Here is a 67,564-nt window from a genome sequence, read left to right as displayed (position 1 = left end):
GGGTAAATTAGAATAAAGCCCAGCTGCAAGGGACATGATGGACCCAGGGCAGGAAGCAACCACCCTGGTGTTGAGGGACAATATTTTGATCATTGATGCTTTTTATCGAAAAATTATTGATCAAAAGGGGAACATGATGTAATAAAAATTAAAAATGCTAAGGTGTTTGAGGAAGCTATTCTGCTTTAAACCTGATTTGGCCTGAATTTTATTTTAACCAGAGCAGCCTGACTTATGGCTGGACAAGCATACATTGCCCATCTGCTTTAACTCACTACCCCAAAGCAAAGGACGTGCTCTGAAGGAGGGATGAATGCCTCCCTTCCACTGATGTCAACACCAGTCCTCTTTTGAGGGAAAATTTTTCTTCCCAGAAACCAAGGTCAAGTTGACCTGCTGTGTACGTGCTAACCTGCAGCAAAATATCTCTTTGTGACTTTGAAAAGAATGTATCCCTGTCCTGCCTGATGTATGCTCTTTGTTCTGACATGGTATATAGTCATGCTGCAAACCACAGGAACACTGTCTCCCTTTGTGGAGACTGCCTCCCCAGCGCAAGTAAAACTCACCTCATCTCTCCTTTCTACAGAATGGTCATTGGTTATTTGCATAGACAGATTTAACATATGCATTTTGGGGGTACACATGCATTCAGTCCATAGCAGAGGGTGAGCTGGAGGGACACCAGGTCTTAGGGATGGTCTCCCATTTCAAAGTGTGGAGGAAACTCACGAAGTCCCAGACCATGGCTCTCAGGAAGGGATGCTGGCCCTTGGGGCTCCAGGTCTGACATTGACTTGAAGCTGAAAATACTCCTTTGAAAGTGCTCCTCTGAAAATACTCCTTCAAAAGCGCTCCTCTGAACCATGATGAGCTGGGACTGGGCTCCCTTACTGCCTGCCTGATGTGGACTAGCTTCTGGGAAGTGGCTGGGGCAAAATTATTCTTGACAAGCAAATTTCTCAATGTCCCAGGTGAAGTTTGCCCAAGCTAGGTGGCAGAACCAGACATCTGCCAAGACCTGGCCCATTGGACTTCCAGAAAGGCAGACCAGCTGACCCAGGGTGGCCAGGCCAGGCCAACACTTGGTCAGACCCTCAGGACAACAATGGAGATATCTACCTGCATGGGCCTTTGAGATGTTTGTGGTTTGTAAAGACCTTTGATGAAATAATTCACTTGACTTCTGAGTGGATCTTCTTGGCCTATGAGCTCTTGCAATGTTAGAGATTCTCAAAATGCCAGTGGTCCTTGCCCACTGTGTTGGTTTGCTGGGGCTGCCATAGTAAAGTACCGCAGACCAGCTTAAACAACAAAAATTTATTGTCTCATAGTTCTGGAGGCTGGAAGTCCAAGATCAAGGTGTCGGCATGGCTGGTTTCTGGTGAGACATTTCTCCTTGACTTGTGGATGGCCGTCTTCTCTCTGTGTCTTCACATGGTCATCCCTTTGTAACTGTCTGTGTCCTAGTCCCCTCTTCTTATAAGGACATCAGTCATATTGGATTAGGACCCACTCTAAGGACCTCATTTTAACTTAATTACCTCTTTAAAGACCCTATCTCCAAATAAGTCACATTCTGAGGTCCTAGGGGTTAGGACTTCAACATGGGAATTTTGAGGGGACACAATTCAGCCTGTAACACCCACTAAATGGCAGAAGTGCCCCCAAAGTCATTATGACAAGCAAAAACACCCCCAAAAGGGCTGGTACTACCCCAGCTGAGTACAGCTCAACACAGCAACTTTGGACAGTCACTGAGTTGTATCCAAGGGTGGGTAGACATTCTCCAAATCAATCAATTTATTGATCCACAATAGCTCTTGGCTAATAACAGAATTGCTCATGTTTTAACTGAGACACAGGTTACAGCAAGGAGGCTCTGGGCCGGGGGGCAGTGGGGGAGGTGGATGTTCCCTTCACTTCCTGTTCCCTCTACGTTTGTCTCCTCCCACCTCCACAACTGCCCCCACTCGCCAGCCCCCACGCAGCCCATAGACTGCAGAGTGGGTGGGCATCCTGTTCTAAGCCCTCCACCCAGGGGAACATTGGTCCAAGCAACTGTTTATCTGGGGTCAGTGGAAGTTCCCACATCCCAGTAGAGGAAACTTCAGTTTCCTACAATACATGTGTAGAGAAATGAGGAAGCAGGGGGCTGTGGTCTCATCTCTGAGTCACGCTGGGGGGGTCTACGGTGGAGCTGGCCCAAACCTATCTCCCTTCCGCATCTCTCACAATTGTCTAATTTCAGGTAGAGAGATAAATGTGAAAGAGGTCCCCTTTACCACTTTGAGTTCAGGGTAGCAAAGGTTGAGCATTCTTGGTGGATAAAAATAACAATAGCCACGGTTTATCAAGCATGTATTGTGTGCTAGATAGACACAGTGGCTCTCATTTAATCTTCACCATGACTCTGTGAGGTTGGAATAATTCCCAGCCCCATTTTATAGCTGAGAAAATTGAGGCTCAGAGCATTTTCATGGCTTGTCCATTGTCATTTAGTGGATAAGTGGCAGAGCTGGTATTTGGACTTTCTGTACCTCCAGTGATTGATCTCTTTCTGTAGCACCTGCTACCTTCTGAGAGACTGTCTGTAAACTTGAATTATCCCTGAGGACCCAAGCCTTGTACCTCTTGTTTCAGCTGGCAATTATGGGAAAGGAACAGCATGGTGTGGTGGAACAGACACCCTGGGTTGAGATAAGAGACCAGGAGTTGAGTTCTGGGTCTGTGGATAATAATCTGTGTGGCTCTCCTGGGGCTATTACAGTAATGCAGGTGAGAGATGATGGGGACTAGAGGGCTAACTGTGACAGTAGGAAGAATTCTGGATATATTTTGAAGATACAGCTAATGAGATCTGCTGATGGATTGGATGTGGGTTGTGAGAGAAAGAAGAGGAAAGAATGACCCCAAGGTTTTCAGCTTAAGCAATAAGAGAGAAGAAGTTATCATTACGAGATAGGGAAGAAAAAAATGCTTATGAACACAACATATTTAAATTTTAGTGGTTCATGAACTCTTGCTGAAGTTCTTAGAACTTCTCTTGGTTCAAGAATGGAATCTTGTGTGTAGCAGATGCTGTCGTGCCCTGCTTAGATACTGGATCCTCACATTTTCAGTGACTTCTAGTGGCCAGCAGCTGCCACCAGAGTCTACCTGGTCCAGCACATGGCAGGTGAGAAGGGCCAGGGGGAAAATGCTTCCTGGAACAGCCCTCAACCAACACCTAGACTTGGTGTACACATACCCCAGCTCCCTCACCCCTCAGGTACGGTGACTCCGAGATACGTGTCCCATGTGATCACCCAGAGGTCCCCACTGGGAGTAAGCTCCCGCTGCCTATAGCACTCGCCTGCTCAATAGCTCATCTTTGAACACATCCTGCACTGGTTGCCTTTCTTTCTCTGACTCACTTCTTTGCACCCCTGCTGCCCTTTCCTGGCATCACCTCCAAAATAAACTACTTGCACTGGAATCCTTGTCTCAGAGTTTGCTCTTGGGGGGACCCAAACTAAGACACTACAGGACAGGAGAGGATGAGCTTCCGACATGGTTCTGGTTTGCTTGGGACAGAGAGGTTTCTGGGATGTAGGGCTTTCAGTGCCATATCTGGGAAAGTCCTGGGCAAATTGGGATGAATTGACCACCCTTGTAGGAGGAGAGCGTGGTATCAGGGAAGCCAAGAGAAGAGAATGCTTCAAGGAGAAAAGGGGCTAATGTATAGGTAGATCAAATCATCACATTGTATACCTTAAATATATACAATTTTTATTTGTTAGTTATACCTCAATAAAGCTGGAAAAAACCAAAAACACTTGATTATAAAAAAAGAAGAAAAGGGGATCAACGGAGTCAAATGTGACCCAAAAGTCAAGTTAGAAGAGACTGAGTAGCAGCCAGTGGACTTAGCACTGAGAAACCACTTGGGACGTTGAGCCACTCTTGGGTGTGTTGGAGGCAGAAGTCAGACTGCAGTGAGCTGAGAGTGAGGGGGTGGGAGGAAGTGGGGACAGCAGAGCATAAACAACTTTTCTCAAATTTTGGCTGCGAAGAGAAAGAGAGCAATAGAGTGGTTATTACAGCAGGGAGCATTTTTTGGGTAGAAGAGACTGGAACATGCCTCCCCCGTACTTTTCCAAAACCCCCTATTATTGCCATGTTAGATCTCCTAGGTCTTCCAGATTGATGTTTTCTTCCTTCATGATTTTCATCTTTGGGCATTTTGCTCTGTGCTTTGAGATAGTTCCTCGACTTTGTCTTCTTTTTTTTTTTTTAAAGATTTTATTTATTTATTTTTTTCCCCCCAAAGCCCCAGTAGATAGTTGTCTGTCATAGCTGCACATCCTTCTAGTTGCTGTATGTGGGACGCGGCCTCAGCATGGCCGGAGAAGCGGTGCGTCGGTGTGCGCCCGGGATCCGAACCCGGGCCGCCAGCAGCAGAGCGCGCACACTTAACCACTAAGCCACGGGGCTGGCCCTCGACTTTGTCTTCTAAGCCACTAATTTGGCTCTTGGCTCTGATCACCCTCTTCTTCACTTCGTCCCGCAAAATTCCTCTTTTTATTTATTCCCTTTTTATTTAGTTCCATGGATCTTTATGGCTCTGTACTTGAATCTCCTTACCTTCTTATATTATTCTTGTTTAAAGTTGTTTTCTGTCTTCTCCAGGAGAAACTCTATTTTGCTGGGTGTCAGTTATGTTGATGTCAATATCTTCTTTGCAGCTGCTGGGCCCTCTCACAATTTGTCATTTTTCTTTGGGGCTCAGATCTAGGGGTTGAGAACTCTAAGCAGCGGCAGTTTCCCAACTGATGGAGGAGACGGATGCTCCATCCTGTGGGGTCCACGTGGGCAGCAGGCAGGCACGCAGAGGTGCCTCCCTGCTCCCCAGTATCCTCACATCCTTCTTGATTTGGGAGCAGGACTCCTCTTGGAGTTCTTGGGGGCCAGAGGGATCAGACACACACACATGGGAGTGATGCTGACCTTATCCCAAGAGGTCCGTGGACCCCTGTGGGCCAGACTCTTTCTGGGATGGATTGTGTCTGGTCTTCACCCCAGAGCAGTCTTCAGCTTGTCCTGGGGCTCTCCACCTGGTGCATGGGGGACACATTTCCACCTCAGATTTCCTTTTGGGGATTTCCCCAGAGATACCTCACTCCCACCCAGCTGCCATGGGTCCTAGCAGACTTTTGGTTCAAAGAGGCAGACATATTAGGGAAGGGAGTGGAGGAGAATGGAGACATGTACAGTGGCCATTTTCCCACAATCTGCCATTTCTCTTTCTTTAGCACAGGGGACAGCAAACTATAGCCTGAGGGGTCAAATCCTGCCTGCAGCCTGTGTTTGTATGGCCAGTGAGCTAGGAATGGTTTTTACTTTTCTAAGAGATATACACATATATCTCTTAATACATGTATATATTATGTGTGTGTGTGTGTACCTCTATCATCTATCTATCTATCTATCTATCTATCTATCTATCTATCTATCTATCTATCTATCTATCTATCTACCTATCTGTCTATCTATCTATCTATCAATCATCTATCTATCTCTATAGCTATGTATGGCCTGAAAAGTCTAAAGCGTCTACAATATTTATTATCTGGCCCTTTACAGAAAAAGTTTACTGTCCCATCTTTACCATATTTAAATGCCACTGGGGAGGAATGAGGAGAGAGGATGTGAGAGAGGGAAAGACTCAGGAGAGAGAGAAGACAGTCGATGGAGAAAGTTCTGCCAAAGAGGAAGGAGGGGACGTGATCCAAAGCACAGAGCGAGAGGTTAGCTTTAAACAGGAGGAGGGACCACTCTGCTGCTGTGAAAGAACGGGGCAGGAGATGATGGGCATCGATAAAAGAAGGAAGCAAGGATGGGTGTGGATGTGGGTATATTTGTAAGGGATGTCAGAAAGTTAAAGGAGTTTCCATCAGCTGGTGTTTATTATCTCTGTGAAGTAGGAGACAAAGTCTTCTCCCTTATGTAAAGGGAAAGGTCATGAGGATTGAGGAAGGAAGTGAAAAACTAGAACTCCTCATGTGGGCAACTTGAGTAGGGATAGGAAGAGCAAGTTCCAAGTACCATGAAGAGTCTTGTTTAGATCAGAAAGGGCACATTTGTGATGGCTCAAAGCTGAGTGATTCTGGGGTCTCACCGCTTTGATGGAGGAGTGGAGAAGAGAAATGGTTGGTTCATAAGGAAGGATGCTTTGGCTGCAAGCAACAGATTACCTGACCCAAAGTGGCTTAAAAGTAGTGATTTATATGTCTTACATAGGGAAAAGTCCAAGGGTTGGTTCAGCCACCCAAAAATGTCATAAAAGCCCAGATTATTTTCGTCTTTCCACTCTTCCATCCTTATTATTTCCATGACGTCTTCTCTCCAAGCATCATATTATATAACAGCCCAAAATAGGAAGTCATGAGCAGGTTGTCTTTGAATTTGTTTTTGTTTTCATCAAGGAGAAAAAGCACTTTCCAGTAGGTGTTTCTTATATCTCATTGGATAGAATTGGTCCAAATGCCCACCCCAAATCAATCTCTAGAAAATAGGAATGAGATCACTATGGTTTAGACCATAGTGGTTTAGTTTAGATGAGGGTTTCTCCATCCCAGCACTACTGACATTTGGGGATGGGTAATTCTTTTTTGTGTGTCTAGGGGCTGTCTTGTGCAGAGTAGGATGTTTAGCAGCATCCCTGGACTCTACCACTTAGATGCCAGTATCGTTCCCCCTGCCCCAGTCATGACAACCAAAAATGTTCTCCAGATATTGCCAAATGTCCCTGAGGGGGAGAGGGAAATCACCCCCAGCTGAGAATCATAGGGCTTAGACCAGTCTCAACTGACCCCCTGGGTTCAGGCACATTGCTTCCCCAAATCGGAAGGTTCTGCTAATAAGGAACATGTAGTGGTGGGGATGGCTGCTGAGTAGACTATCCACGGTGACTTCCATGTTGGATCAGTCTTGGTGTGAGATTTCCCTAGGTACGTATGGAATCAGAATGAGGAAGCAAAGGTGCTGATAGAATGAGAGAGAACCATTTGACCTGGTTGATCATGAGATTTAGCCTGGATACGAAAGGAGGTAAAGCTAATGGTTTGGGAGAAGCTGATGGCTTGAGGGACTGGGTGAGTTTAAGGAGCAAGTTTAGAATGAGTGAGAGTAAGAACTTGAGGAAAGGCCTTGGAAGGAGCCTCCCCATTTACAAAAAGTCAAGGGAGTATTTGCAATGGTCATGATTTGTGTATCCAGGTACAAACACTGGCTGAACACATCATAGCCAAGAGAAATCCAGTTCAACACACATTTATTGAGAACTCATTATGCAGAACAAGCACCTCATGAAGTAAAGGTGAAACGTTTCCTCTTCAAGGATGACATGTGTCCTGAGTCTCCCTGTCCCTAGCTTCATTCTTCATGATGCAAAACAGATCCATGTGGAGTTGAATGTTCTAGTTTTTGTATTTTCTCTTCACTTGCTCTGGAAAAGAATCCCCCCCCCCAAAAGATGTTTAGATTGAAGGTAGATGTAAAGATAAAACAAACCAACCAAACAACAACAACAAAACAGAAAGAAAGAGCAGGAGTGGGTTAAAGCCAGAGAGCTCCATCCAGCAGGCAAGAATGGCATGATCTCCTAGCATTTTGGAATCCTAGGACAGGTATGGCCTTCTTTAGTTTATAAGGGGAGGACTTCTCAAAAACCCAGGATGAAGAATGTTTTTGGAAAAATTTTTGGAAGTAGTATCCCACTCTAGAATTTCAGCCCTTGGGGTGTTGGTTTTTGTCTAAGACAGGCTAGACTCTTAGTTCCATGAAGTTAAGGACTGTGTTGGTCTTGTCACTTTTTGTATGTCCCCTGCCTACCATAGTGTCTGACACATTGTAGAACTCAACAAACATTCTATTTGCCCCCTACAAGCTACAGCTGGGTTTAGAAGCCCCAAGTTCCACAGGGGAACCAATATCTCCTGTAGCAGCCAGTGAAGATGGAGTTCCTGGCAAATATAAATATGAGTCATTGTACGCAGAAAGTCCCAAGCTGTACCTTCCCTCCTGGTATTTGTGGTTCATTCACAGAACTGCCCCTCCAACATTATCAAGTTTCTAGGGAATAGAGCCAGAAAGTAAACCCAAGGTCAAATTTGTCCATAGAGGAGAAAGGGTTTTGTTAGCTTTTTACTAATAACATGTGCATGAAAAATAAAAGCTTAAGAGATTATTTTAATCAAAGCAAATGATTTCTTAAAGGGAGCTAATGTATTTTATATGCATAAAAATATAAAAATAAATATATATAATATACATAAAATATATAATATATTCCCTTTTTACAGATACACTCATCTTATTCAATTTCCATAATGTTAAGCAATGATAAAGAAACATTTCCTTATTTATTGTGGGAAACCAGTAGCTGGAGTGCTGGCATCTTTGGGAGTTATTTTGGATTATCTGGGAAGCTTTTCAAAGGTCACAGCCAATGGTTAGCACTTACCACAATTTTATTTTCATTGCAAATGATTAAGCTTAATATTCATAAACATTTTCTCCAATCACCTGACACGTGCTAAGATGTTTTCCCCTTTTTCCTGGTCCTGTTTTCCTTTTGGTCTTTTTGGAAAAATTTAGAATGAATTCCCCTTCCTGCCCTCCAATAAGGGACAGACCTTTCTTCAGTGACCTCAATATTTCTACTGCTGAAGAAAATCACATATCATCTCAAGAAATGTAGAAGATGATGGATCAGAAATTTCTCAATTTTGTTCAGCTTAAAAATAACATATTCTAAGGCTCTTTGGCAAGCTGATGTGGTGGATGTGCACTTGGGAGGCATAAAACCAAATGAGATGGGGAGAATTTTCGTGGATTATGAGCTTTGGAGCCCATCCTGCTCATCTAGTGACATACTTTCTTACAAGTATGTTCTCTCATTTCTCTAAGAGCAAATAAGGGACAAGTATGGAGAGAAAGCTCAGATAGTGCTGGAGGCTTATTCCTTGGTGCATTGAGCCTGAGTTAGCTCAATGAAAGAACAGATGAAGACCAGCCACCAAGTTCCAGAGAAGTCCCCTTTCCAACAGGACCATTTCCTCTCCCAGGAAGGTCCCATTATTCCACGTACTCGTCCCCTGTAATTATGTAGAGCACCTGGGAGGTCCCTCTCCTGGAGCCCTTTCCGTGGGGTCCAGCAACTCCACTGGGCTCACGTCCCTCTTCCTATGGGATAGTGGGGTTTCAGGATGATGACCACTCTATGTCCATGATTGTAAGTCTTCCCCCAAAAGGTTATACTCTAGATGGTAGTGGTGCTGGTGATATGTTTTATCCATACTTTGAATGACAAGAATATAAACAAAAGCCAGCTTAAGCACTGTTAGTGAGCAAGGAAGAGTCACTGAGGAACGATAGAGTGAGAATGAGGAGTGCAAACCAGGTCATCAGGAAAAGAGCCCTGCTTGGTACCTTCCAGGGAAGGAAGCTCGTACTAAGACATGAAGGCTCAGGGCATCAAGGGGTCAAACACAAAGAATAGGTGACAAGTCCTCTTACCTTGCTGGGTTTTGAGTCTGGGCCAGGCCTGGTGGAAAGTGTGTAAGTCTCAGACTCAGATTTAAATTTCATGATCTGTCCAAACCACTTTCGAACCTGAAACATCAAAGGAAATACCAGGATGGTTTTTGTTAGCTTTGGAGAAGAGAAAAGCCAGCAAGTCAGGAAGAGGATAAAGACATTATGACAAAACCTTTCCCCATAAAATGAAGTGTATACATACAATGGAATGTTATTAGGCCTCAAAAAGAAATGAAACTCTGACACACGCTACAACACGGACGAAACTTAAAGACATTATGCTGAGCAAAATAAACCAGACACAAAAGGACAGATATTGTATGATTCCACACATACAAGATCCTTATAATAGTCAAATTAATTGAGACAGAAAGTAGAATACTGGTTACCAGGGGCTAGGCAAGGGAGAATAAGATGTTATTGTTTAATGGGTACAGGGTTTCAGTTTGGGATGATGAAAAAGTTCTAGAGTTGGATGGTGGTGATTGTTGCACAATGTGAATGTACTTAACGCCACTGATCTGTACACTTAAACATGGTTAAAATGGTAAATTTTATTTTATGTATATTTTACCACAACATTTTTTTTCATATTACAGAATACATTTTTGTTGTAGAAAATTTACAAAATATGCATATGCAAAAGAAGAAAATAGAAGTTACACATAGTTGCTCAATCTAGTGAAAATTCACTGATGATGTTTTGGTGTCCTTCCATGTGTCTTGGTTTGGGGTCCCACAGAAGCAGACCCCGAGACAAGGGTTCAAGTGTAAGGAATTTACTTGAGGAGTGGTCCCAGGAAACACCAGTAGGTCAGTGGGGAAGTGAGATAGGGGAGGGAAGGCAGGCAGTAAAGGGTGCATAATCCTTTCCACTGGTTTCCACTGTGGGGTTCGTCCCACTGGGGAACTCTTGGACACAGCATAGGACACACTTCAGAGTCATCACACCTCAGGGACAAGGGAGCTGGGACATTTATCCACAAGCTCCCATCAGTCATTAGTTGATGGCTGCTCTCAAGGGCCATTACTCTCTGGAACCGCCAGCTTTCCCTATTCATGAGTCAGGCGTGTCCTGCGGGCAGAAAGAGGCTCACAGGCACAGAGTCCCAGGTGTCTGCAATAAGCAACCCTGAGCATGCAGAGATGAACGCCAAAGGGACACGAGAGGGCCATCGACAGCATCTGCCACACCAAGATTTCCCAACCTTGGCGTTACTGGCATCAGGGGTTGGATCATGCTTTGTGGTGGGGGCCGACCTGTGCCCTGTAGGATGTTGAGCAGCATTCCTGGCCTCCAGCCACTCAACGCCAGTAGCACTCCTCCCCCCAGTTGTGATGATCAAAAATGTCCCCAGACATTGCTAAATGTCCCCCACTCAGAAGGGGGAAGATTGCTTGAGGGTCATGGTGCTTTCCATGCACACCCACACCCGTGCGTAAATCATAACCAAGAGTAACATGAGCAGTAAAGGTTTATACACGTTATATAAACGCACGGAGAGCTTCTGGAGCAATGCTGTGAAACTTGCCTTTTCACTAATACGTTTTTAATATCCACCCAGTCATAAGGTATTCTTGTGCCTGGATAAAAATCGACATTTGAATGTTCTAAGTTGTTGCTTGTCCTTTGCTCTCTAGAGGATGTCTGCTTTGTCAGTTCAGTTTCTTCCTCTCCCTAATCCTCTGAGGAGCTGTTCTTTCTTTCCTAGTTTGGTTCTTTGTGCACGCAGACGCAGAGTGGGGAAGAAGGGAAGGAGGGAGGGAGGGAGCGAATGGGAGGGAGAAAGGGAGGGAGGAAGAAAGAAAAACACAAAGGGGAGGAGAAGGAGGAGGAGAGGGCAGAAGAAGAAGGAGGAGGAGAGGGCAGAAGAAGAAGGAGGAGGAAGGGGGGAGGAGGAGGAGGAGGAGGAGAGGGAAAAAGAAGAAGGAGAAGGAGGAAGAAGAGGAGGAGGAGGAGGAGGACCAGGGAAGAAAGTGTATCAGTCAGGGCATGTTTTGCTGCAGTAACAAACAAGCTCAAAACCTTAGTGGCTGAACTCAACAAAGGGATACGTGGACTATGTGTCCTCTTCATGGCGTTTGAGAGGAACAAATAAAGAACGGGAGTAATGTTGTATTCCTTCTGGCTGCTGAATTGTGTTAGTTGGCTGTTGTGCCTCCTGATGTGGATCATGCAGATCCCAGCTTCACTGGGGTTTCAGTCTTTTACAATATTGTATTTAATGGTTGCAGAGTATCCTGTTCTATAGATGTAACATAATTTAACTAAATCTAGGTAGAAATATGTCAACATAGTTCAGTAGTGTACAGTAGCATTGCATCTTGCCTAGGGCTTCGATTCTAGAGCCAGGAGGCCGTCCAAACGATCCCTGAGCTCACTTAGTAAGGCACCCTCTTAGAGGCTTGTCTCAAGAAGACCAAAGCAGCCAATATTTCCCCAGAGCTGGCCACAGGACACTGTTTCTGTTGCAGACTGCAACACTGTTTCTTTTGTTTCAGGGGCAGACAAATGAATTGGCTTGTGTTTAGTATTCATATTGAGTACAAAATATATATCTTGAAAAAGTGGAAGCTTGCACTGTGAGATCCTTCAGCAACTGAGATGAACTGAGAAAAGAGCACATATAAGACTTTTTCATTGTGTTCACTCAGGTGCGTACATCCTCTGAGAAGAGCTGCTTACAGTTTTCTTTGGTTGTGCATGTAAGCTGCAGCTGCTTATAATGAGATGGATGAAAGGATGGATATGTGGATAGATATGTGATCAAGCACATATACCACAATGTTAATTATAGAATCTAGGTGATTGGTATATATGTGTTCACTGTATAATTCTTTCAACTTTTTTGTATGCTTGAAAATGTTCATAGTAAAATGTTGGAAAAATTAGCTTATTATGTAATTTAATTAAAACATAATAGTATGGAGACTATGCCATCGCATGGAAACATGTTTAAGAACTCATGTTAAGTGGTGTGGTAGACTGCATTACTGATCTCAATTATTCACTCTTCTGCTGTAGTCATTACACCCTGTCTTAGCCTCGTGGCAGGTAGTGCATTCTTTTCCCACTGACTTTGGGCTTGACATGTGACTTTCTTTGGTCAATGGGATATTAGTGTAGGCGATGCAAAGAGAATCACAGGACCTGAAATGGCCTTGCCCAGTAGAGCTCGCTTTCTTGTGATTTTGCCATTGTCATGAGAAGAACTTATGTTAGGGAGCTGCTTCCCTTTCTTCCAAGCCTCAGGATGAGTCACAAAGAGCAGGCCTGAACATGACCTACCTCCTGGAGCCAAGCCAAGCTGAGCCCAGCCAAGATCAGCTGAGTCTCAATCAACCTGCTGCCTCGAGAAGGAGAAAAGTAAATATTCATGTTTAAGCCACTGAGATTTTTGAGGTTATTTGTTACACAGCAATAGCTGACTATTACAAATGGGAAAGCTGAAGAAAAACATATATCCTTGATGTAGCAATTATTTACTTTCTGTAAGCCATTAATAAATTGGTGTATCTTATAATCAACAGTATCTTAAAGTAGAGAAAAATATAGGCAGTGTTTACGCACTGCTCACAAGCTCATATGAAAATCTAGAGAATATGGATTTAGATGTTCATTAAACAACATACCTCCAAAGATTTCTTAACTTTAAAACAATAAAGAAAGAGGTCAGTGTTTACCTGCTGGCTGAGGAGGCAGTACACCAGGAAGATGAAGACGCCCTGCAGGCTGTTGATGATGGTGAAGAGGTAGGCCATGACGTGGGCAGCTGGACCCACCTGCAGGATTCCCAGACACCACGTGCAGCCCAGGATGAAGAGCTGAGCTGTGGCTTTAAATGTCAGCATCCTGGGAAGAGTCATAAACAACGATGTAAAAAAGCTAATAATGGACATGAACACCCCTATAGCATGGTTGTTAATGGCGAGGACTCTGGAGCTAGATTGCCCAGTTTTAAACCCAAGGCAGCACTAACGGACTGTGTGACCTTGGATGAGTACTTTATCTTTCTGTAACTCAGCGTCGTCATGTTTATAATAGCCCTATTTCAGAGAGTTGCTGCCAAGATTAAATGAAGCCTTAACATATGTAAAGTATTTAGGACAGCATACAGAACAAAACTAGTGCCATACATAAAGCATTCTAAAACTGGGTGCTCTCTCGCTCTCTACATCATTTATAGATAGGCAGTGTCATATAATTTGTTATTCAAACAGGGAGGCTTTTGAGATAAAAAGGGATGCTAGTTAATAATTACAATGGGTCAACAGGCATAAACTGGGACTGTCCCAGGCAAACCTAGATGTAAGGTCACCCTACTTAAGAATCTATATATCCCTAATTTTATTTTATTTATTTATTTTTCTGAGGAAGACTGGCCCTGGGCTAACATTCGTGCCCATCCTCCTCTACTTTATATGGGACACTGCCACAGCATGGCTTGACAAGCGGTGTGTCGGTGCACACCCGGGATCCGAACCTGCGAACCCCGGACCGCCGAGGCGGAGCATGCGCACTTAACCACTGTGCCACCAGGCCAGCACCTGTATATCCCTAATTTTAAAATATAATATTACATAAGTGAGGAAAGCTAGCTAAGGAGAAATTTGCATAGTGTGAGGCTACTGTAGGTGTGCCTGTCTGTTCTACAGAAAACGCACAGAAAAAGGTCTGGGGAAAATATTACACACATCATATCACACAGTTTCTTACCTCTGGCTTCTGGGGGAAGTGGAAGTCTCAGGAAAAGCGGGAGTTAGCCACTCATAATTTTTACTTTGTATATTTTATAAAATATTAAGAATTTTTAACATTTGTGTTATTTTTGTGGTTAAAATGAAAGCAACAACAAATTTCATGTTCAAATGAAAAATTATCCTGCAAAATAAAAAAATACTCATAGCCCCAAATTTTTTGAAATAGCATTGTGTAAAATATATTTGAGTCTAAATCTTTCCTAGTGCATCTCGTGTTGAGTGGTGGAAACTGCTGGTTTTTTCCATCTCTTCTTCTTCCTTTTAGTGTTAGAGCCCTTCTCTTTTTGAGTTTTGTCAAGGACACACAGCGACCTGGCTAGAGTCTACATTCCCCAGCCTCCCTCGCAGCGAGGCATCACCATGTGACCAAGGTCTAGCCAATAGTATATGAGCAAATGTGAAACATGCGACCTCCACGTCAACGCCTTCCCGTGGATGGGATACTGATAAAGACAACTTCCTAGGGCATGGTGGAGCAACAAAACAGAAAGAACTTCAGTCCCTGGATCACTGTGTGGAGCAAAGCTTCCCCACTAGCCCTGGACTGCTCACCTCTGGACTGGGACATGAGAATGAAATAAACTTCTATTTCACTCTTTTTCTTGGGGCTTTTGGTCACAGCAGCTTGGCCTGTACTCTAGCTAATCCAGCTTCTCATTAATTGTGACAATTAATTGTGGTCTTGTGAGTCCCTGGAGCCTGGTTGTGGCGCGTATGTGTGTGTGGATATTAGGAGGTGAGTAGAGGAGAAGGGGGTCGAAAAATGCCATTATCCCATTTTACCTTACATTCTGGATGGTTGACACCTCACTGTTGAGAGAGGAAAATTTCCTTTTCAAAATGCAGAGAACCAAGAGGAAAAATACTAAATTCACCTGCAGGAACGACACAGACCATGCAGAAGGCAAGTTAAAATAATGTGCCATGTCCACTGTAAATCGCACACCACTCCTACCTCCCTGCACGTGGGATTGAACTGGTAGAAGGTGGAAAAATCAAATCATACAGCTGAGAAAATGGATGCCCCTTGTACTATCTGGCACCCAGCGCACCTGGCGCTTCTTTGGTCAGGAACACCAGAGCCACGTACTCACTCACACAGATAATGGCGCAGACGGGGCCGAGGAAACCCCAGATGAATCCCTGGTCCACGTGGAGCCAGCAGCTGGGAAGCGTGCAAAAAGGGACAGAAAGAGAGATCAGAGACCACACACAAAACAAACATGAAGTGACACCTTTTCCTAACAGAGAACTTCCAATGTCTCCTGAAAATGTCAGTTTATGACACCGAAGGCTCTGACTGTTCACTACATGTTTTAATACTACATTAAACTTAAGCACAGTCCTGTTGAATTTCCACACCAGCATTGTGAAGGTAGGACCATGGGGATGACTATTATCCCCATTTTGCTATTGAGGGGACTAAGACTTGAGGACTCGAGGTCCCAAATTATGGGAGGGATGAAGCTGGTATCTAACTGCAAAACTCCCTCCTTCCAGAACCTTCCATGCTCTTGCTGTCATCTTTCCCTGCCTCACTGGGAAAGAGGTTAGAGCTGTTACACTTAGGGAGAAAGCAGAGAACATTCATGTGGCTATCCCAATCGTTGTCGTTAACATTGCCCTCAAAACTGTCCACGGCACAGGGTGAGAGTCAAGCTCACCGATCGGGTGTTCCATAAAGGTGAGGCCTGGATGCTGCAGAAATGGCCACAATCACAGCCGGGACCCCGTAGCCCACAGGGAACATGAGCTTCCTCATGAACCTGCTCTCGCTGGTGTAGTTGACCACCATCAGGTTGCGAGCAGTGAGGAAGAGGTGCAGGCCCTCCAGCAGCATCCAGGTGAAGGAGGCCAGGTAGAGATAGTGTAAGGCACCCGCGATGAGGGCGCACAGCACCTGGGGGTGGAGGCAGGTGTCAGCAGGAGGGACAGTCAGGGTGGAGGGTGGCCCAGGACCTCTCCTGCACCTTGCCCCTGGGGAGGACTCTGAGGAGCATGAAGGAGTTGTCAGAGAGGGTTTGTCTTCCAGTCGCATCAGTCAATGTGAAACAGGCTACTCACTCCTCACCTTCCCCAAGACACAAGATCATTTATTACAGTGTCCAGTGCAGCATGGTTCCATGGACTCAGCACCCCTGGGGCAGGGCAGAGGGTCCACTGGGACAGGGTCAGTACCTTGATCTCGGTTCGGTCGATGGCTGTGAGGAAGAGGAGGTGGGCCAGGAGGAGGCAGAGGGAGAGCTGCAGGTGGAGCGAGGTGCTGGTGTTCTGGATGGCTCTGCACAGCAGGAAGGTGAGGGCTGCCAGGAGGAGGCACAGCAGAGAGAGGCCCAGCCCCACGTAGGTGATCACAGCCAGCGCAGGGTCCTCCTCCTGGGACCCGGCAAAGAGACCACAGTCACCCCTTCCTGCTCTGGGATTATGATTGTCCTCCCTCGGAATAGGGCATCCCAAACACAGGCACAAAGCCGGTGATAGGGAGTGTGTGAAGTGTCTGTCAGACTAAGTCTTTTTTTCAGCTTTATTGAAGCTTATGTAGTATACAGAATACTGCTCCTACCGAATGCAGACATTTTGATGAGTTTGGACATAGGCGTCCATGATGCCATCCCCACAATCAAGGTGATAAACATACCCATCGCCTCCAAAAGATGCCTGTGTCTCTCTCTGTTTTTTTGTGGTGGAATCACAACATGAGATCTACTCTCTTAACAGTTTTTAAGTGCACAACACCATATTGTTAACCATAGGCTCTATGTTGTACAGCAGGTTCAAGTTGAAATGAATGGATATGCCCGACTAAGTCTTCGCCCAAAGAGACGTAGGAAGCCCTGTGCAGCAGAGGCTATTAATCTCTTCACAGTCGCCTGTCCCTGCCCTTCAGCTGCTTCCTGTGAACTCCAGTGACCCTGACTGAGGGTATTTGTCCTGCCACGTGGGCATGCTTAGATACACCACAGGGTCACAAGGGCCAGGACATTAATGCCTGTGGGAGCTGCCCTCCAACAATGATAGTGGGGAACTGGTGGATAAATGCCCCAGCTCCCGTGCCCTTGTGTGGATGGCTCCTAGTGCATGTCCTACGATATCTCCCAAAAGTACCCAATGGGATTAAGCCCCAGTTGTCTGTCCATGAGGTTAACTTTCTCTTTAACACATCCTTTACGGGCTGCCTTCTCTTCCCTTTCTCACTTCCCTACTGTCCTGCTGATGTGTCCCGGGCTCACCTCCCAGAGAAACTACTTGCCCTCAAATCCTGTCTCAGGACCTGCTTGCAGGTGACCCCAAAGTAAGACACCTTGTCTAATTCAGCTCTTGGGGACTCATCTCATTAAAGACAAGGGCCAGGGGTCTGGTAAGCCAAACAGACTTAGCGAGACTCACTAACGGGAAACGATAGTCATCATCCCTTATAACTATATGGGTATTTTAATTTATTTCGATGCCACTTTATAGAACTTTTAAATCCTTTGCTTTTTTAACGTTAAAAAATTTTGAAATATAACACACATATGGAAAAGAACATAAATGTCAATGTGTTATATGGTTGATAATTATTAAACACTCAGATCGTGTACTAGTCTATGGACACTACTCCAGAAGCTCTTCCCAGTTGCAAACCACCTTCTTCCCTAGAGAAGCCATGATCCTTTTATGAAAAGCAATTCTTTATAGTTTTACCACTTATGTACGCAACCCCTGAGAATATAGTGTAGTTGTGTCTGTTTTTTGACTTTGATGGAGCAATATTCTGCTCCATGCCGTCACTTAGAAACCATGGTGACAGAGGCTTCACTATCTTGTACCTGTACCCTCTGGAGTATATTGCTTCCTCATTGCCCTGGAGGATCCAACGTGGGATTTTCTGTACTTTATCCCAGAAAACTAGCATTGCTTTTAATAGCCCCAACAGGAAACAACCTAGATATCCATTAACTGTAGAATGGATAAGTAAATTATAGTATAGTCAAGCAAAGGAACATTATACATCAATGAAAATGAATGAACTAAGGCTATGCCCAACTCATAGATGAATTTGATTAATGCAATGATGAATGAAAGAAGTATTTTATGTTTTTTAACTTATTTTAGCTTTCCCACTGCCCTGTGCAATAGGAGGGGTCCGAGATTTCCAACAAGCGTTGTTCTGAGGGCACTACCTCCATCCCTGTAAGGAGGAGAGGGATGTGTCATCACCCAGCCTGTATTATCAGTGAGTCCTCCGACCCCATCTCTAGGATACGTGTCCGGTCTGACCTACTCCCACCACCTCTACTGCTGCCACCCGAATCCTGGCCACCATCACCTCTCTGCGAGTCCACTCTTGCTGCACCACCATCCATTCTTGACCCGGGAGCCAGAGGGATCTTCTAATGACATAAATATGCAGCATCCCTCATGCAAATCCTCCATTGCTTTCCCATTGCAATCAGAGGGAAATCTAAATTTCTGACCGTGGCATTCGAGGCCTGACACATCTTCCCTGCTCCCGTCTCTCCAGCCTGTCTCCTTCCACTTCCTGTCACTCACTCTGCTCCGGCCACACTTCTTTCTGGAACACACCAGGTTTGCTCCTTCTTCTGGGCCTTTACACATATGTGTATCTCTTCTTGGGATGCTTTTCCCTGAGACTTTTTCCTACTGACTTTTTTATTGGGGTTAGAAGGTTCGAGGACCCAATTCCAATGTTTGTGTGTGTGGGTTTTCCCCACATAGCCAACAAACAATTCTTGGATACCAGCTGGGAGTCCTACAATTCAGCTCAATTCTGACATTATTTACCTGGAGGTGGCGTCAGATCCCACAGGTCAAAGGCTCAGTACCCCAAGACTGGCCTCCACTCACTTCAGAAGCCAGTTGCGAGCCCAGGTTGTCACCTGTGCTTCTGGCAGCTACAGATTGGAGGTTCCCACGACCTCACCTCCTTGGGTTTGATTAATTTGCTAGAGAAGCTCATAGAACTCAGTCAAATATTTTACTTACTAGATCACTGGTTTATTATAAAAGGATATAATTCAAGAACAGTCAGATGGAAGAGATGCGTAGGGCAAGGTACGGGGAAGGCATGGAGCTTCTGAGCAAGCCACTCTCCCCAAATCTCCACATGTTTGCCAGCGTGGAATCTCTCTGAACCCACTCCTTTTGGGTTTTTATGGGGGCTTCATTACACAAGCACAACTGACCGATTGATCCTCCAGCCCCTTTCCCCTCCCCGGAGGCTGGGAGGGGAACTGAAAGTTCCAACCCTCTAACCAGAGGGTTGGGTCCCCTGGCAACCAGCCCCCATCCTTAGGGGCTTTCCAAAAATCACCTCATTAACATAACCAATGACATCTTTATCACCTTTCACTTAGGAAATTACAAGGCTTTTAGGAACTCTGTGCCAGAAAAGGGGAAAAGACCAAATATGTATTTCTTATTATACATCACAATATCACAGAGATAAAATCCAAATAATATGAAATTATTTTACAGTGAACATTTTTCAGTGGCATTTGGTACATTCACAGTGTTGTGCAGCCACCACCTCTGTCTAGTTCCAAAACATTTTCATCCCTGAAAAATAAAACCCCAGGCCCATTAAGGAGTCTCCCCCCAACTGCGTCCCCATTCCTCCCTCTCCCCCGCCCTCACAACCGCTAATCTGCTCTCTGTCTCCGTGGATTTGCCTGTTCTGGACATTTCATATCAATGGAACCACACACGATGTGATCTTTTGCGTCTGGCTCTTTCACTCAGCAGGATCTTTTCGAGGTTCATCCACGTTGCAGCACTGCTGACTCAACATTCAGATTTCAGCTCAGATATTAACTTCCAACAGAGGCCCCCCTGACCACTCTGTCTGGAGCAGCAGGCTGTCTGCAGTCTCCCCAGTCGCTCCCTCTTCTTCGTTTTCTTTATAGCACTCATCACCACCCAGTAGAGGCTCAAATAGGATTAGGCAGAGGAATTAAAGGTTACATCATACCTGGCTGTTGAAGGCCATGAGGACAGCGAAACTGGACAGGTGGGTGGAACTGCACGTGGTGTGACTTTCGTTCACTTCTTTCAGGAAACAGCCATCCCGGGACCAGTGGCCGTCCCCGTTCGTGCTTTTCCAGTAGACGCAGAAGACCTTATTGCTGCCGTGCCTCATCTGAAAATAGAATGGGCTAGTCACGTTCTTGCTCAAGAGGGACAACCCTCAGAGAGTCAGTCTACACTGGGGGGGGGGCGAACGAGGAGACGCCTGGGTTACAAGTGACTCAGGTGATTTCTACTTTAAGTGAAGAGGATGGCGGCCAGGATACCTGCCCCCTAGTCCCAGCTCTACTGGGATTCCACATACCGTAGGACAAGATCATTGCCCTCTCCCAGAGCCAGCATTTGATAAGATGTCACTGGTGTCAGGACTCTGTCCACCACCATGGGAGTCACACAGAAGGAGTGTAAGGGTTATATAAATTCTTCTTCCACATACTCTTTAAGCCCTATTTCCCTGTCCCTTCACATCAATTCTGTCCCGACCTCTTACAACACAATAATTGCTCCTGTGATGAGAGGGAGAATGTAGGAAAGAAATGTCACCAGGAGAGAGCATGACATTAGCTTTCAGCCTCTTGTCCTTGTCGTAAGGGCTTCCAGAGCATCACTTCCTGAGGCCAAGGAGACGAGTGGGTGCTCTCCTGTCTGGGGCTGTATCTCCTTTGTTAACCCACTGGACCATCCCCAGATTTCTTGCTCCTCTCCCACTGCCTCATGCCATACATCAAAAATTCTATTCCTAGATTTTATGCATCAGATAGAGAATACCTACATTTCCCAGCCTTCTCCCACTTAACTCTTATTTTCTTGAAAATTTTTTTAAAATTTAGTTTTATTTATTTTTTCCAGCTTTATTGAAATAGAATTGACATATAACGTTGTGTAAGTTTAAGGTGTACAATGTAGCAATTTGATCTATGTGTATATTGCAAAACGATTATCACAGTGAGGTTAGTTAATATCCATCACCTCACAGAGTTACAATGTTTATTTTGTGGTGAGAACTTTTAACAGCTACTCTTTTGGCAACTGTCAAATACACAATACGGTATTGTTAACTAGAGTCACCACGCTGTATATCAGTACATCCCCAGAACTTATGCATCTTATCACTGGAAGTTTGTACCTTTTTTTTTTGGTGAGGAAGATTGGCCCTGAGCTAACATCTGTGCCAATCCTCCTCCATTCTGTATGTGGGACCCTGCCACAGCATGACTTGATGTGTAGTGTGTATATGCGAGCCTGGGATCTGAACCCGAGAACCCAGGGCCACTGGTGAGGACCATGAGAACCCAACCACTACATCAGAGGGCTGGCCCCTGGAATTTTGTACCCTTTGATCACTTTCACCTATTTCCCTCACCTCCCATCCCCAGCAACCACCAATCTGTTCTCTGTTTCTATGAGTTTGGAGTTTTAAGATTCCACATATAAGTGAGATCACACAGTATTTGTCTTTCTCTGTCTGATTTATTTCACTTAGCATAATGCCCTCAAATTTCATCTATGTTGTCGCAAGTGGTAGGGTTTTCTTCAACTCTTATTTTCTTAACAGAGTTGAAAGGGAAGGGAGTAAATGAATTTTATTATGTCTATGTCTGGCTATTGACCGTCCTGCCTTTAAGAGTTAGTGCAGAACATGGGAAGAGGTAATGGATTAAATAAAAAAATTTTTTCTTATCAAGTTATGTAGTCTTTATAATTAATGCTAGTCTCCTGTGCGAGAATGAATATTATGTTCCAGTTCAAATTTCACAGACGTAGGAGGTACCTGCAGTCAAAATAATTCCATGAACTAGAATAATGCTACCCAAGAGAAATATCATGTGAGCCACTTATGTAACTTGAAATTTTCTACCAGCCATGTTAAAAAAGGTAAAGAAACAGGTCAAATTAATTTTAATAATATATTTTATTTAACCCACTACATTGAAAATAGTATCTTTTAATATGTCAATATAAATAAATACATGTAATCAGTATAAAAATTATTAAGGAGATATTTTACATTCTTTTTTTTACTAAGTCTTCAAAATCTGGAAATATTACATCTAAACCCAGAAATACTAAGTCTTCAAAATCTCAGTTCAGACCCACCACATTTCAAATGCTCAATAGCTATGGGTGGCCTCTGGCTACCATATTGGACGTCGCAGGTCTACAACTCCTGACTGGGAGGAGGAGCAGGTTGTTCGGTCCACCCCCATGAAACCTGAGCAAGTTCAGGCTGCGGCTTTGACCCACCTTCATGTGCTGAAAACTCAGAGTCACAGACTTGGAGAAAGATGTGTTCCTTTTGGGTCCAATACCAGCACTCACTACTTGGGAGTTCAGGTAAACTCGATCTTTCTCATCCATCTCTTCAAAAAAAGTTGCATTTATGATGTTTCCAAGAGAGGAGTATGAAATGAAGGCGACTGCACTGGGACCTGAGGAAACAGGAAAATGGAGTCTTAAAAAGTTCCACCATTCCTTCTGTCCCTCTTCCCCACCTCACACCTGCTACATCTCCCTGATCGCCACACCTGCTCAGGTGTGCCCAGGTGTGCTTAGGAAGTTCATTCTTCCTCCCATGCTCTTCCTACCCAAATGCAACTCATCCTCAAAGACCCAGCTCAAACCCAGCCTCTGGCTCAGGAAGTCTTCTCCAGCAGCTCGCAGTGCTTCTGTCTCTGAACTCATATTCCAGTGCAGCCCTTGCCGCGCCAGTGAGAATTCCACTGTCCACGCATTATTTCATGTGGATTGAATTCTATTTTCCCAATGGGCACTCAACTTCCTGAGTGACTATACAGAACATTTTATTTGGAAACCACAGAGCCCCCTGCACAGTGCCAAGCATGTGGTAAATGGTGAATTCTTTTAAAATATCTTCTTTGTTTCCTAAAAAGTTTAATTTATATTTCAAACCTTCAGAAAAGTATAAAAAAAGACACAACTGACATCTACATCCGGATTTAACATATATATTATCATTTTGTCAGATTAACTTCAAAATTATTTTTTAAAGAAATAAAATGTTTTACATCACTAATTATTAGGGAAGTACAAATCAAAACCACAATGAGATATCACCTCACACACGTCAGAATGGCTATTATTAAAAAGACAAGAAATAACAAGTGTTGGAGAGGATATGGAGAAAAGGGAGCCCTCACACACTGCTGGTGGGAATGCAAACTGGGGCAGCCATTTTGGAAAACAGTATGGAGATTCCTCAAAAAATTAAAAATAGAAATACCCTATGATCCAGCTATTCCACTTCTGGGTGTTTAACCAAAGAACACAAAAAGAGTAATTTGAAAAGATACATGCACCCCTATGTCCATTGCAGCATTATTCACAACAGCCAAGACTTGGAAACAACTTAAGTGTCCATCGATGGATGAATGGATAAAGAAGATGTGGTATATATACACAATGGAATACTACTCAGCCGTAAAAAGCTGAAATCTTGCCATCTGTGACAACATGGATGGACCTTGAGGGTATTATGCTAAATGAAATAAGTTGAGAAAGACAAACACTGTATGATTTCACTCATATGTGAATGATAAACAAACAAACACATAGATATGGAGAACAGATTGGTGGTTGCAGAGGGGAAGGGGCGGGAGGAGGGTGAAAGGGGTAAAGGGGCACATGTGTATGGTGACGAACGGCAACTAGACTTGGTGGTCAATACAATGTAGTCTATACATAAGATGAAGTATAATGACATACACCTAAAATTTGTATAATATTATAAGCCAACGTTACCTCAATAAAAAAAAGTGGGAAAAAAAAAGAAATAAAATGTTTCAGATACGGTTAAACCTCCCACTATTTCATGCTTTTTTCCTTCTCCAGAAATAACCACAGACTTCAAGTGTAGCCTTTCCATGAATGCTTTTGTGATTTACTACATATGTATGTTTCCATAACAATATATAGGATTGTTTTCTGTGTTTAAAAGTTCACATAAACGGTATCCCACTTTGGATTTTTTTTTTCAACTTTCTTTTGTCGTTCCAGTTAATATTTTCAAGATCTAGTCCTACCAGTAAATGTATATTTGGTTAATGTTTTTACTTATTGTAGGGTGTCACATTATTTGATACACCACAATTTATTTGCTGTAAAAATAAATGAAACAATTTTTATAAGAAGAAGAGAAAAAAGAAAATGAAATACCATCCATGCAGAATTCCACCACTCAGACATGATCACTGTTGGAGTTCTGGATTTTTTCTAGGCATATATTTGTGTATCCAAACATACGTGCATGTCCAAGAACTGTTAATGGGTGAAAGCTATGACCAGATCTGCCTCCAGTGGAAAGCTGCCTATCAAGGATTATCTGATTCCATGGGAGTTTGCATCTTTTATTGACTTGCGATTGCCAAGCAATTTCACAACTCTGTAGGATAGAAGATGACATGTAGAAACTGATAGTAGCACAAATGGTTCTTTCCATAGACACAAATGCATTTTGTCTGGTAGACATGTGGCTGCTTTATGCCCTGTAGAAAATGTAACCCCAAACATTACATTATGTTGCCCTATAGGATATTAATTAGTTTTTGCATCTGTCAGCATATTGATTTCAGCATTCGTGACTGTCCCATGTATGGATATGCACGCAGGTGTGTGTGTATCTGTTCTTCAAATTGCCTTTGAACTTGCCTTAACATTTTATTGGTTCCTTCATTAATTAATGAGTTGAATATGATGTTTGACGTGCATTCATTGATATTTTCCAGAAAGTCATTATTTATTTTTAAAAAAATGATATATATGTTTGGATATAGATATACACACGTCCACACACAAACACAGATGTGTATAGACATAAACATGTATATGTACACATTCAGATTCATGAGGGTGAAAATAGAGATTTTCATAGAGTCTCTCCTTTTCTAACATTCTGAGGCAGACTTTGCGTTTGTGGCCCTGAAGCCTTTTTTTGTATTGAACGAGGTAAAACTTGGGAGACCAGAAGAACTGTAACAACCAAGGGAGGCTAAGCTGATTTACATAATACATGACATGGATCTCCCCTTAGAAGAAAACGGTGGAAATGTGGGAGGAGAGGCAGAGACGAGGCAGAAGCAGACGGCATCTGAGGGAGGAAGAGAGGAGAGAGAGTGGGCAGCCGTGGAGAGGACGCTTAGGGAGTTAGCAAGTCTCTTGTGATGTCATTCCACTCCCTCTGCTGCCTCTTGAAGAGACTTCAGCAAAGACTGACTTATTTTTCAAGACTTTTAGAATTGGTTTCATTTCTTTTGGATGAAACATAATGCTGAGACTGGACCCAAGGAAATCCATTTGTAGTTGGGTTACATGTATCTTCATCTCTATGTGTGTATGTATCTAATAATTTCCTTTCTCTCTATATTATATATGTAAACCAGATCTAGAGTTAAGTCATATATATGCAAATCATAATATATCTCTATTTCTATCTATCTATCTATCTATCTATCTATCTATCTATCTATCTATCTATCATCTATCTCTATCCATTTATCTATATCTATGTATCTATCTATATCTATGTTTCTATGTATCATCTATCTATCCATCCATCCATCCATCCATCCATCCATCCATCCATCCATCTTATCTATGTATCTATGTATCTATCTATGTATCTATCTATCTTTCTATCCATCCATCCATCCATCCATCCATGTATGTATGTATGTATGTATCTATCTCTATCAACCTATTGTTTTTAATGTAATGCTTACTATGTTCCAGACATTATCCCCTGGACACATTGGGGGACAAAATAAACTGAGTTTCTGCTCTTACAGCTCTTACTTTCTGGTGCAGGAGACACGCAAAAAAAATGTTAACAAATAAATATAGGAGTATATCAGAGAACATTAGTCCTATGGAGAAAATTAATCAAGATAAGAGAACAGAGAGAGATTTTAGCCAGTTTCCAGACAGCAGAGTGAAGGGAGGGAGGTCTGTGTGGATATCCAAGAAAAGAGAGCTCTAGGTGGAAGAAATAGCAGGGGCAAAATCCTGGGGGTATGAACGTGCTCAGCTTGTTCAGGAAACAGCGAGGAGGCCAGTGTGGCTGAAGCAGAGTGAGTGAAGGGGAGAGGGGGAGGAGGTGAGGGCAGGGAGGGGACAGGGGCAGACCCTACAGGACCTTATGGGCCTTGGGGAGGACTTTTACTATTATTTTAAGCCAGTGGAAAGCCACTGAAGGATTTAAGCACAGAATGCCATAATTCGACATACTTTAACAGGCTAAAAATATATATGTACTTGATATATTTATATCATATATTTATAATTTTATTATATGTTAGTAGGACATGTGCATGACATGTCAGTTGGCTAGTGTTATGGGCTACATTGTGTTCCCCCAAAATTCGTGTATTGAAGTCCTACTTCCCCCCTCCCTCCTGGTACTTAAGAATGTGACTATATGGGTTGGTGTCAAGATGGCGGTGTAGGCAGACTCTGAACTCACCTCCTCCCATGGACAGAACAAATTTACAACTACTCTTGGGACAATTACCCCTGAGAGAGAACTGAAAACTGGATAAAAAGAAACCCCACAACGAGGGATGGTGCTGACTGAGGTGGAAGAGGCAGAAATTCCTTTCTGGAGAAAAAAAAAGCCACCTTTGCAAGCCGCAGCACTTCATGGCTGGCCGAGAGCAATCCTAAGCTTTATTCACAATAGCCAAGACTTGGAAGCAACCTAGGTGCCCATCAAGGGGTGAATGGATAAAGAAGATGTGGTGTATATACACAATGGAATACTACTCAGCCAAGAGAAACGATGAAATCCAGTCGTTTGTGACAACATGGATGGATCTTGAGGGTACTGTGCTAAGCTAAATAATTCAGAGGGAGAAAGTTAAGCACCATATGATCTCACTCATAAGCAGAAGATAAAAACAACAACAAACAATCACATGGAGACAGAGATTGGATTGGTGGTTACCAGAGGGGAAGGGGGGAGAGAGGAGGGCAAAAGCTGTGATTAGGCACAATTATAAATAGTCTTTGGGTGGTGAACATGACGTAATCTACACAGAAATTGAAGTACAATGATGTACACCTGAAAAAAAAATAAAATCTGCAAAAAAAATATGACTGCACTTGGAGAGAGGGCCTTTAAAGAGGTGATTAAGTTAAAATGAGGCCGTTAGGGTGGGCCCCAATCCAATCTGACCAGTGTCCTTATAATAAGAGGATATTTGGACTCACAAAGAGACACCAGGGCTGCACACGCACAGAGGAAAGACCATGTGAGGACACAGCGAGAAGGTGGCCATCTGTAAGTCAAGGAGTGAGGCCGCAGGAGAAACCAACCCTGCCGACACCTTGATCTCGGACTTCCAGCTTCCAGACGGTGCGACAATAAGTTTCTCTTGTTTAAGCCACTGAGTCTGGTATTTTGTTATGTCAGCCCTGGCAATCTAATGCATACACGTATATATTATATGTTATGAACATTTTCCCATGTCAGTAAGCATCCATCATTCTTTGTAGCTGCTGAGAAGTCAACATGGCAAAGGGGCCATATCAGTGAGTAGTCAAGGGTGGAGGGGCAGGCACTAGGTTTCTAGATTCAAATCTCGGCTTTGCCGCTCTCTAGCTGTGTGGGTCATCCCACTAGAATAAATCCCTCGGCAGGTTTCTCTAATCAGGCTTCTGTGGCCTCGCTTGAGGGATCAGAGTGGAGATTCACTTCTGTTTCTCTGATTTCACGGCAGTTTCCGTTTGTCAGAAGGAAACAGCAGTAGATGGTTGGAAAACAGGTGGTACAACCACCTGTTCTGAGGGTTAGAAACCACTTGTTTTTGAGCTGAAACATTCTGGTGTAGGAGCGAAATCTCAAGCAGAGAAGAGAGGCCGCAGAGGTTTCCGAGGCCGGTCTCCGTGGCTGGGTTTGTGCTCTGAGAAGTTTTACTGTGTGTGTGTGGGGTCATGTGATGGTATGTCTCGGGTTACCTGCAACCATCCCAGTTCACGCCTGCTGTCCCGGTGTTATTTATTATTTATTTATAGCTGTATATTAAAGGATTTATTTATTTTATTGAAGTATAATGTCCCAAACCAATGTTACTGGTGTAATTTAATAGCACCCCCTTCCAATCTTAAAACTGTCACCATTTGGAGATAAATGACAAGGTCGCTCTACACCAGCGGTTCTCAACTGGGGGCGATTCCGTCCCTCAGGGGACCTTGGGCAACGTCTGGAAGCACTTCTGGTTGTCACCACTAGGGGGTTGCTACTGGCGTCTAGTGGATAAAGGCCAGGGGGGCTCTCAGCATGCTACCGGGCACAGGATGGCCCCCACAGCAAAGAATGACCAGCCCTATTCAGAACCTGAAGGACAGAGAAATGTCCCTCTATGAGCTTGTCATGAACCTGTCAATGGATCCTTTTCTCTCGTCAGGAATGTTGAGGCCTTAACCTAATGTGGATTTAATTCAAGGAACATTTGTCACTGTTCTCCAGGTACTGTGCCCATAACGGTGACTATATATGGAGAGAATTTGTGGTTTCTACTGTTATGGGGACTCCAGTGTGATGGGGGGACAGGGACATGCCAACCAACAGAAACAACACAACACCTTAGACGCCAGGATCAGGTAGGTTGGAGATGCTGAGGGAGCACAGAGTGGCAGGGCTGGACTCCGGTGCTGCGTTGGAAGTGGGCAGTCCCAGGAGGCATCCTGGAGGAGGTGAAAGGGGAGCTGTGCTGAACGCAGAGTGAAAGTTCACCCAGTGGAGTGGTGGCTGGCATTCCCGGCGGAGGCACAGCCAAAGCAACACTGGGAGGTGAGCTCACAGGGCCCATTAGGGGGCGGTACGCAGTCTCCTGCTGGGCATATCTATGCAGGTGTGCCTCGAGGCAACCACAGCGCTGTGTCTGCATTTACTTAAACAGTTCAGCATAGGCAGTTATTACAGGCCGAGTCGTATCCTCCCTGAACTCACGTGTTGAGACCCTAACCCCCAGTATCTTGGAATGTGACCGAGGAGCAAAGTGGGCTGCAGAGATGTTGTGCCTGGCCTGCACACGCTCTACGAATTGTGAGTAACAGAGCAAGTGTGAAATGGCGTGATTGGAGGTTGGCTTCCATCCTCCACCCGGCCCATCCTGAAATGGAGGCAGATTCAAGTTCTTATATTCTTGGGGGAGAGAGAAAGTGATGGGAATGAATTGCCTCGAGAGACTCTCAGGTCAGCGTGTGGTTAGTATCTGTGTTTCATTGTCTTGACTTTGGGGCTTTGGGCGATAATACAGACCAGCTGTACCCACGTGTATGTGACTGGATTTTAAGAGCCCATCGAACGTGCTAGAGCAGTTATAACTATATGGCAGTTGTAGGAAAAGTATTCTTGCCAAATTTAAAAATTGGAGGTATTCATGCAAACAGCCCAAATTTTGGGTTCTCTTGAAAAATCGGGGAGTCTGGCAACTCTGGGACAAGTAATAGTAACAATCGTCCCTTTTGCATGGTCTGTAGCGGATGCTCCGGGCACCCTGACTTGATTCTCCTGATGTTCTCGGTTTCTCATTGCCGAGGGATGAATTCCACTGCAAGCAGCTGTGACTGCCTGGGGGCCTTCCCTGGAGTGAATGTCTGTTAGTACACAGCGCAGACTGGAAGGGCCTGGAAGTTTACCCCCCACTCCCCGGAAGGGCACTCACCCAGTGATGTACCAGAGCAGGTGGTTCAGCAGCCGCTCCCTCTCCTTCAATGGGATAGGTGGGCGAGACTGAGCCCGTTACCACCAGCAGAAACTTGCTCACTATCGTAATTCCTGTATTGGCTGTCTCCTCTTCCCTGTCTCACTTCCTGGCTCCCCTACTGGGGTGGTTAATTTTATGTGTCATGTCGCAAGGTACCCAGATATTTGGTCAAACGCCAGTCTGGATGTGGCTGGGAAGGTATTTTTTAGATGAGACTAACATTTAAATCAGTAGACTTTGAGTAAAGCAGATTACCTTCTATAATGTGGGTGGGCTTCATCCAATCAGAGGAAAGTCTTAAGAAAAAGACTGACTTCCTCCGAGGAAGAGATTACCTTCAGACTCAACTGCATATCAACTCCTCCCTGGGGTCTCCAGCCGGCTGGCTGGATTTGAGACTTGCTACCCTCCAGAATCACGAGTTAACTCCTTAAAATCTCTGTCTCTGTCTCTCTGTGCACGCACATCCTGTTGGTTCTGTTTCTCTGGAGAACCCTGACTAATACACCTATTGCTGCTTCCTGGGGTCAACCCCCAAATGAACGCCTTATACTTGAACTCCTTACACTTGTCCTGAGGACTGCTTCCAGGTGAACCCAAACCGAGACCCGGACAGAACAGCCCCGATTGCAAAGAAGTCTCTTCCAAGCTGAGGAAGAGAAAGCCTCCACTTTAGGAAGATGTCTTTTTTTTGTTTTAAAGGAAAAGGCTCAGATGACACAGTCTTAGGGTAACAGACCCACTCGGGTGGAGCCTATTGGGGGTATTTCCTCAGGACTCACAGTGGTGTTACTTTGTGTGTCTTAGGGGTTCTGCATGCAGCCACCACACATACCTTGTATGTTTCCCTGGACAATGTCATTGCAATGGATATCCATTGAGTTCATTTGCACATTCAAAGTGAAGATCTTGCTTTCCTCGGAGCAATTGTCTGTAACAACTCGAGTTTCAACAGCTGGTAAGAAAAGCAATGGGCTTACTGTTATTACGAGCTTTAAAAACATGCATACCTACATGAACAGCCTACATTTACTGAACATGTAGGATGTTCCAGGCACTGGGCAAAGCTTTATACATTTTCATCTTATAACAGACTCCATAACCCCACGAGGGGCCATATCCAGATGAGGAAACTGAAGTTCAGAAGTTCAGTGAGACTCTGGCTCCTGAAACCAAGTTCTTTTTTTTTTTTTTTTTGTGAGGAAGATCAGCCCTGAGCTAACATCCATGCTAATCCCCCTCTTTTTGCTGAGGAAGACTGGCTCTGAGCTAACATCTATTGCCAATCCTCCTCCTTTTTTTTTCCCCCCAAAGCCCCAGTAGATAGTTGTATGTCATAGCTGCACATCCTTCTAGTTGCTGTATGTGGGATGCTGCCTCAGCATGGCCGGAGAAGCGGTGCGTCGGTGCGCGCCCGGGATCCAAATCTGGGCTGCCAGTAGCGGAGCGCTCGCACTTAACCGCTAAGCCACTGGGCCAGCCCTGAAACCAAGTTCTTAACTAACATTCTATAGCACATGATCTTTGAAGCAACAATTCTGTTTCTAGGAATTTATTCTCAGAAAACAATCATGCATGAGATTTAGGGCAGATTTAGCTCCAAGAAAGTTCACAAGCAGCATAGATAATAATGGTGAAAATGAGAAATAACCTAAATGTTCAGCAAGGAGGAGTTGATTAAATAATCGATAGCTTATCTCTGAAATGGGGAACCAGGCTTCCAATAAAAATGAAGTCTTGGAAGAATTGTGATCAAGAAACAAAAGGTCATAAAAATATTTAGCTTAAAAAGCAGATGGCATGAGACTGGCCATGAGTTGGAAATGATTGAAACTGGGTGGTGAGCGCAGTGGGCTTGTCATGTCTCCTTTTGTGTATGTTAAAAAAGTTAAAAAAAGGGGCCAGCGCTGGGCATAGCAGTTAAGTTCGCCCACTCCACTTTGGCGGCCCAGGGTTCGCAGGTTCAGATCCCGGGTGTGGACCTACGCACTGCTCATCAGGCCATGCTGTGGTGGCGCCCCATATACAAAATGGAGGAAGACGGGCACAGATGTTAGCTCAGGGCTAATCTTCCTTACACCACACAAAAAAGCTAAAAAAAACAAGTAAAATATCACTTAAAGAATGATACTACTATGAAGTAGATAGGAATGTGAAGAAAAGAATGATACTGTTTAAACAAAACTTCATAATAATAAAGAGTGGAGCATGGAATAATCATGGCAATCGCAGCCCTAGTTCTCAGAACATTACGTGTGCTGTTATTATCCCCATTTACAGACGAGGAGACTGAGACCCACCGAGGGGAGGGCACCGGTCACGGATCAGACAAGCAGGATCAGGCCAAGTCAAGAAAGAGGAGAGTTACTTGTAGTCTGGAAAATGGTTTAACTTTGAAGGAAAGTGTCCAGATTCCAGTTTCCCAAGAAGGTTAGGTATTGGATTTTATTTTTAAATTTTTTTGATTATTATTTTTACAGAGCATAAAGTTTTTCATCATGCAAGTTGGTAAAACAAAATTGTTAGCTAGGCACACACAAATCCTTTGACAGCCCTGAGCTGAATAAAAAGTGCAGCATACAGCATTTCTGGAGGCCAATATAGTCATATGCATCAAAAGTCTATAAAGTGTTTTTCCCCCTTGACCTAACGACTCCTCCTCTATGAGTTTATACTAAGAAAATATCAAACAAACACGCACAGAGACATTTTCAATGGTCTTTATCACAGGGTTGTTGGGCAAAACCCCCCATTTCTCAGAAGAGGGAAATAAATAAATGATAGCGCACCCATGCAATGCACTCTATAAGCCATTGAAGATGATGACGTAGGTAATGATAACGTACACAATTTACATGGAAAGATGCCAGCGATGCAGTGAGTCAAAAAGCAGGTTGTGCAACTGTGTGTAAAGTATACACAACAAAGATGTGACTCTTCATCAAACACGTGCCCACACGGGTACAGGATTGGAAGACTGGGCTGTGCGCAGGCGTGGCTGGTCTACATTTAGTTTTGTTTCTGTGTTTTTTCTAATTTTTAAAAAATTTAATATTTTGTTCTGCTACTGTATTTTATTTATTTTTATTTCTAAACATAAAAAATTGTATATATTTAAGGTGTATAATACGATGACTTGACACACCAATACGTAGTGAAATGATTACCACAGTCAGGCTAAGTAACATATCGTCTCCCCACGTGGCTAAGTAATGAATATGTATGACGAGTACAATAAAAGTATTTTTATTTTTTAAATGTGTAGGAAGACATTCCTTCTGGGGTGGTTTAAACAGGACCACTGTGACATGGGCTTAAGTTAAGAAGCCACTGGGTTAAAAAAAACCAAAAAACTACCTTTAAGGCAGAATCCCAGATGCAGGATTGGAAACTATTGACCATTTTTTTTTGACAGTTCTGTGGAGATGTAATTGGTATACCAAAAGCTGCACATATTAAAGTGTACAATTTGATGGGTTGTATGGGATGTGTACATCTGTGAAACCACCACCGCAATCAGGTGGGGAACGTTCCCATCGCCCCAACAGTCTCCTGTGATTTTCTCGGGCCCCTTTCTCAGCTCTCCGATGCCCCTATTCTGTCACTATAGATGGGTTTGCATTTTCTAGAATTTTGTACAGGCATACCTCATTTTATTGCGCTTCACAGATATTGTGTTTTTTACAAATTGAGGGTTTGTGGCAACCCTGTGTCTAGCAAGTATCTTGGCACCACTTTTCCAACAGCGTTTGCTCACTTTGTGTCTCTGTGTCACATTTTGGTAACTCTCACAATATTCCAAACTTTTTGATTATCATTATGGTTGTTATGGTGATCTGTGATCTGTGAACTTTGATGTCACTATTGTAATTGCTTTGGGGTGCCACAAACCTCACCCATATAAGACGGTGAACTTAGTAGATAACTGTTGTGTGTTCTGACTGCTCCACCGACAGGCCATTCCCCTGTCTCTCTCCCTCTCCTCGGGCCTCCCTGTTCCCTGAGACACAACAATACCGAAAGTAGGCCAGTTAATAATCCTACAATGGCTTCTCAGTGTTCAAGTGAAAGGAAGAGTCTCATATCTCTCACTTTACATTTAAAAGTTAGAAATGTAGTGAGGAAGGCATGTCAAAAGCACGTCAAGATAGGCTGAAAGCTAAGCTTTTCATGCCAAACAGTTAGCCAAGTTGTGGATGCACAGAGAGAGCTATCGGAGGAAATTAAACGTGCTCCTGCAGTGAACACACGAGTGATAAGAAAGCCAAGCAGTCTGACTGACAACAGGGAGAAAGTTCAGTGGTCTGGGTAGAAGAGCCAGCCAGCCACAACATTCCCTCAAGCCAAAGTCTAACCCAGAGCAAGGCCCTAACTCTCTTCAGTCCTGTGAAGGCTGAGAGAGGCGGGGAAGCTGCAGAAGAAACAGAAGAAGCAGCACTTGGTTCATGAGGTTTAAGGAAAGAAGGCGTCTCCATAACATAAAAGCGCAAGGTAAAGCAGTGAGTGCTGATGTAGAAGCTGCAGCAAGTTCTCCAGAAGATCCAGCTCAGATCATTAATGCAAGTGGCTACACTAAACAACAGACGTTCACTGCAGATGAAACAGCCTTCTACTGGAGGAAGAGGCCATCTAGGACTCTCATAGCTGGAGAGGAGAAGTCAGTGCCTGGCTGCAAAGCTTCAAGGACAGGCTGACTGTCTTGTTGGGAGCTAATGCAGCTGGTGACTTTCAGTTGAAGCCAGTGCTCATTTACCACTCCAGAAATCCTAGGGCCCTTAAGAATTATGCTACATCTACTCTGCCTGTGCTCTGTAAGTGGAACAACAAAGCCTGGATGACAGCACATCTGTTTACAGCATGGTTTACTGAATATTCTAAGCCCACTGTTGAGACCTACTACTTAGCAATAAAGATTCCCTTCAAAATGCTACTGCTCATTGACAATACACCTAGTCACCCAAGAGCCCTGATGGAGATGTCCATAAGATGAATGCTGTTTTCATGCCTGCTCACACAACGTCCACTCTGCAGAATTTGGGCTGACATTTTGATCATGGATCAAAGAGCAATTTTGACTTTCAAGTCTTATTACTTAAGAAATACATTTTTGTAAGGCTATCACTGCCATAGATAGTGATTCTGCTGATGTATCTGGGCAAAGTAAACTGAAAATCTTCTGGAAAGGATTCACCATTCTAGATGCCATTAAAAACATTTGTGATTCATGGGAAGAGGTCAAAATATCAACATTAACAGGAGTTTGGGAGAAATTGATTCCAACCCTCACAATGACTTTGAGGGGTTCAAGGCCTCAGTGGAGGAAGTAACTGCAGATGTGGTGGAAACAGCAAGAAAACTAGAATGAGAAGTGGAGCATGGGAGCCAGTGGTTAAGTTCGCGTGCTCTGCTTGGGTGGCCTGGGATTCAATGGTTTGGATCCTGGGTGCTGACCTACTCACTACTCCTCAAGCCGTGCAGAGGTGGTGTCCCACATAGAGGAACTGGAAGGACCTACACCTAGGATATACAACTATGTACTGGGGCTGTGGGGAGAGAAAATAAAAAGAGGAAGATTAGCAACAGATGTGAGCTCAGGGCCAATCTTCCTCAAAAAAAAAAAAAAGAAGTGGAGCCTGACGGGGTGCCTGAGTTGGTGCAATCTCATGATAAAACTTGAATGGATGAGGATTCGCTTCTATGGATGAGCAGAGAAAGTGGTTTCTTGAGATGGAATCTACTCCTGGTGAAGGTGCGGTGAAGATTGTTGAAATGATGAGAGAGGGTTTAGAATATGACATAAACTTAGTTGATGAAGCAGTGGCAGGGTTTGAGAGGACTGACTCCAATTTTGAAAGAAGTTCTACTGTGGGTAAAATGCTATCAAACAGCATCGCATGCTACAGAGAAATCGTTCCTGAAAGGAAGAGTCTATCAATGTGGGGAACTGCATTATTGTCTTATTTTAAGAAATTGCTGTGGCCGTCCCAACCTTCAGCAACCACCACCCTGATGAGTCAGCGTTGAGGCAAGACCCTCCACCAGCATAAAGATGAGGACTCAGTGAAGGCTCAGGTGATGGTTAGCATTTCTTAGCGATAAAGTATTTTTTAATTTAGCGAGGTACATTTTTCTTAGACATCATGCTATGGCACACTTAGCAGATTACAGTACAGTGTAAATCTAACTTTTATATGTACTGGGAAGCAAAAAATTCGTGTTACTCACTTTACTGCAATGGTTTGGAACCAAGCTTGCAATATCTCTGAGGGATGCCTGTATGAATGACTCATGCAGTGTATTTACTTATTTTTCTGATTGCTTAACCCAGACCTCTGCTAGAAACCAGCCCCTGTGTACCAGCCTTATTATCTTCTTACCAACAGTACTGTTCTGGACTTTCTGGAGTTTTCGGTTTGGGGCTTCCAAGGCAGTTTTTAGAACATTCAACTCCATAGTCTGGAGAATCTTTGTGGCCTGGGATGCGATTTCTCTCTTCTCTCCTGTTCCCCATAGAGTCTTATTGGTGAGAAGTGACTCGAACTCCTCAACAATCTGTTGCACCTTGGAAGATATAAAGAATTAAAAAAAATCCAATCCGATAGGTCCCACATCCCGAGGGACAGTAGAAGGCCTGAGAAAGCAGGTTCTGGAGCCAGAGGACCCGGTTCAAATCCCAACTCCACCATTTACCGGCTATACCACCTTGGGAAAGTCACTCAAGAGATCTGTGCCTCAGTTTCCCCATCTTAGGATGGGAATAGTAATAGGACCCCATAGAGTTTTTGGGAAGATTAAATGAGTTAAGAGATGCTACATTTTTAGAACACTGTCTGTGCCCAGTAAACAGCGGACAACGGTTAGTTGTCAGGAACATCTTTCACCAACAGGGAAGTGTTGAGGTCGCTCGAAATAGACCAGTGGTTCTCAACTGGGGTGACTTTGATCCCCAGCAGACATTTGGAAATGTCTGGAGACATTTATGATTGTCACCACTGAGGGATGCTTCTCGTGTCTAGTGGGCGGAGGCCAGAGATGCTGCTCAACATCCTATAATGCATGAGATGCGCCACACAGCAGAGAATGCCAGTCTCAAATATTATAACATTATAATATTATACATTACACAAAGCTGAGAAACTCGGAAGTAGAGTTATAGGTCAGAATTCACTCTATGTGGCCTTTTTAAATCAAGAAATTTGTCTATGAAGGATAGCAAAGAGATGGACCCACGGCTGGAGAAGAATGCAGGGCCAGGGTGAAGTTTAGGTGATTTGAAAGACTGCTTTCACGCAGATCCCCACATCCTTGTGCTCAAAGCGTGACTCCTGGACCAGCAGCCTCAGCATCGCCTGGAAGCTGCTAGGAACGCAGACTCTTGGTGTCCTGAATCCAAACTCGAATTAAACACGCTCCCCAGGGGACTTGTCGGTTTATTAAAGTATTAGACAGTAAGTCCCTTCAGGATAGGGACTTCGTTCTGTTCACAGCTGTTTCCCAGCACCTGGAACAGTCCTTGGCAAATAGTGCTCAGGAAGTGCTCACGGGCTGAATGAATGCCCTTAAGAGGAAAACGCTATCGCACCAGAGTGTTACAAGCAGAGCAATATTTAGAAAGGGCTGGAGGAACATTCAGAACCAGGGTTCAAAAAAACCTTTTTAATGTTCTTCTTGTTCACTCTAACGAGTCTTCATGGAAATTCTGAGCTGAGTTTTCTAGCTTAGGAGCAGCCTCCCTTGCCTGATGTAGAAAATTTCTCTCCTCTAAACAACAGCTGAAATCTTTTTGGTTTTAAAACCATTTGTACAGAGTAGATGCCAAAGTATTTGCTCTTCAGAATTGCTATTGTGCTGTCTGATCCAGCACGATGACTTTGCACCTTTTTCTGGCAAGGCATTTTTTTAATGAGGTGGAATTCACATAACATAAAATTCACTATTTTAAAGTATAGAATTCAGTGGCAATTTAGTACATGCACGATGTTGTGCAACCACCACCTCTATGTAGTTCCAAAACATCTTCATCACCCCAAAATAAAACCTGCTACCCATTAAGCAGTTAGTCCCCATTTTTCTCCCCCTCAGCCCCTGGCAACCACTAATCTGCTTTCTGTCTCTATGGATTTGCCCGTTCTGGACATTTCATATAAATGGAATCACACAATATGTGACATTTTGTGTCTTGCTTTTTTCACTCAGCATCATGTTTTCAAGGCTCATCCATGTTGTAGTACGAATCAGGACTTTATTCCTTTTTATGGCCGAATAATATTCCACTGTGTGGATATACCACATTTTGTTTATCCATTCATCTGTTGATGGACATATGGGCTGTTTCTTCCTTTTGGCTATTGTGAATAGTGCTGCCATGAACATGGGTGTGCAAGTGTCTGAGGCCCTGTTTTCAATTCTCTTGGGTATATTGCTAGGAGTGGAATTACTGGGTCATATGGAAATTCTATGTTTAAATTTTTGAGGAAGCTGGCAATGAAATTTTATATGAAACGTTTCTGTTGATTACACGATTATTTGTTCATTACTTCAATGAACATTTGTTGGACTCCCAATGTTGGTGTGGTCTGATTCCTGCCCTCAAGAAGCTCAAGTTTGGGGGTGACGACACATCACGTAGATGTTGTCAGTCTGCCAGAGATAACAATGATGTTGTGGATGGAACGTGCACTCTGGACCAGGCACTGTGCTGAGTACTCCACATATTATTTCAACTAACCTTCCCGTCCATCCAAGGAGGTGGGCGCCATTATTACCCCCATCTTACACATGAGTAAATCAATTTTAGAAAGTGTGGTGGTTAATTTTGTGTGTCAACTTGACTGGATCATGGGGTACCCAGATATTTGTTCAAGCATCATTCTGGGTGTGTCCGTGAAGGTGTTTCTGGATAAGATTAACATTTGAATGGGTAGGAGTCAAGCAGATTGCCCTCCCTGGTGTGGGGGCCCTCATCCAGTCAGTGGGGGCCTGAACAGAACAGTAAATCTGAGTAAGAGGGAATTTTGTCCTCCCTGACTGCCTCGAGCTGGGACACTGGTTTTTAGTTTCAGACTCAAACTGGAACATCAGCTCTTCCTGGGTCTCAGGCCTCTGAATTTGAGCTGGAACCCACCTTGGCTCTCCTGGGTCCCCAGCTTGCCACCTGCAGTTCTTGGGACCTGTCAGCCTCCATAATCTCCTGAGCCAATTTCTTATGACAAATCTCTATGTATCTGTATCTGTACCTCCTATTGGTTCTGTTTCTCTGGAGAACCCTGACTAAACAGAGAGGTTGTGTCGTTTTACCCATGTCGCTTGCCACTGTGGTGCTGTCTACACTTCTAACCTCCACATCCTGGCACCACAGGAACATGACATTACCTCAGATGGAGGATGTCTAGGGAGGCCATCCAGGAGGACGTGACCCCTGAACTGAGTCTTGAGACTTCTTTAAGAGCGGGAGGAAGTGGCCAGGGGAGGAATTGAGAAAATGAGGTTCAGGTGGAGAGAGCAGCACGTACCTGGAGGGGGGAGCTTGGGAGGGTAAGGCGTGAACAGTCCCTCTGGAGGAGTGCTGCTGAGGGCGGGGGGTGAGGAGAGGAGGGGACAAGCCCATTCTGCGAGGCTACAGGTTCTCAGAGACATGGATCATTCTTTTCATTACAATTCAGAGCTCGTTTACAGACACTAACGGGCGCTGTCTCGGTATCCCTCTCTCTTTTAGCTGTCTTCAAATATCCATTTCCCCCTCTTCCTTTTAATAATTGAATGAATTCCTCAAGTTTTATCTGGGCCATGCTGCCCAGCTATGGACTGTGTTGTCCCAGCCTCCCTTATAGCTAGGCTTGCCCATGCTATGTGCAACCTCTGGGCTGTCATTTTAGGACACGTCTTCAAGGAAATTATCACAATCTTACTAGCATATCACATAGTGAGTAGATGCACCTCTTCTCTCCATGCTCCCCTCTTCACCCTTCACTCCAGACAGCTTGCCCTGGACTCCCTCTTCTGTCTCCCAACTGGTGTGAGTGCTACGTTGCAGCAAACCAGCTTCGACTGTGCAGTTGAGGACAAGGCGCCAGGGGGTGGTGGAGCAACAGCGTGGGGAGAACCCGGGGCCCTTAATGGCCTCGAGCAGCAGAACCCCTTCTCCAGCCTGGACTGCTCGTCTCTGGACTGTGAACGCAGACGGTAATAAAGATCCATCCTTTTAAAGCCGTCGGATGTTTGGGTCTTTTTGTTCCAGCAGCTCAGCATACCTTGATACAGTCTCGCTTAGGCTGTCTCTCTCGGTCTGGGACAGATCCTGTCTTTAGGGGGCAGTACACAACACCCATGTACACATACACACTGTATCTCTCTCTCCCTCTAGTGAGATACGTGGTGATATACATATGGTGATAAACACAGTGATGTATATGTATATATCATGTTATATACAACACTGTAATATTATAGTTAACATATATTATAATATAGCATAACATATGATGTATATGACATATCAGCATATGATATATAATACACAATATACACGTAATGTAGAGTGCCCACCCCTACTTGCTGATTTGGGCTTTGCAAACGTCTGTTACCCGGCTGGTTTCCAGAACTCAGCTTCCACTCACCTCTTTCTTGCCTGTGGTTGTCGCTGGGGTGGTGGTCTCTGCAAAAGACATTAAAGGAAGTTACTGTTGGAGCTGAGAGGGTGGAGAGGTGGGCAGCTGAGGTGGGTAATGTTGATCCGGAAGGTCTGAACTCGTACTCTTCATGCTCACTGACATGGTTGTTTGCTCTTTCAGGGGATCAGAACCTGAGTTCCTTGTCATGGTGTAGAGCAGGGTTTTTCCGCTGGGGGTGATTTTGCCCCCGGGGACATTGGCAATGGCTGGACACATTTTTGGTGGTCACAGCTTGGTGTGGAGATGCTGCTGGCATCTAGTGGGTGGAGGCCTGGGATGCCCTCAACACTCTGCAATGCACAGGACAGCTTCCGACCGCAAGAATTGTTGGAGCCCACATATCAACATTGCCGTGGTAGAGACACCCAGGGTAGAGGGAGCAGAAACAGGTAGGCTCCACATTTTAAAATTCGGTCTTGGCTGGACATTAAAACCGAAATGGCTGAGGAAACAGAAAATTAGATGCCTCAGGCTTTTAAGTTCAGCCTGGCTGAGAATTACAACTGAAACAGGAGTGTCAGTTTTTGGTTATCAGCTGTTAATGAGACCTTTGTGTGTTGCTTTTTGTGGTTTGTGAGGACGAACATCTTTATTTTAGAAAGACGAGGAAAGGATAGCAAATGTTTGCTTGCCTGTTACCATCAGTCTGAGGTTAAATCTGTGCCTCCTGCGCCTTGGTTTTCAGCTGAGTCTATTTGCCCTAAAAAGGGCAAAGAGCTTTCTTATAATATTGAGGGTTTCATCTTAAGAGTTCAAGCACTTTGACTTACAACGCTGAGTCTAGAATATGTTTGTTATTGGAAACCACATTCACTGTAGAAAACTGCGCTTTTGGCTGAAAGCTGCATAGTTTTTCACGGTGGCTTCCTTGGACCTACCAGTCTTGGTGATGACTAACCCCAGACGGATTCAATCCGTATAGAAAATACTGTGAAGAGCTCTTAAAATTAGGGAAATAATCAAGGGTATTTTTCCTCCTTGTAAAATAAGGTGAGTTTAACAGATAACATCAGAGTCCAGGCACAATCTCAGTCTGTTTGTACATTGTCAACAGAGGTGTCAGCCAACTGCCGATTTGCCCTCAGATCCTACTTTTTCCATGCTCTGTTCTGTCTCATAGACAGCGCCATTTGCCAAGGTCTCTTGCCGTGTGCCTTCCTGAAGGTTCAGCCATGGGAAATACTGGTGGAATATTGGAGAGCTGAGGAAGGGAGGACCCAAGGTGTTTCTCTCCCCTTCTCTCTACTTCTCGTGGTATCCCCAGCACTGGCTGTATCTCTTCCAAGTTTCCACCTCTGATTAGATAGACCTAGCTCTTGCACTCTGGTGATAGCTCTTCCTCCCCTGTCCCTCTGGGTACAGAATGGCTGCAGATTTCTGCTACCGCTATTCTTTGGGTTGCCTCACTATCCCCCTTTTGACTTCTCAGCTCTTCCTTCACCAGTACCAATTCTCTATATGAAATTCCTGATGTTTGAAAGACCTGGTGTGGTTTCTGTTTTCCAGGCTGGATCTTGACTTATAAAGAGGCATAACTTATTCTTATTTTTTTGCACCAGAATAAGAATGCTTTGTCCCTTTTATGGCTTCCCTGAGACCAATGTTGCAGTACAGGAAGTGGCTAAGAGTGTGGGCCCTCAGTATAAGCTGACTCAGGTTAAAAACATGCTTATTAGCTGGCTGAACTTGGGCAAGTTACCTAAATTTGGATGCCTCAATTTCTTTATTTATAACAACAATGCTTACTTCATATGATTAGTGTAGTACTTGGCATATAGTACAAATGAAATAAATATTAGCTATTAGTATTATTGTTTCTCCCCTAATAACTTCCTAGAATTTAGCTTTAAAGACTCTCTCTCTTATGATATCAACTGTAGCCAACACCTCATGGATAGTCCGCCAACTCCCATATTTCTTGTGTATAGACTTTCCCCACCTGTGTGTCTTCCACGAGGCTGGTCATGCTTATATAACATGGCACCTCCCCCCGAACACAAATCCAAAGGTGGGCATATGACTCAAACTGGGCAATTTGTACATTTCCAAAAAATTTCCAATTAGGTCTAAAAGAGAGTCAATTGATCTTTCTTTGGGTGGTTGGATCAATAATGATGGTAAGATTTGGAGCTGTTGGTGGCTATACTTCCTGTCCTGTGGACTAGGAAGCAGAGAAAGCCCGTTTGCAATGAAAGAGAAGAAAGGAGCAAACCCGAAGAGTGTCAGAGACTGGAGTGCCCTGGTGGTTCTGACTCCCCAGTTTCAGTTCCTTCCAGAAGCCCCGCTGTATTCTTGTCATTGAGTTCCAAGACTTGTCCATGCATCCTTATCATAAACTCATCTTTTCTGCTTAAGTTAGCCTGAGTGGGTTTTTCTTCTTTGCAATTCAAAGAATCTTGTCTCAGTCACCACTTTGTCACCTCCATCTCCAAAGTCCACTTGCCTTCTTAACCCTGTTATTTCTCTGAACTTCTTTTTTCCTTTTTTCTCCTCTTTCCATCATCCATTTCCCTCCAGAAAATAAAAACACATCCTGGCCCCACAACAAAAAATATGTTTTCTGGTGTTAGACTCAAAGAAACATGAGGAAGGGAGACAAGAAAACAAGAATTTTCTTACTCTGACAGTTGTTCTCATTGGAATTCTTGAACTGTGTCCCCCCAGAGAGGAGCTCGTATCCAGAGTGACAGTGACAGTAGAAACTTCCTTTGACATTCTGACATTTAGCATTTGCTCCACAATATATACTAACGGGTGGTTTACATTCATCAATATCTGGAACACGAAGGAGAAATTTGGTCATTCATTTGACAAAGATTTACCAAGCACCTAATATGTGCCAGAGGCTATACCCTTCCCACCAGCGTCTATCCTGGCTTTCCAAGACAACTCAATTAAGGAAATGATTGTCTTTGTTCTTTCCTTTCCTCACTGACTGTGGTTGGGTTCTCCAAGAAGCAGACATCGAGACAAAGATTCTTGCACAAAGGTGCAAGTATTTTATTTGGGAGATGATCCCAGAAAACACTGGAAGGGCAGTGGTGAGATGAGACAGGGGATGGAAGTCAGAAAAGGAAGCAGATAGTATCAAGTAAGCTTCCACTGTGGGCCACTGGGAGTCAATTCCTCCGGGAACCTCTGGGAAGCAATGTAGAGCATACAATTCAGAGCGACCCCACCTGAGGGGTGAGGGAGCTGGGGTGTTCATCCACCAAATCTCATCATTTGTTGGTGGAGGAATGCTCCCAGGGAGTGTTAATTCCCCAGTGCTTCTTCCTGTCCTGAGCATGGGCTGAGGAGTCTCCAGTAGCCAGAGAAAGCCTCAGACTTGGTGTGCAAAGGAATGGCAAATGCTAAGGGCATACAAGTGGGGTACTGGCCATGTCTGCTGTTGTGGAATGAATGTTTGCATCCCCCCTCAATTCATATGCTGAAGCTCTAACCCCTTCAGTGTGGCTGTATTTGGAGACGGGGACTCTAAGGAGGTATGTGAGGTTAAATGAGGTCTTAAGAATGGGGCCCTGATCTGATATGATTACTGTCCTTAAAAGAAGAGACACGAGAGCTCCCCACTGCCCCTGCCACTGCGTGCATGTGAGTGAAGACATAGCAAGAAGGCAGGTGTCTACAAGCAGGAGGAGAGGCCTCACCAGACACGGAATCTGCCGGAACCTGGATCATGGACTTCCCACCCTCCAGAACTATGAGAAAATAGCTTTCTGTGGTATAAGCCACAGAATAGTCTGTGATATTTTGTTATATCAGCCTGAGCAGACTAATACACCTGCTAGACTAACTAATTCAGGTGGAATGTCTTTGTTAAGTCAACATGTCTCTGGTCCTGAGGGTCACTGTAGCCCCTTCACAACGATGTCCAGTAGGCAGTGAAAATGTGTGGTTTCTGTGTCTGGTACAGAAAACATGAAATTTGGGATTTTCAGAGTGTGACACAGTGTAGCACTCGCTGTTTGTTGCCCATTCAATAGCAATTCTTTGTTGGGGTGGCCAGATATGGCGACTGTTCTCCTTCCTCAGGTACTCTCTTTCCCAGCCTCCCTTTTGGCTGGGGTGGTCATGTGACACACCCCTCACCAATGAAAAGTCAAGACAGTCTTCTGGAGGCTTTTGGGAAAAACCTTACGAAGCGTGAGACAGAAAGAAGTTACATTCCTACAAAGGAATGAGACTCAAATTGGTGTTGGACTTCCCATCTGCAACCCTGGGAGCTTAAAGATAGTTTCTGTGATTCCTGAGATAGGCATCAATAGATTACCAGGATAAGAGGACTGAACCAAAAGATTCCCAGCCAAGGCAAGGTAGAATCTACTTGTGAGAGTGAAAGAAATGTGAGATTATGCAATAATTGGGAGAGATATTACCCATGTACCCAATTTGAAAAAAACATGCAAGAAAGTGCTCTAAGAAAACAGCAAATTAACAAGTATGAAATTAGCAAGTACAGAAACCTCAATTTGGGGGAAGATGAAGGGAAGAGGAAGCAGGGGTGAGCAATGAACCTTGAGATAAAATTAATATTCATGAAGGGAGTGGGAGGGGAGACGAGGAAAAGAGACGAGTAAAATAAGAGCATTTTACAGATCTCATCTCTTTACTGGGAGAGGGGAAGTAGGGTGAAGTGAAGCATCTTGGTGGGGAAAATCATGGGTGAGTTTTTAGAATAACAGTAGAGAAACATGTGTCTGGTTATGAAAGTAAGAAAACAGAAGGTAACCATTAATAGGATGGAAAAGTTTAGTAGAACATCCAAATAAATAAAGGGAAAAATTGAATTGACAGCTACTTGATCAAACAAACACCAGTACAAAAAAGAAAAATGAATAAATGATAATATAAAATTAATAAATGGAAAATAATATGAAGGGAGTAACTACGTCAGTCATTACACTAAATATAAGAGACTAATATACACTCAATATAAACAGAAATCTTCTGTTAAAATAGAGACTAACAGATTGGGATGGCAGGTTTGAAACATGGCCTCCAAATTATTTGACACTCTTTTCATTGAGATGTGGGCTCATTGTTTTGTCCCTTTGTGTCTCAGTGGGCTCATGACTGCTTCAGTCAACAGACTGCAGAAGTGACACCACGGGACTTGGAGACACAGTCACCAAGACAGGCAGCTCTGCCTGGGTCTCTTGGAAGGCTCATCTCTGAAGGCTCCATGCTGGACACGCCCTCTCAGAATTCATCCGTTAACTGCGAGAAGCTGAAGCTACACGGAGGGACCTGGGAGAGGAGGTCAGTTCCAGATAATTCCAGTCTTTGAGTCATTCCAGCCCAGGCACCAGACGTGTGAGTGGAGATGCCTCCACAGAATTCCAACCCTCAGCCGTTTGAGTCACTACCAGTCACGGGAGCCTCTTGGCTGAGGCCTAAGATATCATGGGGCAGAGAAAAGCCATCTCTGCTCTGTCTTGTCTGAATTCCTGGCCCACAGAACCCAAGAGCATGATAAAATGATTGTTTTGTGTCAAGAATTTGGGGGTTTATGATGCAGCAACAGATAACTGGAATATTAGGCTAAAATACGATACTCAGCTACATGCTATTTTCAAGAGACTGATAATTTTCAAAATAAAGGGGTGCACAAAAATGTACTAGGAGAATTAAAACAGAAATAAAACAGAATGTGTAATATTGATATCAGACTCAGTGGAAGGTTCAAAGCTCTAAAGAAGGTACACTGTGTATTAATACTTAACAAACTTTATGAAGAAAATTGTGTCCTGGTCATTAATACGTATGCACCAAGCAACACAGACAAATAAAGAGAGCAAAACAAGCAGAAACGCAAGCAGCAAGAACAAATAAAATACGATTGTGCTGGGACACTCAATTCACTTCTCCAAGAAATGGTAGATAAAAGGTAGATAAGGATAGAGAGGAATTGAATGTCACAATCAACAAGCACACACAAACACAGGAAAGATCTAGTGGCTACAAAATAATTAAAGATATAGAGAAATTAATGAATAAATACAATCAGTAAATACACACCTATATAGAGTCAGAAAGACAGACAAAGACAGATACACACACATACAGAGGTGAAAGAGACAGAAATAGAGAGAAATAGACAGAGACCTATGCAGAGAGGGAATCTTACTTTCCCTGAACAGAAAATATACATTTTCGGGCTGGCCCTGTGGCATAGCAGTTAAATGCGCGTGCTCCGCTGCTGGTGGCCTGGGTTCCGATCCCAGGTGCGCACTGACGCACCCCTTCTCCAGCCATGCTGAGGCCACGTCCCACATACAGCAACTAGAAGGATGTGCAGCTATGACATATAACTATGTACTGGGGCTTTGGGGAAAAAAAAGGAGGAGGATTGACAATAGATGTTAGCTCAGAGCTGGTCTTCCTCAGCAAAAAGAGGAGGATTAGCAGGGATGTTAGCTCAGGGCTGATCTTCCTCACGAAAAAAAAAAAAAAAGAAAATATACATTTTCTTTTATAAGATCGATCATATGCTTTCACGAAGAAACTGCTAAAAAAATGTAAAAAGTAGAGATTTTCAGCCATTAGTTTAAAATCCCTAATAAATTAAAAATTAGAAATGATTATGTCATTGTCTAATAGAATTAGGAATTTATAATACAAAAATGAACAATTGTAGGAAACAATTGTTTCTTAGCTATAACATCAAAAGCACAAGGAACAAAACAGAAAATAGATACAATGGACTTCATCAAAGTTAAAAAGTTTTGTTCTTTAAAGAACACCATCAGAAAGTGGAATGACAACCCACAAATGGGAGAAAATATTTGCCAATCAGATATCTGATAAGGGACTAGTATCCAGAGTATACAAAGAACTCCTACAACTCAACAGTAAAAATACAAATAACCAAGTTAAAAAAGATGGGTAAATAATTTGATAGACCTTTTTCCAAAAAAGATACACAATTGGCTAATTAGCACGAGGAAAGATTCTTGACATTATTAGTCACTGGGGAAATGCAAGTCAAAACCACAATGTAATACCACTTCACACACACTAGAATGGCTATAATAAAAAAGACAGACCATAACAAATTTTGGCAAGGATGCTGGGAAATCACAAGTCTCATACATTGCTGGTGGGAATGTAAAATTGTGCAACCCCTTTGGAAAACAGTTTGGAAGTTTTAAAAAAATTAAACACAGAGGTACCTTATGACTTACCAATTCCACTCCTACATATATACCCCAAAGAATTGAAAACAAGTGTTCAAACTAAAACCTGTACACAAGGTTTGTAGCAGCATTATTCATAATAGCCAAAAAGTGGAAACAGCCCAAATGTCCATCAAGTGATGAACAGATAAACAAAATGTGGTGTATCCATACAATGGAATATTATTCAACCATAAAAAGGAATGAGGTACAGACACATGCTACAATGTGGATGAGCTTTGAAAACATTATGCTGAGTGAAAGAAGCCAGACAAGAAAGGCCACCTATTATATAATTCCATTTATATGAAATGTCCAGAATAGGCAAATCCATAGAGACAAAAAGCGGAGTAGAGGTTTCCAGGGGCTGAGATGAGGAGTGACTGCTAATGGGTATTGGGTTTCTTTTGGGGGTGATGAAATGTTCTGGAATTAGATAGTGGTGATGGTGCTCCACTTTAGAACATACTAAAACCCACTACACTGTACACTTTCAAAGGGTGGATTTTATGCTTTATGAAATATATCTCAATAAAAAAAGATGATGGTGGATTTACGAGATTGGTCCGCAACTCTGTCTCCAACCAATGTCCCTATCACTTACCAGGCTATGGACGGCTGACTTCATTTTGTTTTTATTGAGCCAATTAGACATATTCCGACCCAAGAGTCTTTGTATTTGTGATGGCCTTTGCCAAGTATGCTCAAATATCACCTCCGTTTTCTACAGAGTAATTGTTTAAAATGCACATGGTGAGGTAATACTTTGACATTAACCTGTCATAATAACAGTTATTAAACTAGAAACTTCAGACACCACATTCCCAAGAAAGGAACCAGCCAAGATACAACACTGGCAAAGGAGGAGGTGTCTGGGATCTGGTCACACAATTCTTAGATCCTTCAGTCATATCAAATGTTTAAAAGCCAGGAGTTGGTGAGGAAGAGAGGGAGGGTTTATTTGGAGAGAGCTGATGCTGTGCTGTGAGCCCCTCCACTCCTACCCAAGAGGAGGTGTGTGTCAGTGCTTCCCTCTTCATCTCAAGATGAGAGAGGGGGATTTTAAGGAGTTCAGGCAGCTAATTACGCGTCCCCTGCATTTTGTGGGGACCCAGCTGATTCTGCCTATCTCCCTGTGAAAAATCTCAAGGGTGAGTCACTGCCTTGCAGTGGGGCAAAGAAGAGATATTATTGCACCTGCACACCCCAGGCTTCTTGGGCAAAGGGTGCGTGAATATTTCCCAAGAACCAGAAGTGGGTCATGTGTGAGAGGTTTCTGCTGTGGGGTTGCCTAGGTTGTGTCCAAGACAGCCACCTGGAGCGGCAGATGGGCTTGATCCTGGAGAAGCTGGAGAAGACGCAGGGCTCCTCTGGGATGAGGAAGGTGTGGGGGGATCGGCTGTTGTCAAGGGAATGTCAGTGGAGTGACTGGGGGAGAGGGGAACTGTCTCCAATGGACAGACTGAGGCTATCAGGATGGAAAGTGCAATAACTCAGGAACCTGGAAGCTAAACAGCAACAATAGCATCAGTCAAGTGGACTTTCCTGCCCCCTTTTCTCCTCTCCCGGCTGGGTCCCAACCTTAGCAAGATTGGGTGAGGAAGAGTAGACAGTTAGGTGGGGAAGGAGGAGAGAAGCCAATCGTATCCCCTACTCCTGACTGCCGGCTTCCAACCAGGAGGGAGCTCAAACTAGGAGAGGGGGAAAATCCAATATTATTAACAGAAATAAAACAGAGTGTGTAATATTAATATCAGACTCAGTGGAATTTAAGGGTCAAAGCTCTAAAGAAGGTGAAGTGGGACTCTACATGTTGGTATTTGACATGTTTTATGAAGAAAATTTTATCCCGGTCATAAATACGTATGCACCAAACAACATAGATAAACACAGAAAGCAAAAATATTAACTCAAAAAAATGTTAACTCAAGTCTGGAGTGTTTATTCTTACATAGGATTGGACATTTTAATTATTGAATTAAGACTGCATTTTGCGTCTTAGATGACCATAGGGTTTTATATTGTAAAAGTTTCTGCTCTAGCTTTTATTCTTTCCTTTCCATGACTTCAGTGCATATTCTCCTCCTTAACTTAAAAAAACGTTTGTATGATGCTTTATAATTCATGAAGTGCTGTCATGTGCGTTACCTTATTAAACCCTCCCGCCTCCCTCGTGAAGTCAGCATCATCATCCCCACGTTATGGAGGAGAAGACGGAGCCTTAGCTAGGTTCTGGAAGAGCCCTCTTTTCCTGACTTCGTGAGAGCATTTCTTTCTTGGTGAAGGTTGAGTTGGCACATTATTAGGCAATCACCTCCTACAGTTTTTATGCTGCATGCTTTCCACTCGCACATCTGGGTGATTTGAAAATTACTCCTTTACCTTGACATGTCTCCAAGGGGAATGTGAAGAATTTCTGCCCAGATTCAGAAGCGTATCCAGGGTTGCAGGTACAGTGAGTGACATTGACACAGGAAGCATTTTGGGGGCACTGAGCACAGAGAGCTGCTGGGAGAAGAGAGGCAGGTCAGATGTCACCTGGTTACCATTTGGCTTTGCCTCTGAGCAGGGCCTCTCGAGGCTGAGGAAGCCTGCACCTTTTTCCTTTTGTGAGATCTCAGTACATTCAAAAATTAGAGATTCCAAATACAAGTTGCAGAAAAAAGTGGGATTCCTGTGCACGAGAAGGACTGGGGTTGGCATTAAACAAATTAATCTTAACACGAAATTTCAATGCAACATAATTATGCTATTCTCAGGATCACTGCAGAATTTATAAAAGGGGAGTGAGTTGGTTAAGACCTTGGACCCTGGGTTTGATTCTGGGTCCAAGACTTACTGGCTGTGTGTTTTTGCACAAGTGTCTTAACCTCTCTGTGCCTCAATTCCCTCATCTGTAAAATGGATTATTGTGAGAAGTAAGTGAATTAACACAATACAGTGCTTTGGGCAGTGCCTGACACATAAGAAGTGCCAGCTACGATTATAAAAATTTGAATTTGTAGGGTACCACAGAAGATATATTCTGATAAGGGTACATGTTATCTTTGTAATAATATGTATAGATTCATTTAGACAGAGTTACACTAAAGATCCTAATTTGAGGCCCCTTGGGAATGAATGGAAATAGTGGGATGAGGAGCTATCTGAAGCTTTGGATCTCGTGGACAGATCTGGACACAGTGCTGGGCTCAGGGGGTGTGGGGGCTGGGAACATGATGGGGGCAGTGTGCAGAGCGTGGATGCTCAGAATGCATCCCCTGTCAGTTGCCTAGAAATGCAGAATCTCGGGCCCCACCCTAGACCTGCCGAATCAGAATCTGGTGACGTCTCCAAGGGATTAGAGTTAACCTGAAATGATCACGTGCATTTTTTGTTGACTTGCTTATAATCAGGATGAAATGATTACCATCATGCTCTGTCTTGCCCCACTAGAATGTTTCCTTCGTGAGACTTTGTTTTATCCACTGTTCTATTTCTACATCAGGCACATTGTGGTGACTAAAAGCAAACAAATAGACAAAAGGAAAATAAAAAGATAAATTTAAAGATATCCAAAATTGATGACATGATCAATTAAAATGAATTGCGGGAGCAAGCCTGCCCGGGTTCTGTTCCCAGGACAGCCTGTTTTCTCTAGCCTACTAGAGGATGTGGTGGTCCCAGTGCATCCTTGGTCTATACTGTCCCTGGTCTCTGGCTGTGGAAAAGTCAGGATTCGAGCACTCACCCTTGGTCTTCTGAGCCATGACTCCCGACAAGCGTAGCAGAAAGCAGAGTCCTGAAACAGGGAAGCGGAGAGAGAGACACGAAATGATTGAGGAAAGATTCCAGGAAATTCTCCAAGGGCTGTGTATCAGTTATCTATTGCTGTGTAACAAACCACTGCAAAATGTAGTGGCTTGAAACAAAGTTCATTTTGTTCTCTCTCCTGGTTTCTGTGATTCTGGAATCTGCGAAAGGCTCAGCTGGGTGGTCCTGGCTTGGGGTCTCTTACCTGGTCACAGTTGGACAGTGGCTGGGGCTGGAGCGGCTGGGAACTGCTGGGCATTGCCGTCCCTTCGTGTGGTCTCAGGGCTTGGGGTCGTTTGGGCTTCCTCCCAACGTGGCGGCCTCAGTCAGGCAGCTTGCATGGCACTTCAGAGCTCTAAGCGTGAGTGTCCCAGCAGAAAATGGTGCATCGCCTCTGAAAATCCAGCCCTGGAAGTCATGTGGCTCCACTTCCACCGTAGTCTCTTGGTCACAAGCAAGTCGCAAGCCCACCCAAATTCGGGTGGACAAGAATCAGAGTCTTCCTCTTGACGGAGGATTCGAAAGATTCTAGAAACACACCTTGGAAGGGAAGTATTGTTTCCTCCTTTTGGAAAATACAGTTGGGGAAGCCATCTCTACTGTGGCTGGTAACGTGCTCTTTGCTCTTCCCCAAACCTTACAACATCTGGTGGTGTCATCAGCCATGTTCCTGTTTTTGCAAAGACCTGAAGATGCTGGATAGATGGGTGGCTTTTCTCTCCCTTCCCTAATGAATCTCACATCACTCTGACGGCTAGTTCTCCCCTCACCTTCTTCCCATTCTGTTATTACATACCAATGTCTAGGATTATTTGCCATTTGTGAGGACAATATTAAAAATACTTAACAACTGGTTTGGTGCAGGAATCGACCAACCAGAACGGACATTGGAGACCCTCTTTGATGCACAAGGTGTTAATCTTTCAGCCGCTGAATTGTGAAATCTATTCCCTTAGGGTTCTGTAGGCCAGAAGTCCAAACTCAGTCTCCCTGGGCTAGAATGAAGGTGTCAGCAGGCTCTAGGGGAGAATCCATTTTCTTGTGTTTTGCAGCTTTAGAGGTTGCCTACCTTCCTTGGCTCATGGCTCCTTCTCCCATCTTCAAAGCCAGCAGCGTAGCATCTTCTCCCCTTTCTGGGCTCCTGCCTTATGAGGGCCCTTGTGATTATATTGGGCCCACTCATGTAGTCGAGGCTAATCTCCCAATGTCAAGACGCTTAACTTAATCCACATCTGCAAAGTCCCTTTGATCACGTGAAGGAGTTCAGGACATGCCACTCCTTAATAAGCTGCTTTGGCATACTGATTATTTTGAGCTGAAGGCACTTGAGAGAAAGCAGAAGCAGGAATGGATTTCTGGCCTACCTTTTCCTACCTAAAAACAGGCCATAAAATTTCCCATGAGAGAGATGCCCTCCCTGTACTGTCATGCGCTGCATAACGACGTGTTGGTCAACAGCAGACCGCATACACGACGACGCTCCCATAAGATTAGCACCATGTAGCCTGGGTGTGTAGTAGGCTGTGCCGTCCAGGCTTGTGTGAGTACACTCTGATGTTCGCATGATGACAAAATCGCCTAAAGATGCATTTCTCAGAACTTCTCCCTGTCTTTAAGTGACGCACGACTGTACCAGGAGGAGAGCGGCCTTCTCACCGTAGACTGGGGATGGATGCTAGGTGGATCTGTATAGACACACTTACGACAACAACCCTCATCTTTCACTAAGTTTCCCTCCCAAAAATCTCCTAGTCACTTCCCCACAATTTACTGCTCCTAGCCCAAACCCCTTTGTCTTGTCATTTCTTCACAAGTTTATCATTTCGGTGTCTAAAAGGTGTAAAAGCTCTGTGTTCTGGTCACTTCCTTGGGTCTTCATTCTTTTGTGAAGCCTCCGAAGTACATGTCACAATTTAATTAAACTCGTATGCTTCTCTCCTATTAATCTGTCATATGTCAGTTTAATCCTTATTCTCAGATGGAGACCCTAAGAAGGTGGAGAACTTTTTCCTCCCCTACACGTATAGGGTGACATACCCACGGGTTCCAGGGCCTAGAACGGTGACGTCTTGGGGGGCTGTTATTTCTCCTCCCTTGCCCTCACCCTTCCCCACAGAAGACGCCAGGTCTGTCTCATGATCAGTTACTTATGCAACTGCATTCACGGAATATTTTGAATATTTTTGGTTGTCTAATGAATATGTTCTCAGCTGGGCTGTGAACCACGTAATGGCAGGGTCCTGGCCTATTTCCTAATGAATTTAAATTTCCTTTCCTCCTACTTCTGTAGAATAATTAATTTTCAGCAGCCACATTAACATTACACCTGCCCACATGGTAACTGTGGCTCGAGAGCCAGCTAGTGAGACAGACGGCTGGAAAGTGTTTCCTGGTTCCTACATCTTGGGCAGGCTGGGCACCACCACATCTCCTCAAGCCTGGCCTTCAGGGTCCCCTTCCAGCCCAGCCAGCAATCCCATGCCCAATATGTGCATGTGTCTTAAATTAGGGTTTCCAAAAGAGTCACCAGCGTACCAGAGTCTAAAGTTCTAAGAGACTTTAGAAATCATTTGCTGACTCTTTTTGTCAATGAGGAAGCAGGTCCCCAGAGGTCAGGTGGCTGGGACACCAGTTGTGCAAATTTGGACAAGTTGCTTAAATTCTTTAAGTTTCCTTACATGAAACAAGGGGACAGCATTGCCTACTTCCTGGGGTTGGGGTGATGACAAGTGAGGAAATTCGTAAGGCACAGTGTCCGGCAGAAATCACTCCACAAACGCTAGCTGCCTCTAGTATCCTCTTGTTTGCACTAGAATCCTATTCTGACTCTTGACCTGGCGCTCATTCTGCTGCCCGCCTGTCCCACCAGTGATGGGGGCAGAGAGCTCATGGATAACCGAGGCTCACAAACAGTGCATCTCAGAAGTGTCCAGGAATCTGCCTCCAATGGCCGCAAAGCAGGAAACATCTTGTTTGAGCTTCTCTCATTTAATTTGTTTTTAGCTTTATTGAGGTATAATGCATATACAAAATATTGCACACTCTGTCACTTAAATTTGATTCCACAGGTATACGCTGGACACCTCTTATATAAGCTGTTGTGGAAGAGGATGCAAAGGGAGGGAACATGGCATTTGCCTTCAAGTAGCTCATATTGCTTTGATAGACTTTATTGTCTGTCACCTGCCTTTGCAACAAATAACCGTGAGACTCTGAGCAAGTCATATAACCTCTCTGTGATGCCATCTGGTGTCTGTGATGTGGAGATGCTGGGCGATAATGAATGTAAAACAGTTTTAGCTTGATGCCAGGCTAAAGTAGGTGCTTGATAAATGTAAGCTTTGGTTGATATTGTGGCTACTGATATTGTTATTTGATCTGGAGCCAGAAGGATGGACGGGATCTCAGAGTTGAGGAACCATCTGCACAGAGGTGCTGGTTGAAGCCACAGGATCATGAGATTCCTCTAGGGAGTGGGAGTAGAAAAAAAGAAGACTCCCCCAGGCAGCTTCCTGTGGGAGGCCGTTATAGCAAAGATCTCGAGCCAGGTGGCTTGGGTTGAATCCTGGCTCTGCCATTTACGAGCTGTGTGACTTTGGCCAAGTAACATAACCTCTCTGTGCCCCAGCTTTCTCATCTGTAATATGGGGATAATAAGAATACCCACCTCATGGGCCTATTGTGAGGATTAAATGTGTTAATACATATAAGGTGCATAGTGAGTGCTCAAAAATATTGCTTGTTATTATTATTAATATTCTTGATACAGGAAAAGGAAACAGGAGGGGGAGGAAAGATAGCAAGAGAGGCAGAGAAAAAGTCAGGGCAGTGCCAGGTCACAGAAGTTATCAAGGAGGAGAGGATATCAACTAGAAAACAAACCTGTGAAGAGGAAGATGAGCAACTCATTGGATTGGAGCGTAAGGAAGATTTTAGGGATAGTTGAGAGCGTAGTTTGAATAGGGTGGCATGGAAGGAAACTGTATTCCCAGAGAAGAGGAGAGTGTCCAAAGCAGAGCCAAGACGAGAAGGAGAGACAGCCAATTGCTGAACCATGCAGCTCCTCTTGGGGCAGGTTAAGGGACGGTCACTATGAAGGTTACACATACCTGGAAGAAGTGACGGCCCTTGCATTCCTGCTTCCAGGTAACCCTCGCCAGCCAGCTCTCGGCGTTCCTCCTGTGCTTGAAGCTGATCGCTTTTCCCCTCTCAAGGAAATTTTATCGGAATTGACACATGTACCTTAGATCAGTTGATTTAGGGAACTGTTCTCAGAAAAGAGAACTTCTCATCTTTCATCATCAGACCCATGGTTCTGCTTTTTATTTGTTTATTTTCTATACCTTTTCTGCATTTGTTTTCATATGCTTCGTTGGTAGTAGGTTTTCCTAGCTGTTGTTGATTGCCTTTGAGATGACAGAATCAACTGGCCCTCGGAAAGGAATGCCCTTTAGTTACATAGCATTGGGGCAGGAGATGACTTTGGAGCCAAAATAAACCTTAAATAGCCCTAAAATTTTGAGCCAAGTAAGCCAGAATTTATGGTGTCTCTGTTGGAATCTCGTTTCTGGAGGAGTTATTTTCACAAATCTTGGGACTTTTCCCCTCCAGGAGATGGCACTTACCAGATCTGACTGGAGTCTCAAAGTCGGTAGAAGGTGATATATTATTTAGTCATTTGGGGCAATCCAGACCAACAGAAGGATTTGGGAGAAAAGGCCCCTAAGTCACTCCCTCCTTCAACAAATATTTATTAAGACAAATACTATTAAGTGACAGGATCTGCAGTACCTCATAGGGTGTAGCAGCGAACAAAGTTAACTAAATCTGTCCCACGTAGAGCGTAGAGTGAATGGGGAAGCCAGACAGTTAGAACCGAGCCAGCTCTCAGTCCAGCTGTGGAAGGCGGTGCCTCTTTGAACATCCGGAAACCTGAGAAATCCAAGATCCAAGCAGTAAACAAAAACACAATCGCTACAGTACCACAAAAATGTAAACAGGGGATTCCATTCATAATACACAGAAAAATGTCTTAAAGTCATTTTTCTCTTGTTTCTTAACACCTCCAAATGCTTTTTCTCTTTCCTCTCTGAGTTGTGCTGGAGAGGAGCTTGGAGGAAATTTGAATCATAGAAGGTTTTTTCAGCAGGTGTGGTGACACAGTCGGCTCTGCTTTGGGGGAGTTCGTCTGGGTGCTTCATGGATTGGAGGAGGCAGGAGTGGATATGGCGGTCCAGGTGGGCAATAATCCGGGCAGAGCTAACGCAGTACTGCAACATCTTCTATGTGGTCTCTCTGCCTCCTTTCTTTGCTCAAGAACGTTCCCAGCCAAGCAGCCAGAGCTATCTTTCAAAACAAATCACACTCTGTCACTCCTCTGCTTAAAACCCTTCTAAGGTTCCCCATCGCACTTAGGATAAAACCCCGACTTCTTATCGTGGCCTATAAGCCCCTACGAGATTTTCCCTCATCTACATCTTAAATTCATTTGCTATGGCTCTCCCCTTTCCCCCTGTGCATCAGCCACGGGGATCTCTTCTGTTCCTTGAGCACATCAAGTTCTTTTCTACCTCAGGGCCTGTGCACATGCTTTTGCACTGCCTAGATTGTTTCCTACCTTAATATTCACACGTTTGCCTCCTTCTTGTCTTTCATGTCTCACTGAGCCCAAAACTCATTTCCTCAGACTGGCATTCCATGACCACCCCACTAGAAGAATTCCTGCCAAATTGCCCTAAATCACCCTATTTATTTCTGTAATTGTATTATCCAAATCTGTGATTATCTTGTTTATTTGTTTCTGACCTTTCTTTCCCTTCTAGAATGTAAACCTGCACAGTTTTCTTTTCCATCTTGCTTCCCATGATATCACCGCTGAATGAATGAATTCATGGGCCAATTGGAAAAAATTAAAAAGAAGCCTCTATAGGACTTTGAAGTGGGGTTAGGCAACTGGGTGGATGGCAGTCCCACTTTGTTATAGAGAAACGGAACATAGAAGGAAAAGCAGGTTTTGGGGGAGAGATAGAATTCAGTTTTGTATAACTTGATTTTGAGGTGCTGTGATTTCAATATACATTATATATATAGAAAGGATTACAAAGAGAGGGCTCCCTCCCGGCCAATAGATGGTAGTTAGAGCCACGGAAGTGGGTTAAATCATTTAGGAAGAGATTGTGAGTGAGGACAGAGCCCCGAGTAAGTACTTAAACATCAAGAAGTGGAGGAGTGGCTAACAGAAGAGGCAGAGTGAGAGGACAGAGAGATGGGGGAACGAGTAGAGTGTGGTGTCATGGGGGCAAGGAAACAGACCAGACTGAATTAAGACTGAAAAATAGTCACAGGACAGAGCAGTAGGGAGGTGGCTGGTATTCTTAGCAAGAGCAGTTCCAGTGGTGAGGATGATGGTGGTGGTGGTGATGAAGATGGTGGAGGTGGTTGGGTGGGGTGGTGGTGATGATGATGGTGGTGAAAATAGTGGCGGTGTTGGTGGAGGTGATGTTGGTCATGGGACAAGTGTGCTGTGGTGCTGGCAGTGATGAAGGTGGTGGTGGTGGCGATGGCACAAACTGATGGCAGTGTTGATGATGATGGTAGTGAAATGGTGGAGGTGGGGGAAGTGAGGGTGGTGGTAGAGGTGATGAGGGTGGTGATGATGATGGTGGTGGAGGTGGTGGTGGTGATGTGATGTGGTGGAGGTGATGATGATGGTGGTGATGATGAAGGTGGTGGAGGTGGTGGTGGTGATGTGATGTGGTGGAGGTGATGATGATGGAGGTGATGATGAAGGTGGTGGAGGTGGTGGTGGTGATGATGATGGTGGTGATGATGATGGTGTTGGAGGTGGTGGTGGTGATGTGATGTGGTGGAGGTGACGATGATGGAAGTGATAATGGTGGTGGAGGTGGTGGCTGTGGTGATGTGGTGGAGGTGACGATGATGGAGGTGATAATGGTGGTGGAGGTGGTGGTGGTGATGTGATGTGGTGGAGGTGATGATGATGGTGGTGATGATGAAGGTGGTGGAGGTGGTGGTGGTGATGTGATGTGGTGGAGGTGATGATGATGGAGGTGATGATGAAGGTGGTGGAGGTGGTGGTGGTGATGATGATGGTGGTGATGATGATGGTGTTGGAGGTGGTGGTGGTGATGTGATGTGGTGGAGGTGACGATGATGGAAGTGATAATGGTGGTGGAGGTGGTGGCTGTGGTGATGTGGTGGAGGTGACGATGATGGAGGTGATAATGGTGGTGGAGGTGGTGGTGGTGATGTGATGTGGTGGAGGTGACGATGATGGAAGTGATAATGGTGGTGGAGGTGGTGGCTGTGGTGATGTGGTGGAGGTGACGATGATGGAGGTGATAATGGTGGTGGAGGTGGTGGTGGTGATGTGATGTGGTGGAGGTGATGATGATGGTGGTGATGATGAAGGTGGTGGAGGTGGTGGTGGTGATGTGATGTGGTGGAGGTGATGATGGTGGTGATGATGAAGGTGGTGGAGGTGGTGGTGGTGATGTGATGTGGGGGAGGTGGTGATGATGGTGGTGGAGGTGGTGGTGGTGATGGTGGTAGTGGTAATGATGATGGTGGAAGCCAGAAAGGAGTGGATTGAGGAAAAACCAGCAAGTGGAGAAGTGGAGACACAAGTGTAGTCAACTTCAGAGATGGTTGGAGACAAGCCTGCGAGAGAGGGAAGATGAACTTCCTTGGTGGTTGGAGCATGGTTGAATTAGCTGCCTCTTGGGGTTGTCAAGGCCATCAGTCCTGCTGGTGTTTGTTGGGCACTCAACATCTCACTGGCCCAGCAGCCATGCAGTGGGGCTTCCTGTTCTTCCTCCCTACTGGTCCTTGGAGGTGGGGAGATAGTTGGAGGCAAGAGTTGATCAAGAAATACAGCTGGTGCCACCTAGTGGTCAGGCCAATGCAATTCAAGTGTTGGCTTAGAGACAGACTGCCTACGTTCAAATCTTGGCCCTGACACTTATTAGCTGTGTGACTTTGGGAAAGTTACTCAACTTCTCTGTCCCTCAGGCATCTCTGATCTGGGATAACTTCCATAGTCTCCTAAATGGCATCCTTCCACCCCATCCTCTGCCCTGCAGCCTAGAGAGCTTTCTGAAACATGAATCTGAGCTCATCACATCCTTGCCTCGCAGCCCCACTGATACTTTGCAGGCTAAATGTGCTTAGTAGACACATAAAGTCCACCTGATCTGGTCCCAGGCCACCTCTCCAGGCTCATGTCCCACCTTCCTCCCTCAGGCTGCCCACCTGCCCTGAGCTACTTGCCCAGTCATCCCTGAACATCACACGCTCTTTCCAGCCTCCAGGCCTTTGCACGTGTGGCCACCTGGAACTACCATTTTCCTCCACTGCTCTGCCCCAGGCCAAGTCCTTCAACAGTGCATTCTTTTGTATATCCTTCCTTGGTCTCCAAGGTAGATCCGCTAAAGCCCCACTCTGCCCCCTTCCCACTCCCAAGGTAGAGTTAACCTCTCCCTCTGCTATGCATATTTAATCAAACCTCAGGCATCATCAACTTTAAGGTTCACCATTATTTTATGTACCACCAAACCTAAGAATTAATCTATGATACAATGCTTTATTATTTTTAGAATTTTTATTTTATTCTTATTGAATGAGCTATTGTAAATTTATTTAGAAATGGAAGCATGGATGAAAAGGAAAACAGAAGTGGAAAGTAAACTGTTTAATACATTCTTGAAATTTCTTTAAAGTAAAATTACTTCAGAAGCAGAGCTATCAATGTTTCAATGTCCATGTTTCTCTACATCAGTAGTTCTCAAGATATGGTCCTTGGACCCGCAGCATCAGCATCACCTGAGAACTTGTCAGAAATTCAGATTCTCAGGCCTTGCCCCGGACTTGATGAACCAGAAACTCTGGGGTGGGGCCCAGCAAGTTGTGTATGATGGGTACTCCAGGTGATTCTGATGCATGCTCAAGTTTGAGCACCCAGCTCCACATGGTATTGTTCTCTGGTCCATCAGGAGTATGGTGATGGTATTTATTAAAAGTACCCAAAAAAGAACCAGAAGCCATTGCTGGCTCTCTACCACCCTCACACTGCTTAGAAGAGCACACAGATATAAACCCAATTCACTTGTGATGACAAAATGAGATTAGAATTCGTTTTTGTAACCAAGTTATTACAGCATAAAACTCCAGGGGCTTTCTTGTTGAAAATCAGACCCTCTAAAAGTGTCTTCTCAGTTATTTCTGAGAGTTGCCTGCAGTCCACCTTGCAGATGCCCTTTCCATCTATCTGCCCATCCATCCATCCATCCATCCATCCATCCATCCACCCACCCACCCATCCATCCACCCACCCGTCCATCCATCCGTCCATCCGTCTGTCCGTCCACCCATCCGTCCGTCCATCCATCCATCCATCCATCCATCCATCCATCCATCCATCCATCCACTCACTCACCTATCCTTCTGTCCATCCACCAAACCATCCATCCATCCATCCACTTGTCTATCCATCCATCCACTCACCCACCCACCTTTCCATCCATCTGTCTGTCCGTCCGTCCGTCCATCCATCCATCCATCCATCCACTCACCCACCTATCTTTCTGTCCTTCCACCAAACCATCCATCCATCCATCCACCCACCCATCCACCCATCCATCCATCCACCCACCCATCCATCCATCCCAGACTTTTCCCTTACTGCCAGACAGCTGTCTTTGCTATTGTTGACCTCCATGAACAATCTGTTCACTGACTTGTACTGGCTCCTATCCCTGATACTCATGCACTAGACTCAGGTTGGAAATGCTGCTCTCTCTGCTTCCTCCTGGCACATCTCAACGAAGCTGTGATGTTTCACAAGGCTTTACTGAGGTCAGAGGTAACATGATCCTGTTAAATCTAAGTCAGATCCTGTTCCTCCTCTGCTGAGAGCCCTCATGACTCCCACCTCACTCAGAGTAAAAGCCAAAGTCCTTACTGTGGCCCATAAGGCCCTGCGTGGTCTGCCCCTGTCACCTCCTTGCCCTTGCCTCCTCTCTGTCTCCCTCCCCACTTTCTCTGCTTCAGCCACACTAGCTCCTTGCTTTTCCTTGAACACGACAGGCACACTCCCGTTTCTGGGTCTTTGCACTTGCTGTTCCCTTTACTTAAATGCTTTTCCCCAGATCCTTGCAAGTAACCACATGACTCACTTCCTCACTTCAAGTCATTGCTTCAACGTCCCCTTCTCAGTGAGGCCTTTCCCAACTGCCCTGTCTGAAATCACACACACGCACAGGCGCGCACACACACACACACTCACATGCACACACAGGCATGCACACACACTCGTGTGCTCACACAGGCACACACACACGCATGTGTGCACACATGCATACATGCCCCATCCTCTTTGCCCAGTTATTTCTATTCATTGTACCCACCACCTTCTGATGTACAAAACAATTTTCTTATTTACTTTATTTTGCTTACTGTCTCTCGTGCTACTGGAATGTCAGCTCCCCAGGGCAAGGATTTGTTTGGTTTATTCATTATTGTAGCTTCTGCACCTCTCACGGGGTCTGGCACACAATAGGTGCTCAATAAATATTGATTGCAATGATCTGCTTGCCTCACTCTCCCTCTCCTGGGAGAACCCCCAATAAGTCATGAGCACCCAAACCCCATCTACGGAGCCTGACCTAACACAGTCCATCTCTTATTTGGTTATGTCATTAAACTAGGAAAAAATAATTCAATTCTTTCTTCCCCGACCGGTTTTATCTGAGACAAGATTTAGAAACACTATACTTAGATTATGACAAGGCACAAATAAGATCCCTTATGAGCGATATTATTTTATTGATGATGATGATGATGGTTGAATCCTATTTGGACCTAGAATACAGAGTACTTAGTTCTTACACCATACTGCCACCTTCTGGGAAAACCAAGGAATAAGAATTTCAAAGTAGCTCCAAATGCTGGGCTTATGAAACAAGACTGAGGTATGGATGCAGGTCTAAATTTTTAGGATATGAGGAATTGAGGCAATCCTACAGAGATATTTAGTTCTTTTTTATATCACTTTATTTCTATTATTATGTTCTTATTGCACTTGAAAATTCAGGTCCAGTGATACTCATTAAGTTAATAAGCTAAATTCAGTAGTAAGTGCCTGGAAATGAGAGTTAGGAATCTAGTCTTCACATTTATTCATCCACCCATCCATACATCATCCATCCATCCATCCATCCATCCATCCATCCATCCATCCATCCATCCATCCATCTATCCAACAAATGTTTAAGATATGACTTCTCTGTGCTTGGTGATTTCACGTCAGGTTGATTCATTTTACTCAATCTTAATTTTCTTACATTTAAAATGGAGTTAATCTTGCTAATCCATTTACTCTGTAGGGGAAATACATTCATGGCATTAACAAAATTTGATCTTCTTTTCCTTTATGAAAAAAATACATTTTCACGGAAATAGTTTTAGGGAATAAAATCAGATAGTTGGTGCAAAGTAAGTTTGGGAAAGATAAATGTCAGGGGAGAAAAATAAGGATGTTGTGTAATTAACTCACAACACTGACAGATTTTGAGTAGCTATTGTAAAATATATATCACTTCAATTTTAATGACCACCATATTGCATTGTATGGAATTATTTACTCAACCCCCTACTGATGGACACTTAGGCTGCTTCCAGTTTTATCTTATAAACAAATAATGCTGCAGTGAGCATCCTTATAACACTGAGATCCTGTGCAAATATTTCTATAGAGTAATTTGCTGGAACTGGGCCAAAGGGTAAACACATTTAAAATTCTGATTTATTCTGTCCAAATGATGTTTTAAAAAGACTTATGATTTATATTCCCTCTTGGATTGATCGTCTCCTCTTCTTCTCTTTGGTGAGGGGGGATTCCCGCCTGAGGGTTATGCGGACAGCTGAACTCGTGACATCTGACAGTGGATGGATGAGATCGACAGCCACATACACTCACAGCCCTGGGAGGAGGATGCCACGTGCCACGCAGGGCTCCACAGGTTTGCACTTGGGCACAGAGTGAATAGCCAGGGCTGTGGCAGGCAGGCTTTGCAGTGATAAAAGGGTGAGGTGCCCCTTGGTTCCCATGGGAGGATGTGATTGGCTTGTTTGAGAAACTCTGCAGGCTGGTGGGGCATTGAAGCCCACTACTCAGGGATGAGCAGGAACTGTGCCTGGTCCTCATGATAAAGATGATTGTTTGGCTTGGGGATCATTTCTGTGGGAGTAGAGTGGGGAGGTGAACTTACGGCTAGGTCATTCAGGCCATCCCAGTTTTCCCAGATGTCAAGGCTGCACACAATATTGGACCTTAATTTTAGGCCTTATCCCATACCTCTGAAACAATGCAGTGAAGTCCAAAGAAGAAAACAAAGAATAATACAAAAGTTCACCTCCCAGACATAAGCAGGATTAATACCGGTGAGCAGCCTTCCACGTATCCCTCTCTGCATACATGCATACATGCAGAGAGGAGGAGGGCAGACCAGACTGACCGTAGGGAATATTTGTCCTTCCTTTCTGACTGCCCAGCTCATCTCATCACTTACTGTGATTCTGACTATGCAAGTCAGATCCTGCCTTCCCTCGGTTCCCCCGTAGCACAGGTCTAGGTTCCACCAAGCAGACACAACGTCACTTGGATGCCAATCTAGTAACGCAGACAGCGAGAATTTCATGGGACCCGTGCTGGTGAGCATAGCAGCAGCTAAACCCCAAGGTTTCCTGGGGGTATAAGTGCCAGAGGATCAAGGGCTGGCGTCCAGCACCCAGGTTGGCCACATCAGCCTATAGGCTGTGGGGTCTGTGCCTGTCATGTGGGAGATCACCTTACTGCAATGACTACACCACCAACTACATCACCAGGCAAGCCATGCTGGGGTCACAGAATGGAAAGGCTCATAGGCCAGATTGAAATGCTTAAATCACATGGTTTACTAAATAAATTTATAACACACAGTGATAAAAAGAGGAGAGAGGGAGTAAACTAACACACTTAAGGTGAGTGGACAGACCATGCAGAGTCCTGGGTACATAATGTTCAGATGTCTTTCTCGTTCTCTCTGCCATATCAGGCTTTCCTGCTGCTGACATGGCTATGAGGACAGAGCTGAGGTTTGAGAAAGAGGTCCCCAGGCAGAGGCGCCCTGGAGCAAGCACACATCAGATTGAGAGACGCAGCCCACAAAGCCAGAGATGTACTGGGGAGATGCAGCTGACAGCACACCTGGCCACAGCTGTAGCTCGCCAAGTAGCCCGCTGAGTGGCCATGGCATTTCTTGGGCAGAAGACATGTGGGGCCAAAATCAGTGTCCCCAGTGGGTAGCTAATGCAGACTTAATAAACATGAAATGCTTCATATGTAGCGAATCATGGATATCAGGTGCCTCTTGGTCCTTCTTTCTATGTTAAGAGAGGAGAGAAGTTTGCTTACGAGTTACCCATCCATACCTACATCTTATGAGTTTCATCCACCCCATCTGTTTTGTTTTCCACGGCAGAAGTCTCAGACGACACAAACGAATGTCCAGTGCCCAGCAGTGCTCAGAGGGTTTTCTCTACGTCAGTCTGAAGTGTGATGTGAGGCCCTAATCCGGGTTGCATAAACTCATGAAGAGTCTTTCAGTTACTTAACATCCGTTAATAAATTCATGTTCTGCCTAAAGTACTCAGAGTTGGTTTCTATTTTTTGGAACTAAGAACTGTCAGTGATATAGAAAGCAGTACCAGGAGTGGTTGAAGGCCACAGATCCTTAAAGAAATGGTAATTTGGGATTGGTCAGTGGGTCTGGTTGGGGCTGAAGGCAGTGAAAATTCAGTGAGCATTAAGGGGTGGGGCGCTGGTAGTGGTTTAAACAGTTAAATAATGACCTCTGCTCATCTGCAATGAGTGTCCATTGAAAGTTTTGGGGCAAATGGCCACTGGCATTGAACAGCAAGGAGCGTGCGAGGAATCTGAGCACTGTAAGGCCAGTAGCTGCTTCTAAACGCGATGGGGAGCTTAAAATAAAAGAATGACAAGCTCAAAATGCTAAAATATTTGCTCAAGTCACTGTCAGGGAATCAGGGACTTCATATTACTTTTCTAAAAGAATCTCTTATTTCTTATAGCCTCAGTCTGAAATACTCTAAAACTAACCTCAAAGTTTTATCTTGCAGGTAGCAGCATTACAGCCTCAGAAAAATTCACGGCCTCAGTGGAGTCCCAATTGTGATAGTGTCAGTGTTAGGGAGATTCCATAATTGTCCTAAAATAATCTCTAAGAACAAAGAGACCTCTTAAAAATATTTTCAATTTGTATCTTTAAAAAAGGTGAAACAAGAATAGTTGCAACCTCCAGAGAATAAGGAAGAGTTTTTTTTTTTTTTTTTTTTAAAGATTTTATTTATTTATTTTTTCCCCCCAAAGGCCCAGTAGATAGTTGTGTGTCACAGCTGCACATCCTTCTAGTTGCTGTATGTGGGACGCGGCCTCAGCATGGCCGGAGAAGCAGCGCGTCGGTGCGAGCCCGGGATCCGAACCCGGGTCGCCAGCAGTGGAGCACATGCACTTAACCACCAAGCCACGGGGCCGGCCCAGGAAGAGTTTTAAGAAATTAAAATTATGGTGGCCAACATGAAAATTCAATAGAAGGATTAGACATAAAGTGGTGACAATCTGCAAGAAAGGAGACCAAAAAGATAAAGAGTTGGAGGAGTTTCAGAAGGAAAGAAACAAAAAGAAAAGAAAAAAACAGAAACGAGGCTATTATCCAAGAAAATAACATAAAACAATTTCCCAAAGCTGAAAGACATGAGTCTCTAGATTAAACAAGCCTACTGAGTAGACCATAGTGAAATTTTGGAACATGTAGAATATAAAGAAATTATTTTTCTATTTCTTTATATTTTTCCATACTTTACAATATTTTTATAAGCAATAGGGATGATTTTAGTAACAAAAAAGCAAAATAAAGGCAAAAAAGAAAATAATTGACAATTGGGAAACGATACCAAATAATCCTAAATTAATTCTGACCACACCTTATACTTCTCTAAATTAACATACAGAAGAGAAGATGGAGCAAATTGAGAACAAGAGTAAAGAGGCCTGGCTCAATCAACATACAACAAATAAACGCGATAAATAGAAAACATAGGGTAAATGTAAAATAAGGTGGCAGAAATACATCAAACACACCAATAATCACATTAAATGTAAGTGGATTAAAGTTCTGTTTTAGAAGAAAGTTACTTTCATATTTTGTTAAAAAACCAAAACCCACCTATGTACTATTTATAAAAAACATCACTTATGACAAAATGGCAAGGAGGCTGAAAATAAGAGACATATCAGACAAATACTAACAACAACAACAAGAAGTTGGTATGGCAATATTAGAAACAGACTAAAATTCAAGGCGAAATTTAAAACAGGAAGAGGGGGAGATTTTATATTGATATAAATTACTTCATCAGAAACTATACAATAAAAGCCAACATTTATTGAGCACTTACTACATGTCAGACACTATGATAAGTGCTTTGCATACAGGCATTATATCATCCAGTCCTTAGTACAACCCCATTAGTGCCCCCATTCAATGGGGGACAGGAAACTGAGGCACAGACAAGCTAGAAAGGTCACAGGTTGGCCAGTAAGTACCAAGACCCAGGACTCTTAACCATTATGCTATGCATTAATACCACACCTTGGAAAACACAAAGCAAAATCTGTTAGGAATACTCCTATATTTTCTTCTAATATCTTAAAGTTCTTTTTTCTGTTTGAGTCAGTCTATCTGGAATTTATTTT

General features: G+C 44.1%; 1 protein-coding gene across 8 annotated transcripts; it reads right to left on the bottom strand.

The window, feature by feature from the left end:
* Nucleotides 1-7,298: 7,298 nt before the first annotated feature.
* On the bottom strand, nt 7,299-55,979 carry ADGRE3 (adhesion G protein-coupled receptor E3). Of its 8 annotated transcripts, none has more exons than XM_087425301.1 (16): nt 55,842-55,979; nt 51,671-51,721; nt 50,323-50,448; nt 43,382-43,537; nt 40,709-40,746; nt 36,470-36,653; nt 30,928-31,047; nt 22,615-22,799; nt 20,315-20,482; nt 16,522-16,719; nt 16,008-16,243; nt 15,442-15,508; nt 15,127-15,218; nt 13,267-13,435; nt 9,562-9,657; nt 7,299-7,489 (listed from the first exon to the last, which is right to left on the bottom strand). In XM_087425301.1, exons 1-16 carry the CDS (start codon nt 55,864-55,866, stop codon nt 7,481-7,483), a joined length of 1,920 nt encoding a protein of 639 aa, XP_087281427.1. In that variant the 5' UTR covers nt 55,867-55,979; the 3' UTR covers nt 7,299-7,480. The 8 variants fall into 8 exon arrangements, 7 of the variants coding, with proteins under 7 accessions (XP_087281427.1, XP_087281429.1, XP_087281428.1 ...); XM_087425303.1 differs by having other exon boundaries at nt 36,470-36,644; XM_087425302.1 differs by having other exon boundaries at nt 50,323-50,445.
* Between the last annotated feature and the right edge of the window lie 11,585 nt (nt 55,980-67,564).

Source organism: Ceratotherium simum, chromosome 39 (genome assembly GCF_057802395.1).
Source record: "Ceratotherium simum simum isolate JZ-2026a chromosome 39, ASM5780239v1, whole genome shotgun sequence".
In the NCBI taxonomy this organism is placed as follows: Eukaryota; Metazoa; Chordata; class Mammalia; order Perissodactyla; family Rhinocerotidae; genus Ceratotherium; species Ceratotherium simum.
This window is presented reverse-complemented; position numbering and strand designations above follow the sequence as displayed.

Coding starts and splice junctions, on each gene's coding strand:
- ADGRE3 (XM_087425301.1), bottom strand. CDS start 55,866: ATGCAAGGGCCGTCACTTCTTCCAG. Junction 16,244..16,521: donor TCGACCGAACCGAGATCAAG/GTACTGACCCTG, acceptor CTCCACCCCCAG/GTGCTGTGCGCCCTCATCGC. Junction 13,436..15,126: donor TCAACCATCCAGAATGTAAG/GTAAAATGGGAT, acceptor GACTCTTCCCAG/GATGCTGACATTTAAAGCCA.